General features: G+C 37.5%; 4 protein-coding genes across 6 annotated transcripts; 2 read left to right on the top strand and 2 right to left on the bottom strand.

Annotated features, from left to right (window-relative positions):
- Positions 1 to 4,755: 4,755 nt before the first annotated feature.
- Positions 4,756 to 9,391, bottom strand: LOC310715849 (uncharacterized protein). The gene is made up of 10 exons (XM_083522539.1): positions 9,366 to 9,391; positions 8,194 to 8,337; positions 7,884 to 8,036; positions 7,672 to 7,797; positions 7,403 to 7,585; positions 7,089 to 7,316; positions 6,181 to 6,306; positions 5,991 to 6,086; positions 5,807 to 5,908; positions 4,756 to 4,926 (listed from the first exon to the last, which is right to left on the bottom strand). The coding sequence occupies exons 2-9, from the start codon at positions 8,237 to 8,239 to the stop codon at positions 5,835 to 5,837; spliced, it is 1,032 nt and encodes a 343-aa protein (XP_083378665.1). The 5' UTR covers positions 8,240 to 8,337; positions 9,366 to 9,391; the 3' UTR covers positions 4,756 to 4,926; positions 5,807 to 5,834.
- Positions 9,392 to 14,173: 4,782 nt separating this feature from the next.
- On the top strand, positions 14,174 to 19,615 carry LOC310715868 (uncharacterized protein). Its single transcript, XM_083522558.1, has 6 exons — positions 14,174 to 14,705; positions 14,807 to 14,999; positions 15,581 to 15,896; positions 16,124 to 16,390; positions 17,437 to 17,589; positions 18,414 to 19,615. The coding sequence occupies exons 3-6, from the start codon at positions 15,617 to 15,619 to the stop codon at positions 18,578 to 18,580; spliced, it is 867 nt and encodes a 288-aa protein (XP_083378684.1). The 5' UTR covers positions 14,174 to 14,705; positions 14,807 to 14,999; positions 15,581 to 15,616; the 3' UTR covers positions 18,581 to 19,615.
- Positions 19,616 to 21,484: 1,869 nt separating this feature from the next.
- gart (phosphoribosylglycinamide formyltransferase) lies at positions 21,485 to 55,379 on the top strand. Its single transcript, XM_083522294.1, has 22 exons — positions 21,485 to 21,644; positions 25,489 to 25,643; positions 25,730 to 25,825; positions 25,905 to 26,079; positions 28,155 to 28,266; positions 31,337 to 31,405; positions 31,492 to 31,617; positions 34,016 to 34,103; positions 34,225 to 34,310; positions 38,854 to 39,022; positions 39,259 to 39,493; positions 41,314 to 41,408; positions 41,883 to 41,992; positions 42,082 to 42,280; positions 43,054 to 43,305; positions 47,624 to 47,776; positions 48,026 to 48,229; positions 49,479 to 49,631; positions 50,327 to 50,457; positions 52,706 to 52,847; positions 53,432 to 53,547; positions 54,830 to 55,379. Exons 2-22 carry the CDS (start codon positions 25,499 to 25,501, stop codon positions 55,019 to 55,021), a joined length of 3,048 nt encoding a protein of 1,015 aa, XP_083378420.1. The 5' UTR covers positions 21,485 to 21,644; positions 25,489 to 25,498; the 3' UTR covers positions 55,022 to 55,379.
- Positions 55,380 to 65,257, bottom strand: hemk2 (HemK methyltransferase 2, ETF1 glutamine and histone H4 lysine). Of its 3 annotated transcripts, none has more exons than XM_083522501.1 (8): positions 65,175 to 65,255; positions 64,602 to 64,666; positions 63,330 to 63,494; positions 62,233 to 62,319; positions 61,896 to 61,986; positions 57,260 to 57,343; positions 56,801 to 56,942; positions 55,380 to 56,446 (listed from the first exon to the last, which is right to left on the bottom strand). In XM_083522501.1, exons 3-8 carry the CDS (start codon positions 63,455 to 63,457, stop codon positions 56,325 to 56,327), a joined length of 654 nt encoding a protein of 217 aa, XP_083378627.1. In that variant the 5' UTR covers positions 63,458 to 63,494; positions 64,602 to 64,666; positions 65,175 to 65,255; the 3' UTR covers positions 55,380 to 56,324. The 3 variants fall into 3 exon arrangements, with proteins under 3 accessions (XP_083378627.1, XP_083378629.1, XP_083378628.1); XM_083522503.1 differs by having other exon boundaries at positions 55,380 to 56,443; positions 65,175 to 65,254; XM_083522502.1 differs by lacking the exon at positions 64,602 to 64,666 and having other exon boundaries at positions 65,175 to 65,257.
- Positions 65,258 to 72,089: the final 6,832 nt, after the last annotated feature.

Below are 72,089 nucleotides of genomic sequence, written 5' to 3'. Positions count from 1 at the left end.
CTCATACTCCATTCATTTGGATTATTTTAATTTTTTTTTTAACTTTGTATCTGCAATCATGAATTATCCTCTGTTCTTTTTGTTTGTTCCACATTGAAACACAGGTTATATCCACATTTGGATAACAGGACACTTAAAACATGTATCCTCACACTTTTTTTACAGACATCAACTTATTAACATTAGTATGAAACCAAAAATAAACATTCCCTTTAAATCCTAATTTTAGTCTAACATCAATCATATTTACCCATTCACTTAGACATCTTTCCTCTTTATCCTCTTATCAAGAGTAATTTTGTAATAACTTTACATTTTAAGTGTTCACTTTATACAACACTTTATACAACAGAATAACCCTCATGTGCAGTATTACATTTACACTATAAGAACATAAACCTGAAAAATAAACTTAGCCGTCTCATTAGCCTTCAGTGCTATGAACTGCACCTGTATATTCGTAGTATTAACCTTTTACCCTTTTAACATTGTATTACAAACATAACTGTTTTCCACACACACACTGAAATAATACACAAATGCCTCGGAGCCATAAGAAACACATAAAATAAACAACATGCGGCCGCCATTTTCTCACCCGCGTGCTATTAAACTTAACTGTTTACACATTTAACATACTTTTTACTCATGGAACACACTATCATATTAGTTTGTAAACATTTGTAATCACAAAAAATGTGTGTAACTGACCTGGAAATATGACAAATATTACAAAGAAATCAGTGAAGCAGTACAACTATTGCTCATACTCTATTCACTTGGATTATGAGCTCGTCTTGCTCTGTGCATCGCTAATTGTCCCCGTGTGACGCGCCACTCGTTGTTACTGCCCCCTTGTGTCCGTTTAATGAAATATATGTCTTCATGTGTTTTTTTCCATAGTCTCTCATTAGCATTCAATTATATGCATCAGAATGAAATAAAATAGCATTGCAGTAGAAGAACTCAAAAGTAATCATCTCAACAAAACTTATTTTGTGAGTGTCACACTATCTTAGATCTTTGAGTTCAGCTCATGGAAAATGGGGGCAAAGACAAAAGTGTTGCGTTTATAATTTTGTTCAGTATATGAAGACCACTGATTGCAGTAACTAGTCTACACACGTTAAAGGGTTTTTCTGATGTAATAAATAAATGCATAAATAAATAATTAAAACACAAAAAGCATGTAAAATATTTTACCTGAATAAATGAATAATAAAAAATAAATAGAAATGTCTTTTTTCAGCTTTAAGGTTTATTTCTGTAGTGCTTCTCTAAATGTGTAACTGACCCAAAGCATATATATATATATATATATAGAGGTAGGAAGTAACGGAGTACAAATACTTCGTTACTGTTCTTAAGTAGATTTTCTGGTATCAGCACTTTACTCCATTATTTATTTTTCAGACAACTTTTTACTTTTACTCATTACATTTTTACACAAATATCTGTACTTTTTACTTCCTACATTTTCAAAACAGGCTCGTTACTTTAGTTTTAATCCATTGATTTGGTGAAATATCAATATTTTTTTATTTTCACTTTTATTGGGGTGAACGTGGATGAGACAGAGGGAGTCAGTGATGAGAACATGACTGAGAACAGACACATTCATGATCATCATCATCTTTTCTCTGCTTGTGTTCTATATGTGGATCTTCAGCCTGGATACATTCATTAGATAACAACATTTTTAATTAGTTTTGTATTAATATATATATATATATATTTGGCTGTCAAAATAAAAATTATTGTAAACGGCACTAGATGTTATTAACGCTATTAATTCAGCGCGCATTTCTGTTTGTACCATTTTTATAAAAATGATAAATAAATAAATAAATAACTAAATATAAAAGAGGCGAAATTAAAACCTACAGCAAAACATACACTTATTCACGACGTCCCTTCTTTACTTAGATATACAATAAATAAATAAACTTCACCGAAAAATAACTTTAATCAGTAAACTTTTGTTTTATTTTTGCACAAAGTCTCAAATCAAACACCAAATCCGCCATGTTTTACACAATAAACCCTCTAGGTGGCGCTTTGTGGGTTTTCCCCTCATAATGGCGATATATATATATATATATATATATATATATATATATATATATATATATATATATATATATATATACAGTGTTGGGCAGTAACGCGTTACTAGTAACTACTTTTGACAGTAACTAATACTGTAACGCGTTACTTTAAAAAAAATAAAGTAACTCCGTTACCGTATGGTGCGTTACCCGTTACTTTTTTAAATGACTGAATTTGGTCTGAAGTGTAGACTACAGCCTAACCTGCTTACAGCAGCGTCGCATTGTAGGATTGGTGGATGAACCACTGTAAACACGAAGAAGACTTGTGTCTCCGTTTATTCAGATGTGTGCGGCAGTAATGGCGAGTTTCTCAAAGTGGAAATATGCTCATTATTTCACTTTAGTTGATTATAAAGACAAAAACTTTTAAGTCAAATGTAAGTTGTGTCTTTCTGGTTCGAAGCTCGTATCTACTGCGATAAACAGCAACTCCAATCTGAATACGAAGAATTATAACAGTCTAAGAGTGATATAAGATTATTAAGCAAAGTATAGGTAATCACTATGAACACGGTTTCGAATGCGTATGGTATGTCCTGCATAAAAAAGAATATTATGCTCTCCATGCATTTATCTGTACATTGTAAATTACAACAGAACGGATCATGACACTTTGCACGCACAAACATAACTTCAAAGAAAAACATCACACAAGCAGATTCCACAACAAAAAAATCTATTAGTTGCTCAAAATCACTTAGCCATCAAACTAAACATTTCTTTAGTACATAAACAAAAATAGTAGGGATGCACCGAATATTCGGCCACCGAAAATTTTCGGCCGAAAATGGCCCAAAGGTGCATTTTCGGCCGAAAGACTTTGATCACCGGAAAAACACGGCCGAAACAGTTTGTTGTGATGATGCAAACAGAAACCGCTGCCTGCACGTGCTTGTCTAAAACAACATGTCTGCGGTGTGGACGTATTTCAGTATATCTGAGAAAGACCCACGGATAGCGATGTGCAAAACATGTAATGCCGAAATTTCTAGAGGGGGTGCGTCTGTAAAGACTTTCTCCACGTCGGGTTTAATTTGAAATCCAAACATCCGATCGCTATGCTGAATATGAGAGGAACGCAAACGCACAGAAAAGCAAAACCCCTCCGAGCACGCGCACTCCGTCTGTACATATTTAATTGTACAACCTTTCAGCAGGCCAGAGGGCCTTAAATTATTATTTAATGTACACATGAGTGCATTTAAGTTAAACATTTAAGACAAAATTTTAATTTATTTTATCCTGTGCATTGTTGCAATGTGCTATAAATAAATATTTTCATAATTTGTAATTGATTTATTCTTTAAAACTTTAATATTAATTTATGCAATTGAAATGCCTTGATTTTAGTAAGTTTAGTACACAGTCATAGCCATAAATGTAATGGTAATAATAATTGGGATAATTTCTTTCGGTGTTTTGGTTTTCGGCCTTGCTTTCCTCCTTTTTCGGTTTTCGGTTTCGGCCAAGAATTTTCATTTCGGTGCATCTCTAAAAAATAGAATGAGTATTTTTCCACTACTGCCTCACTTCTGCACCTTTATCTGCCTCTTTGTTTGTCAACAAGGCCGGTATCCAGTATATGGACTTAGGATGTCACTGTTTTAATAGCAGAACCAAAGAAAGCTCATCAAGTCAAGTCAAGTCAAGTTTATTTGTATAGCGCTTTTCACAACAGACATTGTCTCAAAGCAGCTTTACAGAAAACATCCAAAACACCATCAGGACCATTTCTGTAGGATTCTCTGCCTCTGAAGCAAACAATGAAAAGCTTTATTGCCAGTATACATGCCAGTATTTTCTACATTTACAACTATATAAATGGTGTATGTGTTTGTCTAGACATTTTGACCCAAGTGATCTCTTTGTATTGTTCATCAAAATTAGTAAATCCATTATAGTTATGATTGCTGTTTTATCTTGCCCAAGAGTAAACACTTGTATAGCCTTTGATAGAAATATGCCAATGTAGTAATGTTACTTTCATTATGACATCAAAACATAATTCTTTTGTCATTTTATTGCATAAGATGACATTGTGTTGTGTACATCGGTAGCAATACCCAGTATAATTTAGTATGAATAAGTTGTATGATAATGACCTAATTTTTGCAGTGCTACATTTACTTTGCATATCAATAACAGTTGGACTGATCTCTAAGTAGTTATATATGTTTGTTGGAAACAACAACAAAAGATAATATTTTTGTATACCCAACTCAACATTATCAGTTCAAAGGTGAAATGTTGATATTTTACAGTACTGATATGAAGAGATCAATCAGGTAGCCTGCTGTATATTACTGTTTTTATCTTGTGCTGTATGAGTTCAGAAAATAATGGAACAGATTGTTTCTGGGATACACTAGAAAAACAGTTAATACAGAAATGATAGTGTTATATATTACATACATTCTCTTATCTGAAATTAACTGTTTTGGAACAAGCAGCAATTTATAACACTTAAAACTTACACTTTGAAGTCACATTGAAACTTTTACTTCAGCAGTTTCTTTTTCTCAGGACTGTTTTTTTTTTTTTTTTTTTTAATTAAACCAGGTTTTCCAATTTTGTGAGATATTCCCATATATAGAAAACACACAACCCCCCCCCCCCACCCCCAAAAAAACCAACAACCAAAGAATCAAAATGCTCAGTGTTTTTTATTGTTGTTGAAAATCATTAATAAAGTTAAGAAAGGAAATTAATTTAAGAAAAAACACATGCTCTTTGTAGATTTTTTTAGACTGTTACAGGATTCAAAAATATGAATGATCATTCAGGCCTCGATCTTCTGCTGCTCATCTGGATTCATCTAGTATGTAAAATAATAATTATTATTAGTTGCAGTAACAGTGATATGTAGTACTAGTAGTAGTAGCAGTAAAAGTAGAAGAAGTAGTAAGAAGAACCTTTACATTTTATGTATCAGTAAGGAAAAGAATCCTTGTATCTCTCTCCTGACATAGCAGTGACTAGTGATTCTGTCCTTTTTGTCTTTTTGGATCGGCCTACTCTACCACCCTATGTGTAAAGGGCCATGAAGTTACTGAGCAACTGAAGAACTATGATTTGGACTGTTATCATTATAAACAGTGTTACAAGGGCTTACGACTGCAGTTTGCATGAACAGTTCTGCATTTTAGAGTCCATACTCAACAAGGATGGAACTATAATGAATGGACATTTGGTGCCACCCAGATGAGGATCTGTTCCCTTTAGATTCTGGTTCCTCTTAAGGTTTCTTCCTCAAATTATCTAAGAAGTTTTTCCTTGCCATTTTCACCACTTGTGCATTGGAGATTATACTTATAAGGAATAAGTTATAGGCACTAACATAAAAATTTTACTCCTTATCTCTGTAAAGCTGCCTTGGGACAATGTCCATTGTTAAAAGTGCTATACAAATAAAGCTAAATTGAACTGAATTAAATAGTATATAGAATAATAGATTAGTAGTAGCAGTAGTTAGAGTAAGAGTGTAGGAAATGTAGTAGTAGGAGCAGAAGTAGGTAGTAGTAGCAAAATTAATAAAATAGGAGTAGAACTGTGGTGGTGCGCTGTGGTGATGATGAAAAAGTTTTGGACTTCAATATTGTATCTCTAAATGAACAGCTAACATAACATTTTGTGCAAAATAATTTTTTTTGGTCTCATCAGATAAATAATCACATACTATTCTTACATATACATACTTTGCTTCACATTAGAAGGCTCCATGATTCATCTATCCATGATATTGGCATGTATGTATTCCATGCCATTTCTGAACTCCTCTACAGCTGGAGAAATTTCCACTGGACAGAATAGTGTAAGATCAGTTAAATACAATGGCAACATTAAGCTTTAAAGATAAAGGGGCTGCAATTACATGCTTACCTTCATTACTTTCTAGAGCCTGGGAAAGGTGATGATTCCTGAGGTGCTGTCTTTGAGCTTGCGAATACTGAATGCCGCGCTTGAACTCAGGAAACACTGATGATGATGATGATGAAGAAGTAGGACATAAAGTTAGTTTTCAGCACATAATAATAAGTACACATTTAGACAATAATTTGCCTGTATATACCCTCGTTATCTTCTACATCCAGTACAGTGTGTGGGTTTTTATCTTTTCCAACTTTGCCTATCATCTGTGCGTTCCTGGGATTCTTCAAGGCCACCAGATTGTTCTCATTGCCTTGCTTGAACTCATCTACAAAACAAATAATCGTAGCAAATGTGAACTCAAGGGGTGCATAACCAGACCAATTTGAAAATGTAGTTTTTTATTGCTTATGATTGACAAAAAAATAATTACAATGCTATTTCCACAGTTTCAAAAGTTATTTAGTGTGCAACTGTCCTGGCATGTTCCATGTCTGTGTTTGGGTTCATGACAACGTTTTCAGAAACTTGTGCCTTTTTAATGCAGCTTGTGTTTGCAGTTTTCATTTAATTTTAACAGTTTGCTTTAGACAATTGCAAAATTTCCTGTAATGTGGCAGAATGGTCTCAAGCGTGTGTAAAATGGCAAAGTTGACCTCATGCCTTATATGCCAGGGAGATGGGAAACAAGTACCTGTCATCTGCTATGTGTGTTTTTTTTAATCTGAAGTAAATTTATTTACTAGAAATATGGTAAAAATTGATGATTCTGGGAAATCCTAATTGCAGGGTGAATGAGCACAATCTGAAAGTAGTGTATTTTTAAACATTCTGGATAAATATTAGTATATACTGCAGATGTTGAACTACTGAAATCAGTTTCACAGTTTTATAAAACTTATTATTAAAAATGTTTGAACTCTAATTTGGACAATTGTTTAGGGTCAGATAAATATTTTATGGGGGCTCAGATTGAGATGTAGGAATGAAGACTGTGGAGAAAGGAAGGTTTATGAGAGTAAAGCAGTACATATCTATATAAATCTGAATCTATATAAATATAGTATACATTGTGCTATATAGTTATAATAGATATCATGTGATACATACAGCCTGAAACGCTTCTTTCCATCTCATTGACTTGTTCCTTTACTAATCCAGTGTTCGGGTCCACAAGAACATGTCTAGAAGGTTCTGTTCCTTGTCTGCGGAGATCAGGTAGAACCGCTTGGCGGATGGTTTCAACTTTGGCTTCCTCCTTGGTCTTCATTATCTGGGCCTTCCTGAGTTCTATCAAGGCTGCTTCACTGTACTCTGTGCCTTGTCTGAACTCAGACACTGGAGACAGACAAAAAGTAAAAAAAAATCTGTACTATTGTAGAAATAGATGTGTGATGCTCTGATGAATTTATTTTAAAACTTACATGGTTCAGCTCTCCTCTGCATCTCTGAAAGCGGAGGTAACTGTTGGCCTGTTTTGATGTTCACCAGAGTTACATGAGAGTTCTCTGTGCCCTGTCTGAATTCCATTATCTCCATTATCTGGTCGTCTCTGAGTTTCATCAAGGCTGCTTCACTGTACTCTGTGCCTTGTCTGAACTCAGACACTGGAGACAGACAAAAAGTTAAAAAAAAACTTTTCCATTATAGGAATAGATGTGTGAGGCTCTGATTAATTAATAAAAACACTTACATGGTTCGGCTCTCCTCTGCATCTCTGAAAGCTGAGGTAACTGCTGGCCTGTTCTGGTGTTCACCAAAGTTACACGAGAGTTCTGTGTGCCCTGTCTGAACTCAGATTTGTATGTTGGAATGTAGACTGTGGAGAAAAGTATACATTAATATCAAATACTCATCAGTTTTTAAAAGTATGATATTACAATCACATTACAAAACAAATACAACCTTCAGCTCTCCGGTCCATCTCACTGATGTATTCCTTTAGCAAGCCAGTGTTCAGGTCCACCAAAAAGCGCCTAGATGGTTCAGTTCCTTGTCTGCGCTCTTCAGTAGGAGCAGCTTTCTGGTTTATATTAACAACTTCCCACTGAGGTTCAACTAAAATGGTTAAATAAATTCTTCAGAGAAGAAATATACAGACTATATATAGTAGTGTAGAAGAGTCTGGGGTAACACCCAGAGCATAAGTCCCTATGGATTTAAAAGTTAGGAGAAATATTGTTCTTTCATTTACTGTGGAGATTTAAAACATCACCTTTTGTGGACTGTTTGTGGTGTTCAGCACGGTTAGGGTTCCCCATGTATTCTTGACCATTTTGCACCAGTTGTGGGGCTCCAATGACCCATCCGCCATTTTGAATCCGAAGAGCATTATATTGCAATGGTCTAGCTTTAAAGCCTACACATACACACAAAGTCATATTTGACATTAGCATTTTTTACCAAAAGCATGAAATTTCAAGTAGCTTGAAATATTCTACATGGCAGAGTCTGAGATACCTCTATAAATACTTCTCAATCCTGGTGGACTTGTTATTCATCAAATTGTTTGGTGGCACAGAGGCTTACTCATAGTTTTATAATCCCCACCTCAATTCTCATCTTAGGTTACTGTATGTATGATGTTTCTTAGGCTTTCCCTGTGCCCCTGTGTATTTCCTTTGTGTTCTCCAGACTCCCCAAAAATAAGTAAGTGAATTAAGCTTAATTGCCCCTGTGTGTAAATGAGTGCACAAATTGTGTGTCCCCTGATTAGCACCCAATCCAGGTTGTATTCCTGCCTGCATCTAGTGTCCCTGCATTAGGCTCCAGATAATTCATTTATTCAATCATTTGTTTATCTCTCTGAAAATAATTAATACATTGCACAATGGAAATATATAAGCAGAGTAGAGATTATATGGACCAGAAAGAGTTCAAATATCCAAAATCAATTACCAAAATATTAGCATTCAATTCAATTCAATTAATTTCAATTCAATTCAAATTGGTATGGCTCTTTTAAAACTAGATATTGTCCCAAAGCAGCATCACAGATGTAAATAGATTATTATACAAATATACATTTTATTTTACAAATATAAATCAAAGGTTTATGATTGAGTGAGCCAGTGGCGACAGTGGCAAGAAAAAAACGTAAGAAACCTTGAAAGAAGCCAGACTCAAAGGCATCCTTATGTGGGTAACACCAAATGTCCATTCATTCTAGTTTTAACTACAGATCATTCTCTTATTTACATCTATTAAAAACCTGTAGAATAGGATTCTTCTTTTTTTTTTTTTCTTCATATCTTTTTTAATTGTTATGTCAAATAATAAATATATTTGCCAGAGTGTCACATGCAAAATAATAGAAACATATGATCATAAACCTAGTATTTATTTATTCTTACTTTGATAAATTTTAAATATAACCCAATCACTTACCAGCCACAGCACAGAGTAGCAGCACAAATTTGAACATGTCTCCAATAATGAATTGAGCGGGAGAGTACACTGAACCTGTTTGAGATATGCACAGGTTTATATGCTAAGTTGTTATTCTTTGCCCTAGATAGATATCACTATTAATAAAGAAGGTCAATAGTCTCATAGTCTTAGACTTTGAGCCTGAACCTGGTGTTAGCAGTATCAGCATAATTTTTCATCATTTAGAGCTTTTCTTATCATAATAACAATAAATGTTGCCACTGTTGCTATCATGGGTGCAAAATAATGTCAATTATTGACATTCCATTGACAACATTTTTAGGAAAAATATATCTGTATATACAGTGAGGAAAATAAGTATTTGAACACCCTGCTATTTTGCAAGTTCTCCCACTTAGAAATCATGGAGGGGTCTGAAATTGTCATCGTAGGTGCATGTCCACTGTGAGAGACATAATCTAAAAAAAAAAAAAAAATCCAGAAATCACAATATATGATTTTTAAACTATTTATTTGTATGATACAGCTGCAAATAAGTATTTGAACACCTGTCTATCAGCTAGAATTCTGACCCTCAAAGACCTGTTAGTCTGCCTTTAAAATGTCCACCTCCACTACATTTATTATCTTAAATTAGATGCACCTGTTTGAGGTCGTTAGCTGCATAAAGACACCTGTCCACCCCATACAATCAGTAAGAATCCAACTACTAACATGGCCAAGACCAAAGAGCTGTCCAAAGACACTAGAGACAAAATTGTACATCTCCACAAGGCTGGAAAGGGCTACGGGGAAATTGCCAAGCAGCTTGGTGAAAAAAGGTCCACTGTTGGAGCAATCATTAGAAAATGGAGGAAGCTAAACATGACTGTCAATCTCCCTCAGACTGGGGCTCCATGCAAGATCTCACCTCGTGGGGTCTTAATGATCCTAAGGAAGGTGAAAAATCAGCCCAGAACTACACGGGAGGAGCTGGTCAATGACCTGAAAAGAGCTGGGACCACCGTTTCCAAGGTTACTGTTGGTAATACACTAAGACGTCATGGTTTAAAATCATGCATGGCACGAAAGGTTCCCCTGCTTAAACCAGCACATGTCCAGGCACGTCTTAAGTTTGCCAATGACCATTTGGATGATCCAGAGGAGTTATGGGAGAAAGTCATGTGGTCAGATGAGACCAAAATAAAACGTTTGGGTCATAATCCCAGTAAACGTGGTTGGAGGAAGAAGAATAATGAGTACCATCCCAAGAACACCATCCCTACTGTGAAGCATGGGGGTGGTAGCATCATGCTTTGGGGTGTTTTTCTGCACATGGGACAGGGCGACTGCACTGTATTAAGGAGAGGATGACCGGGGCCAAGTATTGCGAGATTTTGGGGAACAACCTCCTTCCCTCAGTTAGAGCATTGAAGATGGGTTGAGGCTGGGTCTTCCAACATGACAATGACCCGAAGCACACAGCCAGGATAACCAGGGAGTGGCTCTGTAAGAAGCATATCAAGGTTCTGGCGTGGCCTAGCCAGTCTCCAGACTTAAACCCAATAGAGAATCTTCGGAGGGAGCTCAAACTCCGTGTTTCTCAGCGACAGGCCAGAACCTGACTGATCTAGAGAAGATCTGTGTGGAGGAGTGGGCCAAAATCCCTCCTGCAGTGTGTGCAAACCTGGTGAAAAACTACAGGAAACGTTTGACCTCTGTAATTGCAAACAAAGACTACTGTACCAAATATTAACATTGACTTTCTCAGGTGTTCAAATACTTATTTGCAGCTGATACAAATATACAAATACATCATACAAATAAATAGTTTAAAAATCATACATTGTGATTTCTGGATTTTTTTTTTTTAGAATTTGTCTCTCACAGTGGACATGCACCTACGATGACAATTTCAGACCCCTCCATGATTTCTAAGTGGGAGATTTTGCAAAATAGCAGGGTGTTCAAATACTTATTTTCCTCACTGTATAATCACATCATATCATTATATAATTTTCACCTATAGATGAATATATATAAATATAATTTAATAAATAATAACACAAATTAAATGTGAGCCAAAATCATCAAAATTAAAAGAAATAAACACTTGAAATATATCAGTCTGTGTGTGATGAATCTAAATAATATACAAGTTTCACTTTTTATATTGAATTACTAAAATAAATTAAGTTTTAAATGATAACCTAATTTATTGAGATGCACCTGTGTGTATGTATGTATGTATGTATGTATGTATGTATGTATGTATGTATGTACAAACCCGATTCCAAAAAAGTGGGGACACTGAACAAAATGTGAATAAAAAAGGAATGCAATAATTTACAAATCTCATAAACTTATATTTTATTCACAATAGAATATAGATAAAATATCAAATGTTGAAAGTAAAACATTTTGAAATGTCATGCCAAATATTGGCTCATTTTGGATTTCTTGAGAGCTACACATTCCGAAAAAGTTGGGACAAGTAGCAATAAGAGGCTGGAAAAGTTAAATGTACATACAGTACAGACCAAAAGTTTGGACACACCTTCTCATTCAAAGAGTTTTCTTTATTTTCATGACTATGTAAATTGTAGAGTCACACTGAAGGCATCAAGGGCTATTTGACCAAGAAGGAGAGTGATGGGGTGCTGCGCCAGATGACCTGGCCTCCACAGTCACCGGACCTGAACCCAATCGAGATGGTTTAGGGGTGAGCTGGACCGCAGAGTGAAGGCAAAAGGGCCAACAAGTGCCAAGCATCTCTCGGGGAACTCCTTCAAGACTGTTGGAAGAACATTTCAGGTGACTACCTCTTGAAGCTCATCAAGAGAATGCCAAGAGTGTGCAAAGCAGTAATCAAAGCAAAAGGTGGCTACTTTGAAGAATCTAGAATATGACATTTTTCAGTTGTTTCACACTTTTTTGTTATGTATATGATTCCACATGTGTTAATTCATAGTTTTGATGCCTTCAGTGTGAATCTGCAATTTTCATAGTCATGAAAATAAAGAAAGCTCTTTGAATGAGAAGGTGTGTCCAAACTTTTGGTCTGTACTGTATAAGGAACCGCTGGAGGACCAATTTGCAATTTATTAGGTCAATTGGCAACATGATTGGGTATAAAAAGAGCCTCTCAAAGTGGCAGTGTCTCTCAGAAGTCAAGATGGGCAGAGGATCACCAATTACCCCAATGCTGCAGTGATAAAATAGTGGAGCAATATCAGAAAGGAGTTTCTCAGAGAAAAATTGCTAAGAGTTTAAAGTTATCATCATCTACAGTGCATAATATCAAATCAAGATTTGACGTTTTTTTTTCGGAAAACTGGGACGCCATGTTATCCAGACTAAAGAGGATAAGGACAACCCAAGTTGTTATCAGCGCTCAGTTCAGAAGCCTGCATCTCCTATGGTATGGGGTTGCATGAGTGCGTGTGGCATGGGCACCATCAATGCTGAAATGTATATCCAAGTTCTAGAACAACATATGCTCAGTGGTAAAAATGGCCTTGTCCCAACTTTTTTTTATATGTGTTGATGCCATGAAATTTAAAATCAACTTATTTTTTCCCTTAAAATTATACATATTCAGTTTAAACATTTGATATGTCATCTATGTTGTATTCTGAATAAAATATTGAAATTTGAAACTTCGACATCATTACATTCTGTTTTTATTCACAATTTGTACAGTGTCCCAACTTTTTTTAAATCGGGTTTGTGTGTATAAATATACACTGATATATATCAGTGGCTGGCCATGCATTTGGTATCTGGGCCTTTAGTGGGGACTTACCTGACTTAATCCACCTCTTAATACCACCACTATCATGTTGCAATTATAGAAACCATCAATACATCAATACTTCAGTTAAGACTCCAAACCTCTACACTACAACCACAACTGTGCACCAACATCATCTGGAGCAGTTCAGAATCGATATTTGTCTAATAACATGACATAAAAAAAAGTAAATAAAATACAAACTGCTCAACAGAGATTCATACTCATAATTTGCACCGCTCCTCAGAGGCTGTAAGCCAGTGGTACCGCTCGTATTTACTGCTCTTGAAGTGGAGAACAAACCCTTTCCTGGGCTGAGACAAGCTAGCTAGCTTCAGGGTTAGCCGACCTCTCCTCACTATGTCTAGCTTTTCTGGAAAATGTATTTTTAGGTATGTCAGAGACCAAATCAATTTCTCTTCTCCCGTAAGCATAAAAAAGTCTAACTCATGTGTGACGTTTTTTGCTAGTTGAACTTGGCTGTAACAGTTTCCCTCTGACCAACCAATCAGAGGACGCAAGCTAGCTACCCTGTGAGGTGAATTTGAAATCTGATTGGTTAAAGAAACAGACCCATTGATAATATTCTTTATGGTAAAAAGTCCAGCAGTACTGCAATGAAGGCCCTGGGCAGATTAGATTGACATGGCAGCACATAGAGGCTGAAATCTGATTAGACAAAAAAAAATCTAACATCCACATACACGTGCTGGAAGCAGTGCAGCCAAGAGAAACGTTATGAAATGAAGAGAATAAACTGTTGGGAATAAATTAATAAAATTTCATGGAACAAATATTGCTGGCCCTGATGGCCCACCGCTGAAAAGTGGAACACTGCCACCGTGTGGTTAAAGCGCTCAGTATTTGACAAAATGTTTGAATATGCTTTGATTGACAGGATGTTGGACTAATCAGGACGCGGAATCTCAGATCTCAGCGTCCTGAGCCAATCACGCACGAGAACTGTATTTACTGTGGGAGGAAACACGGAAGAAACCGAGGGACGCGTCCGGTGTGTATGGTTTGGATTTTCGTGGGCAACATTATAAAACCAGTCAAAAGTTTTTCTATTAACTATTAAACACTCATATCAGTTTCAGCATGGCTTCGAAATGTTAACATCCTCATGGGGCATTTTTTTTTATTATTTATAATATGTTTAAAGTTGTATTGTATTTACATTACAGCTAGAAAATGTCAATTTTTGGGTTCCACTGCAGCCACAGAGAACCATACAGTGTTGTACTATAGATGTATTTTGCATTGTGAGTGAGTTATGGGTTTATGGACCAGTGTAGTGCACAAACCTAAAAAAATAAAAATAAATAAAGCACATCAACGCCATCATGGCTGACAGTACTATTTTAAGCATACTATTTATGTACTAGTGATTAATCTGACTAAGCTGTTTTCTTTTACTGCTCCATGGTCCAGTCCTGATCCTCACGTTCCCATTGTAAGTGCTTGTAGGTGGTGGACAGAGATCAGCATGGGCTTTCTTCAGCTATGCAGCTCCATCAATAGCAACCTATAATGAACTCTATGTGCTAATACCTTATAACAAAGTGAGAACCTTTTTCTGCAGTTTGTGACACATTAGCTCTTTTGTGAGATCAGGCTTGATGGGCTCATCAATAAGCCTTGGGACTCTTTTGTCCATCTTTAGACCACTTTTGGCAACAGCCCACAAGACCTGCTGTTTTGAAGATGCTCTGACCCAGCAGTCTAGCCATCAAAATTCGGACCTTGTCAAAATCTTACACTTGCCTATTTTTCCTGCTTCCAAAACATCAGCGTCAAAGATCTGACTGTTCACTTGCTGTCATCTCCCACTACCTGACTGGTACCACTGTGACGAGGTAATCACTGTTCTCAATTCCATGGTTTCAATGTTATGGCTGAGCAGTGTGGCCAAATGCTTTTAAACATACCTACTATGTCAATACTAAGTATGCGTAAAGATGATTTCATAGCCTATTTTGAATATTTATTGAATGTTTATCTTTATTATTAGGATTTTAAATTAGTATAGGGAAAGAGGAAGAGGCAAAGAATAGAATAGAGTTTGTATGAATGTTTGTATTTTTCTTCTAGAAAGAAATTTGCACACACAGCAGAAACTACTTATTAATTTTAGTCAATGCAAACCCTCATTATAGTCACTTAGTTAACACCAAGTAGTGAGGCAAAATAGTCAGCACCTGTCAGTTCAGTAAAGTCCATGTTAATTACTTACTTCATGGTAAATTCACTTTTAATTCATAATTTCCACTTAAATAAATAATTAAATAAAAAGCACAAGATATTTTGTGATTGTTGAAAATATCTAAGTAAAGTCACCCCTGTCTGGGAAACAAAATTTCATTACACAAAGCACACACTGACTTTTGTTGTTTTCTGTGTTTCCATTGTGTTTTCCCATTTTATTTATTTTTTTTAGAGTACATCGTCTTGTATTCAATACCGTGGTAAAAAGATGGAGGTTGTTTTATCCAGTACAGGAAGCAGTGTTACAGATACTGAGGAGGAAGGAAATGAGGAGCAGCACAGAGCGTTTCTGTGGTCAATTCAAGAAGCTGCAGTGAAGCATACAGTTCAGATTGGTGTTTCAGCTTGTGGTGCTACAGCAGTGGTGGATGTGCTCCAGGCTCTGGGGATAATGGTAGCAGCAGAAACAGCTGACCACAGTGTACAGACTAAGTTGAGGAGGAATAATTCCCTGTTGCCTGATTACCTTCACTCACGCAGTGAAGCTGGTACATTGCCTTGCACTACATGTTACACAGAGAGATACAATTGTTACAGTGGTGTTTGAATATCATAGCTGGTAAAAAAAAATAAAAATACAGTCCCAGTTTCACCAGTTGGTTAATTTTACTGAATTTATTTGTTTATGTTAAGTATTAATCTAAAGTTTGTTGAATATTTTGAGCAAGGATGTGTACAAATGATATGTATTGTGTTTATACTATTTATTGTTTAGGCGCCACACACAATCAGCTGATAGATGGAGCAAAGGAAGCTAGTGGTGGACGAGTGCTTGGCAGATTCTTTGCTTTCCACCCCCCGAGGCTGGTCAATTTGGTGTCTTGGTTGGCACACTGGATTCGGCATAGAGCTGTACCTGTAGCCACCATGAACATGCAGCGAGGAGTGGCAGAAGGTGAAGAAATCCCTGACGCCTGGCATCACCAACTGATATTCGGAGTGGCCCCCAAAGCTGTTTTCATGACCAATCCCTTGGATGTGGGTATGTGGAGTGATACCAGAGTCAGTCAATTATAAGGCTGAGAAAACAGTCATGTTATATTTAGTTATATTTAGGTTTATATTTCTCTCGATTGGCCAATTATTTGGGCAATTATTTGTCATCCATATTTTATATAGGCCATACACTATATGAATGATTTTTTTTATTGACAATTGATCGTAAGATTCATATGTGCTTTTTGAACATCCCATTTCATAATTATCCCCCATTTGCTGTTATAATAACCTCCACTTTCTGGGAAGATGTTCCACTAGATTTTGGAGTGTGCTTGTGGAGATTTGTGTTCATTAAGCCACAACCCATATAAAGCAGATCTATATAGTGCTGGCCTTGTGGGGGGCATAGGGGCACTGTCATTCAATTTGTTTATTCGATATTTGTATAGCGCTTTTAACAATGAACATTGTCTCAAAGCAGCTTTATGCAGATCATGTGGTGATAAAGAATAAATAAGATGTTCTTTATAAGTGTAAGTTTGTCCCTGATGAGTGAATCATGGCGACTGTGGCAAGGAAAAACACAGTGATGGTGATCAGAAGCTGCAGTCCTGAGTCAGTGTAGCAGACGGTTGACATTAACTACAGTCCAAATCCATCCTCAAAGCTCCTGTTCTTACTAATGCTGGAACAGGTTTGGGTTTCTAGTTTAAGTGAAGTGAAAATTTAATGCCACGACACCCAGAGACATTCGATAGAATTGTGTACCTCCAACTTAGTGGTAACAGTTTGGGGAGGAACCACATATGACTGGAAAAGTCAGGTGTCTCAGTACTGTTTATATAGTGTATATAAAATGGAAAAAAAAAAAATTTCTCCAAGACCAGGTTGCAAATTATTTACAATAAAATTACTACACAATACAATATTAATGTAAGTATATTACTGCACAACATAATCTACACATAATTACAAATAGAAACTCATGACAAATTAAGGAATGTACAGGAAGTGCATAGTAGACTATGAAAATTACATCTATGTTGCAAACCATTATTTATATATGATAATGTGACATTGATTCCACAGTCACCGAAGAGGAGTTACATGTGCGTCTGTGCAGTGATTCTGTGCTGCTGATACGTCGTGAAGATGTCTTGAAGAGGTTCACAACAGACACTCCTCTTTCACTGATCTCAGACCATCAGAATGATCCCAGATGGAAAACTCTTAATGTGGAAGGTACTAATAAACCTTTCCTTTCAGGCCTTCTTTTAGATAAAACTATTTGCATAAACATTTGTAAATATTTATGTAAACAGTAAGAGAAACTACCTGCCTTAAATGAATGTTATTTTACTAAGCTAAATCATTTTAAATGCCATATTTTGGTCACTTTGGAAGTGAAAACAAATTAAAACAGCTGCCACCACCAAATTTGTAAAACGTAATATTTTTCCCCTGTAAATGTACAAAAATAAATGTCGATAATGTTGAAGAAATAAAATATTTTAGTAAACAATTTTGGATCTCACCGGCCTACTGATGAGCTAAAAATGAAGCTAATTATTAAAAAGAAAGGCTATCAAAAAGAAAAGATTTCAAAGCTCTTCCAGCTAACAATAATGCTTTTCAACATGCCAACTAAAAATAGAGGTTAGAGGGATTAAGTTACAGTTAAAGAAGACATGATCTGGAAGATGAAGCCAACATATGAAATGGCAGAATGCTGGAGAGAAAAGCAAAGCAATTCCACATTATGTCAAAAACCAGCAAAAAGATTGCACCGTAGATTGGTGCACCACAAATGGTGTTTCAGCTAAATGTTTTTCTGCATTGAAGAGTCAAAGGAGGGAAAACCTTTCTGTGAACAATACAGTAAGAATTTAGAAGAAACACCTTGCCAAGCATTTAGCAGTAGGGGAAATTTTGTATCCCAATTTAAATAGGTCCTAATAAATCAGTGAGTACATAAATAGTATCTTCTGGTCCCATCATATCATTATATGAATTGTTCTGTCATGCTTAATTGCTGCTATAATCATTAATACTGTTTATGTTTTTAGGTCAAGTTAGAAAGATAATTGATGAAGAAAACTGTGAGGAAAACCATTTAAAAATGACACACATAACAATCCCAGCAGCATATAGCTCAGGAATTACGCTTTTTGCTCTCAAGGATTCATCTGTTGGTCAGGAGCTCCTCAGTGCCCCTGAACTGCTTTTACTGTGATCTCTGGATATCTTGTGTTTTGTTTGGACTAATTGTTTTAGTACTGCGATTGTTTCATGCATCAGGAAAGACTGTAAATAATTCTTCGTACTTCACTTTTAACAGTAATGACAATATATTTTACACTTTTTAATGATGAGCAGATATAAAAGTTTACAAATGTATTCATGATTCTGTGTCTGAATGAAGGGCCACAAGGACAGGCTTTCTCCTGAATAAAAAAATAAAACATCTTATTTTCTGGAACAGGGACAACAAAAATTCCTGCAGCTAACAGAAATGTGCAAGCAGCGTTGAGCAGCTTCAGCTTGCACATGGGCTTCTCCTTTAATATTAAAGTAATATATCATGTCTGTCAAATCTATATATTTATGACATTATGTGGTTTAAAATTGATTGATTTTAAGTTGTTTACGCTGTGACCAGTTGAATTAGTCTTAAATAATGTCCAACTAAATAACTAAAATATTAATCGCCATTTCCCGTCCATTAGCTTTTCTTTGGCCATTTGTGAACTACACAAAGAAGGATGAGGGCCACACATGCTCCATTTGAGATATGTAAATCTTGACACTGCATTTCAGAAGTATTTTTACATTGTTACAAATAAAATATTGTATTTTCATTTTAAGAAACTTTTACTTCATTACATTTAAATGCATAATATCTTACTTTTTACTCTACTACATAAAAAACATGCTGTTCTTCAATACTTAAAGTAAATACATGAATTGCATTGAATGATGAGCTGTAACAAGGCTGTCATGTGTAGTACATGTAGTAAGTGTACTCATTGTCTGTAACTGTAGAAAACTGTCCTTAAAAAATTATACACAGGACAATGGAACATTTAATTGCGTAAACAATTAAAATATAATTGTACTTTTCATTATACACATTTAAATGTAGTGAAGTAATAGTTTCTGATGCAATGCAATGCATCTATCAGGGCTAGAAAGGCCACTATGTAAATCACTGACTTACATTTTAATATATTTTTTTTATATATATGTATTAAATTATTCCAATAATAAATTATCTTCCTTTCATAGAGTTTCTCTCTGGTGTACTGCTGCTAAGAGCAGCACTATTTAGGGTCATTTTTATCCAATAATCTTGTTTGGCACATGATGTGTTGCCTGAACAGTGCAGGCTCTTTTTAGATTCAAATCCATGTTGCTTGTAGCTGTTGCTTTAACCAATCAGATTGCGATCTGGCCATACCGAGGCCCTCTATCTGGCGTCCAATTATTCTTTGATTGGATGGTCAGAGAGCGCACTAGTCAGAGATCTAAAACCACATCTGTAGCAAACTGCACAAGCTTAAATATATATTTCTGTGCATTTAATAGCTGTTTTATATTACACTATGGGTAACCATGGAGAAGAAAAATTTGCAGAAAACTTTTGTCATATTCTGAGGTTAATATTGATGCCTTTGCTAGTGATGATATATGCCAGTGTGTTTGAAGTGAAAGGAGACTTGTTGAATTGTGTTCATTGGGTTTCTTGCTTTAGTAATATAATTCATTCCTGCTGTATGAGATTTTTGTCTGTGATGCAGCGCTCTGTTATACTCTGTTTCTCTATGATATTGATGGCTTCATTATAATGATTGTTTTGAGATGTGGACGGATTCAGGCAGGACACCACTGATGTTCTAGGTGTGAAATGCATGGCCCACCACTGCAAAAAATAAAATACCCAAGTACGGTAATAAAGTAAAAAATACCTTATTACTGTTTATCATAGATTGAAAATAAATGCAGTCTAGCTTTACACATCTCCCCTAAATCATGTTAACCCATGTTTATATATATATATATATATAAAATCTTAAAGTTTTTTTTTTTGGTTAGATTTTAGATTATACTTTTCTGCTTTTCACTCAAGTCGAAGTGTAAAGAAGAACTTTTACTGGAGTAATATTTAAGCAATAAGTTGTACTTTTCACACTACATGAAAGGTGTGATTAGTATTACTGCCTGTGGCCATCAAGTTATATAACTCCTCTCTCTGAGTGTTAAACAGCTCAGATGCCTTGAAACCTAGCAGTAGAATTCGCTATTGTATTCTAACATGAAGTCTATGATGAAATTGCAGATGTGGTCAGAATAGCACCAGTTGCCGATGTACACAGGATGATATCTTTAGGTACACTGACATGAAGGTTTGTTGGCATGTCTCGAAACGTTTTGATACCACTATAACTGTATATGTTTATTTTATTTTAAATTTCTCATATTTTACTTTAATCTTTACTTTCATTGTACTGTGAGCCACTGTAACCTAACAATTTCCCTATGTGATCAATAAAGGATTGTTTATGGTTATGTAATATCATTGTGCAGCTAAACCTGTTTGGGGGAAGTTACTGTAGTTACTGTATTATGTTACTGTAGTACCTTAATAACAAATTTCTGAAGGGAGATTTTATTTTATTTTCTATTTTATGTTCTATTATTAAAAAGCATGAGACATCCGGGGTCAGTATGATACTTACTGCTTAACTAATGAACTGAACTGACTCTTTCATACAATGGATTATTTTTTGGTTCATGGTTCAAAATAAACAATAAACAAAAATTATTCAATATAATAAGGACCAAAAATCAACCAGGGTAAAGAAAGCAACCTGTTTAGTTAAAAAAAAAAACCTACATTACCCAGAAGGAGTATAATTTATACAGGATTTCGGTGAAAAGAAAAACGCAATATCAGAAAAAATTGTCAAAAAATGATTGCACCTGTTTACACTTATAGGGAGTTATGCGTCGGTTTGCTAGTTCTTAACATTTTGTATTTTTTGTAATCAACCAACAAATCCCGCCCCTGTTCTTTGATTGGTCCATAACTCACGCTTTTTTACCTACGGTTACCCGGATGTTTGAAATATCAGCCAATCCAGAGGCAGGAGGCGGATCCCGGCAGTAAATCGTGTCCTCCAGAAGGCGGGGTTTATCCGGGTGTGAAGAAACAACGTGGTTCGAGCCTGCGGTTCTGTCCCGCGTCTCCTGATCGCCTTCACACCTCTGTGTACTTTATCTTCCCTTCTAACCAGAAGGTGAGTCCTGCATTTAAATCTCACTCCATGAAATCTTTTCTAGTACATTTAAACGATTACCAGATAACTTTCAGATGCACTTTAGAAACGCATTATTGCAAAAAAGTAGATGATTATTTAGATAGAAGAACTTCATATACTGCAGGCTTGTTGTAAAGTGAGTTATTCACTGAGTTGCACACAGTTTCAGGTAGGTACAGCTGTTATTATTCTGTGTATACTATAAGAATGTATCTATAACCTCAATCCCATGATTGCAAAACTAATGAAAAGCACGTGGGTGTTTGGAGCCTTTTTTTTTTTGTTGTTGCATTGATCCGAGGCACCCTGTGTGCACAATTTCACAACCCTGAAACCCCTGCAGGTTATCAGATCGCGTGCATGTCATGGGGCAAATAAGCGACTGTGTTTCTCGTTTGCAAGGTCTACATACCCGGAAGTCTTATTTAAGTGTCTTATTTAAAGAAAAACCCTCTCTGGCTGTGTAATCCAGTAGATCTACAGCTACTATCCACAACTTCTGCTCCATCACAGGAAAAGCAGCAGCACAGAGCATATGTGATCTGGGTGGATTTGATTTATTTTTTATCTTATGTCTATAGTCCTGGTTGAATACACAGTATTCTGATTTACTGAGTAGACTGCAGGTTGACAAATTGCACCATTAGGTGTATATGCAAACAGTGGTTTCTTGCCATATATCTCCCCAGTTCAAGTTGATAAAAAAAAAAATAATAATAAAATGGTTTCCCACAGCGAATAATCAACATTTCTGTAGCCCAGGACGATTCCTGTGTGCAGATTTACTCTTTTTCTAGGTCACTGATGAAGTTCAAAAGGTAATATCACCACTTTTGCCAGTACTACTAATACTGAAGCTTTTTTGACTGTAGTAGTTTCAGGAGCTGTGGCAAGTTTTCCTGAATGTGTAGCAAAATAAAATGTGAAGAAGAAGAATAAAACCATATGTTCCTTTATTTTATCGTTAATGCGAAGTTTAATAACAATAAAGAACTGAAGAGGCTACTCCAAGATACAGTGGCTGCCTCGAGCATCACTGAGGAGCTTTCTGTAATTTTACAGATCACACATCTGGATAAACAGAAGCGCAAACATCTAATTGACAACATGATTACATTAGTTCAATCACTGGCCCTTGTCCAGCTATTCATTAATAGAGAAGCAATTTGTTTACTAGTGTGTGGTACAGTTAGTAACTTTGGGATTATTAAAGTTCTGGACTAAAAAAAAAACTAATTAATTGAGATGCAGGTCTGGTCGATGTTCTGGATCTAATCTAATTTTTTTTTACATTATAGTTGTGCTTTATACTTTTGTCATACTTTTTCTACTTTTTCTTTTTATTGATTTTATCTTTTATATATTATTTCTGTCAAACAGGTAAATAGTCATAACAAGCATTTCACCACGTTTTACTCTGTATAAATGTTTATGTGGCAAATAAATTTGATTTGATTTTTGATTAGGATAAATATTCAATTCAGTTTTATTTGTATTGCACTTTTAACAATGGACATTCTCAAAGAAGCTTTAAGATAAGATATACCTTTATTTGTCACACAGTGGGGAAATTTCTCTGTTACAGCAGCAAAGAAAAAGAAATGTGCAAACATGAAACATAATACAGTATATAGTATATACACAACAAAATGTATAAACACAACAAAATGTATGAGATGTACAGAGATTAAACGATTATAAAGTTGGGTGAAAGAATGTATTTACAAATATGAACGTAGGTTTAGTGCCTATAGATTGGTTGTTTATAATTGTAAGTTTATCCCTAATAAGCGACTCAGTGGCGACTGTGGCATGGAAAATCCCCCTGAGAATATTGACCTATCCAGAGAATATTCAGGATATATGGACCAACGCACAAAAATAAACACATCACAAAATGTTTTATACTACAGTATTTATTTATTTATTTATCTATTTATTTATTATTATTATTATTGCATGTGGTAATAATATTGTTGTCTTGAATATTGTGATGCAAAATACTGGTGAGAGTTTGTGCTTGTTAGACTTGTATTGTGTCAACCTACAAGCTTACTTAATAAATATGCAATTAATAAACATTGGCCACCAGGCCACAGGTATATAGGCATGAAACCATTTATACTATAATTATGTTTTATATTGTGATTTGAGTGTATCATCTTAAGCCTTGCTATTTCTCTAGTTATCTAATCCTTTTTATGTGAAACCAAATGACACCAAACAGCAACAAAAAAACCTTAAACCTGTTAATTTATTATTGATTCATACTTAACAAACAGGCTAAATGTGCTGTTTTATAATGTTGTGAGTCACTGAACCATTGTTTCAGACTAATTAATGGTGTTTTATGTTTGCATCCATTTATTGCTATGGCCTTTATGTAGATTTAGAGTCTTGAAAGTTCACTGGCTCCATTTTGTGGTTGCGTCTCCTATGTCAATTTTCTGTTTAATTGATTTCACTGCATATATGAGGCTAAAGGGCAAATCTAATTGGGTAGTCTGAATATTGTCACAGTATTCAGGCTTTCGAATGCTTGCTTGCTATAACTTATTTTTCAGATTCTCGTTCACATGCAATTTATGTGTGTATTCAGAACCTACCAATGAGACATATGTTTAAAGATAATATCCAATATGCTTTTATTCTTGCCAAGTTAGCAAAAATATACAATTCTCCAGGTTCTGAAAGGAGGGTTTTTTTTTGTGTATGACTCGGGATGTTTTTCTTTTGTTCCTGTGACCTTTGCTTTGCTTAGTGTGGATCTTAATCTACAAATGGATTTCTGTTGTTTTGTGACAATACCTGTTAAACACCTTAACAATGATGGAAATATACTGAATGGACATTCGGTGCCACCGAGATGAGGATGGAATCTCTTGAGAGTCTGGTTGCTCTTAAGGTTTCTTCCTCATGTCATTTCAGGGAGTTTTTTCTTTCCAGACGTGTCACTGGCTCATTCATTAAGGACAACTTTATAGATTATTTTATGACTGCTTTATTATCTGTAAAGTTGCTTTAATGTCCATTGTTAAAAACACTATACAAATAAAATGGAATTGAATTGAAACTCTATAGTCCCATGATTTAAATCCAAATTTGGAAATTGTCTGTATTTGTGCCCAATCAGATACAAGATCATCACTCGGGAAAGCATTTGATATTAGGCTACATTGAGTGGTATCCAGTCCGAGTTCAGTTTGTTCCCCAAAGAGGCAGTTCTTCCACCATAAACCTGGCAAAACATGTCTTTATGGGATTTTGTGCACAGGAACAATGTCGTCCTGGATCGCGACTGTGTTAGACCTTTTAGTTCATGTAAAAGAGAAAAATTTAATGCTGCATAATACAAAGGCAGTTGTATATTTCCAACTTTTTGGCAATGATTTAGCGAAGGATATGGGTGTGATGGTCAGATATCCACATAGTTTTGGCCATGTAGTATAGATAATGTCATGTCAAAAACCAACCAAGTCTCAGCTATTTAGCATGTGCCACTCTACAGAAGAGCTGTCGAAAAATTACTCCCTGTAACTGTAAAGTTTTGGTGGAAATATTCCTTTAAAATATCAAGTTGCAGGTTGAAATATCGATTGCTTGAATATCTGGGATGGATCATAATGTCTGGAATTGACCTTGTACAAGATAAAATGCAGATTACAGAAATAAATCATTAGTTCAATGTCTCATTTGAATTTAGTGACCTTTTGCAGTGTTATATTATAGAGGCTGATTGTATGCCTTACTCTGAACACTCAGTAGTAAAAGTGTTTGTGGGGAATCTGGGCATCTGTTGATCATTTCAAATTACTCTCTGCAGACGGTTTTCCATGGCTGAGCGTGTGCTTGTTATTGGGAGTGGTGGACGTGAGCATGCACTGGCATGGAAGCTGGCTCAGTCATCTCATATCCAGCAGGTCCTAGTTGCCCCTGGCAATGCGGGCACAAGCAACTGTGGAAAGATCTCCAACTCTGGTGAGTGTGTGCAAATATAACTGTACTTTAGGTGCTTTAATGTCCTCTTTTTCATAATTCATGTTTTGCTTTACTTTACTCTCCAGCTGTGAGTGTGAGTAATCATGCCATCCTGGCACAATATTGCAAAGACCATAATGTGGGACTGGTGGTGGTTGGTCCAGAAGTTCCCTTAGCTGCAGGTAAGAGTCTTTCCTAGTGCCTGTGTTATGTTTAATGACTGGGATAGATTTAATGGCATTAAAACTTTATATGCCACAGGTATGGTCGATGATCTAACTGCATCAGGTGTAATGTGTTTCGGGCCGACTGCAAAGGCAGCACAGCTGGAAGCTAGCAAAAGTTTCTCGAAAAGTTTCATGGATCGTCACAGCATCCCCACAGCCCGCTGGAGCTCCTTCACTGATCCCCAGAAGGCCTGCAGTTACATTCGAGAGTGGGTTTATATAGAGTCTGTCTGTCTGTCTGTCTGTCTGTCTGTCTGTCTGTGTGTCTGTGTGTCTGTGTGTCTGTGTGTGTGTCTCTCTCTCTCTCTCTCTCTCTCTCTCTCTCTCTCTCTCTCTCTCTCACTCTTACTCTTTGTCTGTTTTTGACTTTCTGTAAGTGTTTGTGTGTGAGGGAAATAAGTAATAATTAGAAAGTGGTGACTTCCTTGTGGTGTTGAAACTTAGTTTATTTAAGACTTTTGAGCACACTGGATTTCCTGTCCTGGAGAAGTGAATGGATGTGGTGAGGGAAGACATGCAGGTGGTTGGTTTTAAAGAGACACAGCGGATCATCCATCTCCATACCCCCCTGTCCTCCACATCTGTCTCTTCAAAACCAACCACCTGCATGTCTTCCCTCACCACATCCATAAACCTCCTCTATGGTCTTCCTCTTTTCCTCCTTTCTGGTGGCTCCATCCTCAGCATTCTTCTACCGATGTACCCCATGCTCCCCCATGTTCCTCCTCTGCACATGTCCAAACCATCTCACCATGTCTTCAAAATGTCCTACATGCACGGTCCCTCTAATAATAATAAACTCGTATGTAATTCTGTCCATCGTCGTCACTCCCAATTAAATTCTCAACATTTTCAGCTCTCCACCTCCTGTCTTTTACTCAATGCCACTGTCTCTTAACCATACAACATCGCAGGTCTCACCACAGTCCTATAAACTTTCCCTTTCACTCTTGCAGATACCCTTCTATCACAAATCACTCCTGCTATCACTCTTCTCCACCCTGCCTGCACTCTTTTCTTCACTTTTCTAACGCCCTTTCCATTACTTTGCACTGTTGACCCCAGGTACCTGAACTCCTCCACCTTCTCCACCTCTTCCCCCTGCAACCGCACCACTCCACTGCCCTCCCTCTCATTCACACAAATGTACTCTATCTTACTCCTACTGACTTTCAATTCCCTTCTCTCCAGCGCGTACCTCCACCTCTCAAACCTCTTCTCCACCTGCCGTAACCCTAACCCCAATATCATCTGCAAACCTCATAGTCCAGGGAGACTCCTGTCTGACCTCGTCCGTCAACCTGTCCATCACCACTGCAAACAGGAAAGGGCTCAGAGCCAATCCTTGATGCAGCCCAACCTCCACCTTAAACCAGTCTGTTGTTCCTACTGCACACTTCAATGCTGTCACACTGTCCTCATACATGTCCTGCACCACCCTCACATACTTCTGACACACCTGACTTTCTCATACAATACCACAACTCCCCTCTCCACCCTGTTTCTCTAAATCCACAAACACACAATGCAGCTCCCTCTGACCTTCTCTATACTTCTCCATCAACATTTTAAAATCAAATAATGTGTCTGTGGTGCTCTTCCTCGGCATGAAACCTTACTGTTGCTCACAGATGGTCACCTCTTCTCTCAGCCTGGCTTCCACTACTATTTCTCATAGCTTCATGGTGTGACTGATCAACTTTATTCATCTGTAGTTACTGCAGGTCTGCACATCTCTCTTATTCTTAAAGATCGGTACCAGCACACTCCTTCTCCATTCCTCAGCCATCCTCTTATCTTCCAGAATCTTGTTAAACAATTTGTTTAAAAACTCCACTGCCATCTCTCCTAAACATCTTCATGCTTCTACTGGTATGTCATCTGGTCCTGCTGACATTCCACTCTTCATCCTCTTAATCGCTGCTCTCACTTCCTCCTTACTAATCCTATCTCCTTTATCTACTTCACCACCTACACATAATCCAACTTTCTCGCTCTCTCAATTTCACCATTCATCAGCTGCTCAAAATACTCCCTCCATGTTCTCAACACATTCTCTTCACTAGTCAACACATTACCATCTTCATCCTTTATTGATCTAACTTGCAGCACATCCTTCCTAGCTTGGTTCCTATGCCTCAACAATCGTTAAAAATCCTTTTTTTCTTTTCTAGTGTCCAACTTCTCATACCGCCCCCATATGCCTTTTCCTTCGCTTGAACATTTAAAAATCTATGTGAGGAAAATCTAAATCTGAATTAAGATTTTTTTCCCCCTTTTAAAGAGCGGATTTCCCAGCACTAGTGGTTAAAGCCAGTGGACTGGCTGCTGGGAAAGGAGTGATAGTAGCAAAGGATAAGGACGAGGCCTGTCAGGCAGTACTGGACATCATGAAGGTCAGTCAGTCCCAGCATTCTCTTGATTTTTGCTTTAATGATGTCACTTATTTAAAGTGTTATTTAAAGCTGTTGTTGCTGGCCCTTGAGCAAGGCTCTTAACTCACAACTGCTCAGGTGTATGAATGAGATAATTGAAAGTCACTCTGGACATCCTAAAAAATCCCCAAAATATTTTGTGTTAGCACAGTTGTTATCCAACACTGCCTTAATCCTCCTTGGTATGGAATTAACCAGAGCTGCACAATGTGTTGCTGAGATTCTGTTCCACTGCTCTTTAATGACATCAAGGAGCTGCTGGATGTTGGACACATGGCGCTTCTCCACCTTCCGCTTGAGGATGCCCCACTCAATAGGGTTCAGGTCTGGTAACATACTTAACCACTCCATCACCCTTACCTTCAGCTTCCTCTGCAAGGCAGTTGTCAACTTGGCGTTGTGTTCGGGGTCGTTATTATGTTGGAAAACTGCTGTTCGAAGGGCATCATGTTGTGTTTTCCTCAGTGAACTGCAGCTCCCCAGTACCAGCAGCACTCGTACAGCCCCAGACCCTGATGCTACCACCACCATGCTTGACTGTAGGCAAGACACAATTTTCTTGGTTCTCCTGACCAGGGCGTCATGCTGGACATCATCTGAGCCGAACCAGTTAATCTTAGTCTCATCAGACCACAGGACATGGTTTCAGTAATTCATGCTCTTGGACAAGTTTTCTTTAACAAACTTGTGGATTTTCTTTTAAGCCAGTTTCAAAAGAGGCGTCCTTCAGGGAAGATGGCCATGCAAACCAACTTGTTGCAGTTTGTGTGCTGTTTATGATATTAACAGCACAAGTTGATAATGTGCATGTGATCAGATGTTCTGGAGAACAAGGTTATGATGTGAGACGTGTTATGTGTAGGCTTTGCTAAAAAGATATGTTTTTAATCTGCACTTAAAAGTGTCTGAGCCCCGAACACTGTCAGGAAGACTATTCCAGGTTTTAGGAGCTAAATGTAAAAATGATCTACCGCCTTTAGTGGACTTTGCTATTCTAGAACCTACTACTAGAAGTCCAGAGTTTTGAGATCTCAGGGAGCGTGACGGATTGTAGCGTGTTAAAAGACTGGATAGATACATGGGAGCTAAACCATTTAGTGCTTTATAAGTAAGAAGTAGTACCGTATTTTTCGGACTATAAGCCGCTACTTTTTTTAACCCTGCGGCTTAAACAACGAAGTGGCTAATTTATGGATTTTTTCCTGGGTTTTTCCCAGTTTTACAGACTTCAAGCCAAAAAACTGAGCGACATAACATTAGACCAATGAAATTTCCGAACGGAAACGAAAAAACGCACCTCACCTGTGTTCTGAGCTTGTACGGCATCGGGAGAAACAACTTCCTCCGGTGGAGATTTTTGAACGCACGACGCTGCCAAAAGAAAAAAATTTTGTGAAAGGAAGGAGGAAGACCGTGAACAATGACTTTCTTGGTGGGCTACTGTTTAGATACAAGCCGTTGTAACACGTTGTATCAGGGTCAAGGTAATAGCTCGCTAACTCCAAGTGCAAAAGAAATCATATAAGCACAGACAGGTTTCCAAAACTCGTGCTTTTTTATTTTTCTTGGCAACAGCATTACGGGTTAGTCAAAGAAACTTAGAAATGAGCATCAGAAAATAATGACATATTCCTCGGTCTTGCACACATGCAGTAATATTGGAAAAATGTGGCGGCAGGCTGTTCCCAAAATGCCGCTCTGCTCTTAAAGGAGCCACAACATATTTGACCCGTTACACCGTCTAACAGACACTGTCTTTCGTTGAAGCCTGTGTAAAGTTCATTAGTTTCAATGTAGACACCTGCGGCGAATAAGACAGGTGCAGCTTATTTATGTTCAAAATAAAAATCTTTGTCAAATTCAGTGCTTATATATGGGTGCGCTTTATAGTCCGGAAATTACGGTAGTTTGTAGTCTATTCGAAACTTAACAGGAAGCCAGTGCAGGAATGATAAGATTGGGGTTATGTGATCATATTTTCTTGACATTGTAAGAACTCTTGCTGCCACATACTAAACTAACTGAAGCTTGTTTATTAATCTCTGCATCAGATATAGATAAAATGTTTCTTAGCTTAGAAATATTTCTAAGGTGAAAGAAGGCTGTTTTTGTAACTTGGTTGATATGATTATTAAAAGACAAGTTTCTATCTAAAATAACTCCCAGGTCTTTTACCGTTGAACTAGTGGTTACAGAACATCCTTCTAAATGCAGGTTGAGACGCTGGAGCTTCTGTATACTGTTTTTTGGGTGAGCAAAATCTCCGTCTTATTAGAATGTAATAGTAGAAAGTTATGGGTCATCCAATCTCTTATTTCTGTAACACACTTAGTTATCCGAGCTAATTGAGCTTTATCGCCTGGTTTTGATGAGATATATAGCTGGGTCATCATTAGCATAACAATGGAAGCTAATTCCATGCCTTCTAATAATATTTCCTAAGGGAAGCATGTATACTGTGAAAAGCAGGGGTCCTAGAACTGAACCTTGTGGCACGCCATAATTTACTAGCATTAGCCTGGATAGTTCTCCATTTAAGTCTACGAAATGGTAACGATCGGACAGGTAGGATTTAAGCCAGCTTAATGCCTGTCCCTGAATGCCAGTGTAATTCTGTAAGCGATCTAGGAGGAGATCATGGTCTATAGTGTTGAATGCAGCACTAAGATCTGGTAAAACCAACAGCGAGATGAAGCCTTGGTCTGAAGCTAAAAACAGGTCATTAGTGATTTTTTTTACTAGGGCAGTTTCTGTGCTATGATGGGGCCTAAAAAACCATCTTGGGAAAACCTCTGTATGATAAAAAGATAAAAAGCACCCTATCTAAATGTAAAAACAATAATTAAAGTGTAATCTAATGCAATATGAGCTATGTAGGATTTTCTAAAAGGCAGCTTTAGTTTTGTATTATTAATTTGGTGAAAAGGTTTGACAATTATTAAGAAAAAAAATACACATTATATTTGTGAAGCAGCAGAGAATTGTGTGTTTGTTTTGTTTAATCCAGTAATTATTTTTATAAATATTCTAGGATAAGACATTTGGCACTGCTGGTGATACTGTGGTGGTTGAAGAACTGCTTGAAGGAGAGGAAGTTTCAGTAAGTGCAGGTTTTTTAAATTTTTTTATCAAAAACACTATTTCTGTACCTGCGTTTATCTATTATTCATCCTCTCTTTTTCTCAGTGTTTGTGTTTCAGTGATGGCTCCACAGTGGCTGCTATGCCTCCAGCGCAGGACCATAAGCGGCTGCTAGATGGAGATCGGGGTCCAAACACAGGGGGAATGGGTGCCTACTGTCCAACCCCACAGGTGAACAGAGGCTGTTATGCTTCAATATTTATATAGTAAGAGGCTTGGGAGATAAAACTTGGACTATATGCCAAAAGAACAGTTCTTTGCTCCTAAATTAAACAAGACATGAGATATATATATATATATAGAGAGTTTTTAATTTAGTTCTCTGCTATCGACTGAGTTTTTCACTTTCTGTTAAAGTAAATGTTTAGATTCCTATGTGAAATTAAACCTGTGTTAAATGGCTGCGTGTATGTTCAACTTGGCTAACATTTACACAAATACATTACAATATATTTCTATTTTTTTATCAGCTTTAAATAGTCAAAATGTCTTTTAATTTTCAGACAATATAAGAAAAAAAATATAAAAATATTATCATTATTATTAATTAGAAAGTGATTAAATAATCTGTTGGTTCTATGTTGGTCTAAGCATGTGGGCCATAGATAACCTGGTTGTAAAATATATTGAAATGTACTACTTTTACTGTAAATTACTGTTTACTGCAGATGATATTATTGCAGAACCATTTAAATTATTTAAAGCCTCTTTTAATAATTGCTGTAGTCTCTGTCTGCACAGCTGCTAATATTTCATACTTGTCTATGCCCTTTAAAACGGAAGGTAGAAATACTTATTCTTGTCAAATTTTCATTTCTTGCAATATAAAAAAAAAAAGCTTGTTAGCTTTAATAATCAACATTAAAGGTCGACTGGTTCATCAGTTTTAGTTATTATTCAGACCGACAATTGATTGCTGGAACTATTGGCTATCCGCAAAAATTCATACTGATAATTTTTCCGGGGTGTATTACACAGCATGAGCGCCCTCTAGAGGCAAATTACAGATGCCACATGCTGTTTATTTGAAGTGGCTTTTTTCCCCTTTTCTTCTTCTTTATTTTGGATGTAACTGTTTTTATTTAATAAGAGTATACTTTTTTTTTCAGTTTAAATGCATGTCTTATTTACATTAATATTTAAAGTGAACACAACATGTGAACACAACATGCAGTTTTTAAATTAGGGTTTTTATTATTGAGGGGAAAATAAAAAATCTAAAATTATATAGCCCTGTGTGATAGTGTTTGCCCCCCTGTTAAAACTGTGGTTTATCACACCTGAGTTCAATGTTCATGACTCATGAAAAATGGTCTGCATGGCAGAGATCCAAGACTAAAACCGCTGCTGAGCTAAAAGAACATAAAGGCTTGTCTCAGTTTTGCCAGAAAACATCTTGATGATCCCCAAGACTTTTAAGAAAATACTCTGTGGACTGAAGAGACAAAAGTTAAACTTTTTGGAAGGTGTGTGTCTCATTACGTCTGACATAAAGTAACACCGCATTTCAGAAAAAAAACATCATACTAACAGTAAAATATGGTGGTGGTAGTGTGATGGTCTGGGGCTGTTTTGCTGCTTCAGGACCTGGAAGACTTGCTGTGATAAATGGAACCATGAATTCTGCTGTTTACCAAAAAATCCTGAAGGAGAATGTCCGGCCATCTGTTCGTGACCTCAAGCTGAAGCAAACTTGGGTTCTGCAGCAGAACAATGATCCAAAACACACCAGCAAGTCCACCTCTGAATGGCTGAAGAAAAACAAAATGGAGACTTTGGAGTGGCCTAGTCAAAGTCCTGACCCGAGTCCTTTTCAGATGCTGTGGCATGACCTTAAAAAGGCGGTTCATGTTCGAAGACCCTCCAGTGTGGCTGAATTACAACAATTCTGCATTGATGAGTGACCAAAATTCCAACACAGCACTGTAACAGACTCATCGAAAGTTATTGCATATAGGGGGCAAACACTTTTTCACACAGGGCCATGTAGTTTTGGATTTTGTTTTCTCTCAATAATAAAAACCTTTATTTAAGAACTGCATGTTGTGTTCACTTATATTTTACTAATATTTAAATTAGTTTGATGACATTAAAGTGTGACAAACATAAGAAATAAGCAAAAGAAATCAGAATCACACCATCGTATTCATATTAATTTCATTTAGCATATTTTCATGATTTTGTCCTTTTTTTATTTTATTCTTTATTTTTGTAATAAAGTTCAGTACTATATTACAATGTGTTTTTGTTTTGTTTTTAAATCCAGTATCTATTTTAAAAACTATCGGTTAATTAATCAGTTATTGGCACATACGATCCAACCCACTTATAGGTATCTTTAAAATCCTCTGTTGGTCGACCTCTTATCAACATCACGCATGCCTCCAAATACACTTTATTTTCTTTGGCCAAGATGAACCTAAAGGACTTGCTTAATGCATTTAAATCAATGATGGTGTACCTCACAGAAAAAAATGTAGTACCTAACCAGATAAAAGTTTATCAGAAAATCTGATTTCTAAGGATCTGATCACCACCGCCTTTGAAACTTCTGTGTGTCTTTGTGTAGGTGCCTGAGGAGATGCTTCAACAAATTAAAACCGCTGTACTACAGAAGACTGTAGATGGCATGAAGCAAGAGGGGATCCCGTATGTTGGTATGTCATTTAAAGACCTGTTTTAAGAAACAAGAAAATGATTACTATGCTATTATGCTATTTGAAAAGGCTTTATTTGAACAGTGAGTTGGATACCTTTGACCCCTTTTCCCCTCTCTAGGTGTGTTGTATGCAGGACTCATGTTGACTAAGCAGGGACCAAAGGTGCTGGAGTATAACTGCCGATTTGGAGACCCTGAATGTCAGGTAATTGTTTTATTTATTATTTTTAGAATGAGTACTCTGATTTATTGGAACACCCACAGCACACTAAGAAAGAAGTCAGAACTACAAACAAATAAAAACATTTGGTTATTACTAGGGTTGTAACTGTATACTAAATCTGTGGTTTTATGTCATGGTTCAGTTCAATTCGGTTAAATAATATATTAAATAATATTTTATAAAAATAGAATTAATCAAATTAATGCAATATACTTTTTATTATATTGATTCAATTGAGTAATCAATTAAATTAGCACAAATTAAATTGATTAAAATAATTGAAAAAATGTGACCCAGCCATTAGGGTTGAGTCCGTGCACTCTTGCAACCAGTACCGGTCCCAAGCCCGGATAAATAGGGAGGGTTGCGTTATGAGGAGCATCCAGCATAAAATGTGCCAAATCTAAAATGCGGATCACAAACCAGAATTTCATACGACCGCCACAGGTATTGTTAGCTAACAGGGTATTGGTGGAAATTGGGCTACTGTTGGCTGAAGGAGGAGAAGGAGAGAAGGAAGACGTCTACAGAGTCAGCAGGGAAAGAAGTGGAGGAGAGTGGAGGTTTGGGTGGGCACTTTAAATGTTGGTACTATGACTGGTAAAGGGAGAGAGATGGCTGATATGATTGAGTGGAAAACGGTGAACATGTTGTGTGTTCAGGAGACCAAGTGTAAAGGGAGTAAGACCCGGAACATTGGAGGTGGGTTTAAACTGTTCTTTCATGGTGTGCATTCAAAGAGAAATGGTGTCGGGGCGATTCTTAAGGAAGACTACAGTAAGAGTGTAGTGGAGGTCAAAAGAGTGAACATTAAGCTGGAGGTTGATGATAAATGTCATTTGTGCCTATGCTCCACAAGTGGGCTGTGAGATGGAGGAGAAGGAAAAAATCTGGAGTAAGTTAGTGGTGTAAAGTGTACCTAGAAAAGAACGATGAGGGATTGGGGCAGATTTCAATGAGCATTTTTATGAAGGGAACAGAGGTAATGAGGAGGTGATGGGTAGGTATGGTTTTAAGGAGAGGAATGGAAAAAAGGATGGAAATAGCAGTGGTGAAATATATTTTAAGAAAAAGGAGGAGCACAAGGTGATGTATAAGAGTGGAGGAAGGTGCACACAGGTGGACCATTTACTATGCAGGAGATGCAGCCTGAAGGAGATTGGAGACTGTAAGGTGTTGGCAGGGGACAGTGTAGCTAGACAGCATTGGAAGGTGGTCTGTAGGATGTTTTGGAGGTAAAGAAGTAGAGGAGGAGGTGGAGAGTGAGGACTGAAAGAAGAATAAGATGGTGGAAACTGAAGGAAGAAGACTTTAGTGTGAGATTCAGGGAAGAGGTCATACAGGGGCTCAGTGGTGGTGAAGAGATGCTGGATGATTGGGCAACTACTGCAGAAGTGATAATGGAGACAACTAGAAAGGTATTTGTTGTGACATCTGGCAATAGAAAGGAAAACGAAGAGACGTGGTAGTGGAATGAGGAAGTGCAGAAGAGCATAAGGAGAAAGAGGTTGGTGAAACAGAATTGGGCTCGGCAGAGTGATGAGAAAAGTAGGCAGGAGTTCAAGGAGATGCAGAAGCAGGTAAAGAGTGGAAAGTCAATAGGACCAGATGACACATCAGTAGAAGCTTGGAGATGTTAAGGAGAGATGGCAGTCGGGTTTTTAACAAGATTGTTCGACAAGATTTTGGAAGGTGAGAGGATGCCTGAGGAATGGAGAAGGAGTTTGCTGGTGCCCATTTTAAAGAATAAGGGAGATTTGCACACCTGCAGTTACTACAGGGGAATAAAGTTGATCGGTCACACCATGAAGTTATGTAAAAGAGTAGTGGAAGCCAGGCTGAGAGAAGAGGCGACCATCTGTGAGCAACAGTATGGTTTCATGCCGAGGAAGAGCACCACAGACGCACTATTTGCTGGTTCAAACCATCTCACTCGTGCCTCCCTCACCTTGTCTCCAAAACGTCCTACATGCGCTGTCCCTCTAATAAACTCATTTCTAATCCTGTCTATCCTCCCAACGAAAACCTCAACATCTTCAGCTCTGCTACCTCCAGCTCCACCTCCTGTCTTTTACTCAATGTCACTGTCTCTAAACAGTATGGAGAAGGATGATCCGCTGTGGCGACCCCAAATCTTTTTACATTTAAATATTAAACATTTTCTGAAGATATGTTCTACTTAAGTGTTCTGCTTATTTTAGCATCCTTTAACAAACACTTCATTCCTTCCATCCTTTATTTATTCACTCCCTCGATATGCAGATTTGTCAGTATTTTCTCCTTTTAAGATTCATTTTTGAAGGACATAAAACGCTAAAGAATCAATAGTCAAGTCAAGTCAAGTCAAGTTTATTTGTATAGCGCTTTTCACAACAGACATTGTCTCAAAGCAGCTTTACAGAAAACAACAGTGAAGGTGAATGGTGTGCGTTTGTCCCTGATGAGCAGCCGTGGCGACAGTGGCAAGGAAAAACTCCCTTAGATGATATGAGGAAGAAACCTTGAGAGGAACCAGACTCAAAGGGGAACCCATCCTCATATGGGTGACATCAAAAGTTTGGTCATAAATCTTTCAACAATACAGAACAATTTGTGATCATCATAGATCCAGCATCAGCTTCTCCATGCCAGGGCCTTTAAACACTCGGCATCTACTTCTCCATGATCATCCATAGGTCCATAATCTTCACGAGGTGGGACGTGACTGGAGCTGGCCAAACCTCAGGAAGCCTCGGGATGGGGAGAGAAAGAGAAGCAGTGGAGAGGAATTAGCGTAGCTGCTGTTCATGATATTAACAGCACAAGTTGATAATGTGCATGTGATCAGATGTTCTGGAGCACAAGGTTGTGATGTGATGTGTGTTATGTGTAGGCTTTGCTAAAAAGATATGTTTTTAATCTACACTTAAACTGGGAGAGTGTATCTGAACCCCGAACACTGTCAGGAAGACTATTCCAGAGTTTAGGAGCTAAATGTGAAAATGCTCTACCACCTTTAGTGGACTTTGCTATTCTAGGAACTACTAGAAGCCCAGAGTTTTGAGATCTCAGGGAGCGTGACGGATTGTAGCGTGTTAAAAGACTGGAAAGATACATGGGAGCCAAACCATTTAGTGCTTTATAAGTGAGTAGCAGTAGTTTGTAGTCTATTCGAAACTTAATAGGAAGCCAATGTAGGGACGATAAGATTGGGGTTATATGATCGTATTTTCTTGACCTAGTAAGAACTCTTGCTGCGGCATTCTGAACTAACTGAAGCTTGTTTATTAATGATGCAGGACATCCACCTAGTAATGCATTACAGTAGTCTATTCTAGAGGTCATAAACGCATGGACGAGCTTCTCTGCATCAGATATAGATAACATATTTCTTAGCTTAGAAATATTTCTAAGGTGAAAGAAGGCTGTTTTTGTAACTTGATTGATGTGATTTTTAAAAGATAAGTTGCTGTCTAAAATAACTCCCAGGTCTTTTACCGTTGAACTAGTAGTTACAGAACAACCGTCTAAATGCAGGCTGAGATGCTGGAGCTTCTGTGTACTATTTTTTGGGCCGATGAGCAAAATCTCCGTTTTATCAGGATTTAATAGCAGAAAGTTATGGGTCATCCAATCTCTTATTTCTTCAACACACAATAGCACTAACATTGCTGAGTAAGTAGCCACAGTTACACTGCGCTAACTCTAGTGACTTTTCCAATACCCCTGGCATTGTTGTATATGTTTTCATGTTTAAAAATAAAATGCTTGTGTAAGGAGGAAACTCAGATTTTAGCTATGTTCCGCAGGTAAAAAGGTTTGAATTCAGTACACATGTACCAAAATGAAGCCCTGTTCCCGAAAGATCTCAGCACGAATACGTGTACCGTTACACCCCTGGTTGCACATTTTCTGCAGTTTTGGTTCTGTGCCCATATTATTGTGTTACACTGAAACATTATTTGAGTACATCTTCATATCTTCACATGCACTGCATATCTTTACAACACCAGAAGACAGATGTTGGCATACAGTGTTTTATTTTGAGGGAAAATAACAGAAAAAAAAATCTGTGAATTGATTTTGGAAGTGATTTTGTAAAATATGACCTGAGCTACCTGAGGACATGATGTAATAAAAATAAAAATGTTTTCATTGCAGATTCAATAAGTTCTAATCAAATATTTATTTTTTTATATTTTATAATGTTTTTGGTGATAATTCAAACAATCTTTGCTTTTGATGTTTATTCTCTGACTGACCCAGGATGCAATGCTGTACTCTGAGACTTTGCTGGACTGTTTGATCTGGATGTTGCTGGATTTTTTTGTTATCCCAGAGCATAATGCATATATCATACACCCATTTCTAGGCCATACCTCGAAGCTCTAAGATTTCCTGACCCCCTGAAACTTTAAAGCATGTAGACTTGTACAGCACCAGAGTTTTCTTTCCGATGAGGTTTCAAAATAGGAAGCATAAAACCCAAATTTATCTGAAATGCTTTCTATGATATATTCATGCTAATGGAGCACTGTATTTCCAGGTGCTTCTGCCCCTCCTGAAGAGTGATCTGTACGAGGTCCTGAAGAATACACTCCAAGCCAAACTTGCTTCCAGTCCTCCTGTGTGGCTGGAAAACTGTGCTGCAGTTACTGTGGTCATGGCGAGTGAAGGGTATCCGGGAGCCTACAAGAAAGGAGTCGAGATCACAGGTGATAGCTATGACGAGGTTCAGTTTTGAAATACTAATCATATTATTAGTGAACAAAAGTTGGAAGATCTCTCGCTGTTCATCTGCGTCTACAAAAAATCTACTCCCTATATCATAAATTTAGAAGTGTATAAATGTGTTTCTAAGTAAGTAATGCTGATTATTTTGTAAAATATCCTTTTTTAATATGCAAGTGTTTTAAATAACCCATATGAAATTTGGGTTTCTGTATTTCAGGGCTGTCCCAGCTCACAGAAAAGGGGTTGCAGGTCTACCATGCTGGCACTGCCCTGAAAGATGGGGGCGGAGTTGTGTCTAGTGGTGGGCGTGTTCTGACGGTCACAGCTGTGTGTCCAAATTTGGAGACTGCCCTGCATAGCGCGAATGAGGGCGTGGCTGCTGTTGGCTTCCCAAATGCAGTGTACCGTCGCGACATTGGCCACCGCGCTATCACCTACCTTACTCGCTCCAGGTGTGTGTGAGGAGCTGACAGTTCCACACATGTAAAATGCTGATTTAGTATGTTTTCTTTTTTACACGTGTTTAACATTTGCTCGTTGAATTGCCGATTGTTGTTTGAGGATTGTTGGAAAGGTATGAAGCGGCTGCTATATTCTGATTACTGTAGCGTCGACCTACAAGGCCAAAACCTGTCTATAAGGCATTGTAATGCGTAATTCAGTGAGACATTGATATACATAAGACGTTTCCAGTTAGAATGTCATGTAATTTGCTTGGTAATTGGTAAGCGAATAACACATCATGTTCCTTTCGTAACACTACACACATCTCATACTGTGATGTAAAATCCAACACATATGCAGGATTTGATATACACTATCTGAGTACACATTTCAGCAACCATTTTATTATATTTTTTCAAGGGACAATACTATAGAAATTAAACTTGGATATATTTAGTGAATGTGCAGTTTGTATAACAGTACAGATTTACTGTCCTCCTGAAAAAAAAAACCATACAGCTATTATTGTCTAAATAGATGCCAACAAAAGTGAGTACACCCTGAGTGATAACAGCTGTACGGCATGTAACCATGCAAAGCCACACATCCTATTCATCATGTTTATTGTCTGCTTGACAGGACCATACAAATTTGTGTATCTTGTATTAGAGCAGTTAAAATGTGGTGCTTTGAGTACAATTCTTTCATACTGAGCACTGGATCTTCAACATGGCACCTCATTGCAAGACTCTGAGAATTAAAATTGTTGCTCTCCACAAAAAAGACCAGGCTATAAGATCAGTAACACCCTGAAACTGTTTTTATAATGTTCACTTTTTTTTGCAAGTTATTTAGACAATAATGACTGTATGTTGTTATTTTCAGAGGACAGTAAATCTGTACTGCTATACAACCTGCACACGGACTACTCTATTTATCCATGTTTAATTTCTACAGAACTGACCCTTGAGAAGATATAATTAAATAGTTGCTGAAATGTGAGGGTTGTACTGACTTTTGTGAGATACTCTAAGACACTAATCATAATCAAGAAATGGGAACATTGCTGATTTGTTCCAAAGATTTGAAAGAGACTTAATTACTTGTTCACACAGAAGTGCTGTTGTTTACTACTAATTCTTCGAGTAAATCTTGTTGTCTTGAGTATATATTTGATGCTCTTATTGGAGATGTTTTTGGATAATAGGGCCAAAGTTGTACTGTTATGTTCTCCAAACCTGTGAATTTGACTTTTTTAATAAAGATCATCAGTCCCTATTGAGAAGATACTCTTATTTTTTTTTTAAACCATGGTAATTAGAATGCATAACTCAGGATGTTTCTCATCAATGTCCTTGGGATCCTTGAAATTACAAAGTAATACAGGAGCTTTGACGATTGATTTGGACTGTACTTAATGTCACAGTCTAAACTGACTCAGGACTACAGTTTTCATTTGATCACCATCACTGCACACCTCAACATCATTTAGCTGTAATAAATGGACATTTGGTGCCACCCAGATGAGAATTAGTTCTCTTCAGTCTGGTCAAGGTTTCTTCCATATGACATCTCGGGGAGTTTTTCCTTGCCACAGTCTCCACCGGCTCGCTCATTAGGGACAAATTTAGACTTAGAACCAATAAGATTGTTCTTTATTTCTTATCACATTATCTTTGTAAAGCTGCTTTAAGAAAATGTCCATTGTTAAAAGTGCTATACAAATAATGAATTAAATAACCAAATCATTGAAATACAACAACAACAAAAAAATAAATTACCATCAAAAGCCAAACAGCTACAGTGACTTCATGTCTTTATCCCACAGAGTACTGACTTATAAGGACAGTGGAGTGGATATAGCAGCAGGAAACAAGCTGGTGGAATTGATTAAACCTCTAGCCAAGGCCACATCTCGCCCAGGTACTTAACATTTAGCAATAAAGAAAAATATGAATAAATAAAATGGATTATAAAACTGAAGTGTTTGCTCAGGAGTCTATTCTTGGAAGCCTATTACATGTCAGTGGACGGTAATAGTTATGATAAAGCTATAGAATACATGTTTTTAAAGGATTTTCCCCCAAAAATAAAATGTATTGCCCCATTTGTGACTGAAAGTGATTATTAGGACCATAAAATACGGTAAGTGTTTTCACTGCGTACTGATTTGAGATATGGGTAATGTTATTGGTTAATGTTTTTTTTTTTGCCTTACTGCCTGCATGTACACCAGAAGACCAATACGGTCAAAAACATTCGATTTTGAGGAAAAAATAAATAAAAATGCATATTTAATACATTTTTATAAAAACACAATTGCTTTGGTGACACTTAAAATATTTTTTTGCATACATTCTGTTTTTGCATTTAATGTTTGTTTTCTGACTGACCCAGGATGCAATGCTGAACTTGGAGGCTTTGCTGGACTGTTCGATCTAAAAGCTGCTGGATTTGTTGACCCCATACTCGTATCGGGAACTGATGGAGTTGGCACCAAACTTAAGGTACTGACATTCACCATTTTTTCTTTATTTTCTAAAGTGTTTCTAAAAAGTAATGGCACCGAATATCTTACTTGTCCACATCTGTCAAGATTGCACAGGCATGCAACGTCCACAGCACGCTTGGACAAGACCTGGTAGCCATGTGTGTGAATGATGTTTTGGCTCAGGGGGCAGAGCCACTCTTCTTCTTGGATTACTTCTCTTGTGGGCAGCTGGATGTCAGCGTGACTTCCTCTGTTATTCGTGGGATTGCAGAGGCTTGCCAAATAGCAGGCTGTGCCTTACTGGGTGAGCAGTGCTGTTGTGTATTTGTAAATAAAAGGATATAAACACAGCTTTCATTACATGCAGAGTATAAATATTAAGTGTATTCTGTAGAGGACTGTTTGTCCTGTTTTAGAACAAAGCTCAAAAACATGGTTTAAACCTGGTTAAAATTTATTCCCTAGTTTTAAAATGCGGAGTTTTACAGATTAAGAAAAAAGGCAGCAATCAACAAAATCAAAAGAGAGAGAATAAAAAACAAGAATACAAATACTATATTCTTTCAAAAAAGGTCTCCAAAAAAGTCATATTTTATGCAAAAGGTCCTCCAAGACACGCTAGAGAACTGGCATTTATCACCTGTTCATACGCACAACCATGATTTTGATAAATTCCACATCCTTTGCTGCATAAAAGTAAGCAAATTAAACAACATGAGTTATTCAAGGTGCTGCTCTGGTTTGAAAAAGGCAGTTTATAGCATCTGGCTATTGTAACAAGTCTGTCAAGAGGAATAGGCAGCTAGCATTTAGTTAACTGATATTTACCATTACACTTTTCCCTACACTGGTGTTCTGCCTGCACCAGCTTGCCTATAAAGTCAGAAATGTCCCCTGGCTGGTTAAACATCTTCATAAGAAGACCTTTCACCAAGCACCTGAATAAACACTTATTGCTGCAAACATTTATTAATAAAAACTAGAAAGGTGTGTGCAGTTGAGCAGCATCCCAACTGGTGTGTTAAAGGCACCTTTCAAGTAATGTAGTGTTTTTTTTGTTTGTTTTTTTGTATTCAGGTGGTGAGACTGCTGAGATGCCGGGAGTATACGGTGCAGGAGAGTATGATTTGGCTGGGTTTTGCGTTGGTGCGGTGGAACGCGAATCCCTTCTCCCCAGATTAGGAGACATTCAGGAAGGTGATGTCCTAATTGGAGTAGCCTCCTCAGGAGTGCACAGCAATGGCTTTAGTCTAGTGAGGAAGATTCTGGAGCGAGCTGGACTTCAGTATAGCTCTCCAGCTTCATTTGGACAAGCTGGACAAACTGTGGGTGAGTCTTAGTTGTAATTATGCTTCATGCTAAACTTTTTTTTTTTTGTCTACTTTTCCATTTCAAATTTAATGGGGATGTATAATTTATTTTTAAATATAATAAAATTCACTGATAATATGAGGCAGATAAAGAGACTATTTTTGTCACACATTTAAAGGAGTCCAATTAACAGTAAATGGAATTGTTGGAGAATCTTAGAAATGTTATCTACCACCCAATAAAACTTAATATCTTTGTGATAAAAAAACCCAAAACAACAACTTATAACCAATAACCATTTTGTGTATGCAGATATTATTCATGATACAGTTTGAAGTGCTTTACTTGATATTTAAAGCAACTGCACAGTCAAAGTCCCAGCAACATATTATTTATAGTGTCTAATCTGGATTTTATATATATATATATATATATATATATATATATATATATATATATATATACACACACACACACACACACACACACACACACACACACACACACACACACACACACACACACACACACACGGACTATTAAGCGCACCCAAATATAAGACGCGCCCACTGAATTTTACAAAGATTTTTATTTTGAACATAAATAAACCGCACCTGTCTATAAACCGCAGGTGTCTACACTAAAAACGAATAAACTTTACACAGGCTTTAACGAAAGACCGTGCCTGTTACACGGCTTGTATCTAAACAGTAACCTACCAAGAAAGTCATTGTTCACTGTCTTCCCCCTTCCTTTCAAAACTATTTCTTTCGGGAGTTTTTCTTTTGGCATCTTCGTGCGTTTAAAAATCACCATCGGTGAATCTTTTCTCTCGATGCCGTGCAGCTCAGAACACAGGTGAAGTGTGTTTTCATGCCCGGTTGTTTTCAGCGTGTCGAATGATTCACATTTCCTGTAGACAGTCCGAGTGAGCGGCAGGTCAAACGCCAGAGGAACCTCATCCATATTTATGATGCGGTGCGGCCCAATTCAGTGGGAGCGCATCTGATTTAATATAAAGAGTTTCATTGGTTCACCTGAACCTGTTCGTCAATTTCATTGGTCTAATGTTATGGGGCTCAGTTTTTTGGCATGAAGTTTGTGAAACCGGGAAAAACCCAGAAAAAAATCCATAAATTAGCCGCTTCATTGTTTAAGCCGCATGGTTCAAGGAGTGGGGAAAAAAAAGTAGCGGCTTATAGTCCGGAAAATACGGTATGTGTGTGTGTGTGTGTGTGTGTGTGTGTGTGTGTATATGTATATGTATGTATATGTACATAAATCACATTGAATGAACAGACTTTGAGGTTTGCTGGGATCAAGCTGATATCAACTAATAGGCTGCCATCCATAATGAGATATTTGAGGTATTATATTATAATTATTATATTATATTATATTATATTATATTATATTATATTATAATTATATACAGTACCAGTCAAAAGTTTGGCCACACCTTCTCTTTCAGTGTTTTTTCCTTATTTTTTTCCAGTGTTGTACATTGTATAATATGAAATCAGTGTTGTGCTCGTTACTAAAAAATAGTAACTAGTTAGTTACTCGTTACTTCATTCAAAAAGTAACTCCGTTACTTTGTTGATTACTTACACCAAAAAGTAATGCGTTAGGGTTAGGGTTAGGGTTAACTTTTAAGTTACTTTTTTAAAGAACCTTCTTTAATGTTCCCATTAATGTCCTTTTATGCGTTATGATGTATACAAACACAAAACTGACTTAAACACAAAGTAATTTTTAAACACTATTTTATTGAAGTCAGACCAACACAAACTGAATATATCACAAGGGTTTCTGAAATAAACAACAAAACCAGCTGAATAATATATTCACAATCAAAAACTAAAGTGGCTTCTGCTGTTGTGTTGAGCTCTTAAAAATGTTCCTTTCACAGCTGAAGTATGAAAACAGAACACCAGGTTAGCTTCTAGTTACCAGCTCCTCAGGCATGGAGTTCCTGGAGCAGCTTCAACAGATTGGAGTTGCTGTTTATCGCAGTAGATACGAGCTTCGAACCAGAAAGACACAACTTACATTTGACTTAAAAGTTTTTGTCTTTATAATCAACTAAAGTGAAATAATGAGCATATTTCCACTTTGAGAAACTCGCCATTACTGCCGCACAAACCTGAATAAACGGAGACACGCCCACAGCGCGTCTTTTTCGTGTTTACAGTGGGTCATCCACCAATCCTACAATGCGACGCTGCTGTAAGCAGGTTAGGCTGTAGTCTACACTTCAGCCCAAATTCATTCATTTAAAAAAGTAACGGGTAACGCACCATACGGTAACGGAGTTACTTTATTTTTTTTAAAGTAACGCGTTACAGTATTAGTTACTGTAAAAAGTAACGCATTACCGGTTACTAGTAACGCGTTACTGCCCAACACTGTATGAAATTATGTTGCATTTTATAACCCAGAATATATTTTATTTTTTAGATTGTCTAAAGTAGCTACATTTAGCTTTTATGACAGCTTGGCATACTTATGCCTTTCTCTGATCAAATTCATGCGGTAGTTACCTGGAATAGTTATTAGTTCACAGGTATGTCCATAGTTAATTTATACTATTTCAGGCACTTGTAATGTGCTTTCGTCTATCAGTTGTCTGGTGCAGAGGAAAGGGTGAGTACAGTGTCAATAGCCCTATTTAGTGCTACTAAAACTACTGTACAAATCCATATTATGGCAAGAAACACTCAGTTTAGTAAAGAGAAAAGACATTCTATCATTACTTTAAGAAATTAAGGTCAGTAAGTCTGAAAAATCTTAAGAACTTTAAAGTTGCCAAAAAAATTCAATGCTCTCATGGGCAACTTAAAGGAAAGGAAGACTAAGACCTACCTGTTTCTCCATCATTGAACATTTAAAGGCTCTGGCCTGGAGGAATAGGTGTTTGATCTACAGTCGGGCAAAAAAGTATTTAGTCAGCCACCGAGTGTGCAAGTTCTCCCACTTAAAAAGATGAGAGATGCCTGTAATTTTCATCATAGGTACACTTCAACTATGAGAGACAAAATTAGAAAAAAATATCCCGAAAATCCCGAGAATTATGGTGGAATATAAGTATTTGGTCACCTACAAAAAAAGCAAGATTTCTGGCTCTCACATACCTGTAAATTCTTTTTTAAGAGGCTCCTCTGTCCTCCACTTGTTACCTGTATTAATGGCACCTGTTTGAACTTGTTAGTATAAAAGACACCTGTCCACACCCTCAAACAGTCAGACTCCAAACTCCACTATGGCCAAGACCAAAGAGCTGTCAAAGGGCACCAGAAACAAAAGACCTGCACCAGGCTGGGAACACTGAATCTGCAATAGGTAAGTAGCTTGGTGTGAAGAAATCAACTGTGGGAGCAATAATTAGAAAATGGAAGACATACAAGACCACTGATAATCTCCCTCGATCTGGGGCTCCATGCAAGATCTCACCCCGTGGGGTCTAAATTATCACAAGAACGGTGAGCAAAAATCCCAGAACCACACGGGGGGACCTAGTGAATGACCTGCAGAGAGCTGGAACCAAAGTAACAAAGGCTACCATCAGTAACACACTACGCCGCCTCAAATCCTGCAGTGCCAGAAGTGTCCCCCTGCTTGAACCAGTACATGTCCTGGCCCGTCTGAAGTACTTTTGAGTCTGGTTCCTCTCAAGGTTTCTTCCTCATAACATCTAAGGGAATTTTTCCTTCCCCCAGTTGCCCCCAGCTGCTCATTGGGGATAAATACACATAATTTACTTATATTAAATTTTTTTTCCCTATAATTCTTCATTCTGTGAAGCTGCTTTGAGATAATGCCCATTGTGAAAAGCGTTATAGAAATAAACTTGAAATTGAGCTACCTCTGCTGCAGAGGATGTTAATTAGAAATACCAGCCTTGGTGGCAAATATATTTCAACCATTCACAGTTCAGTGGAGATTGCATGAGTCAGGCCTTCATGTACGAATTGCTGGAAAGAAACAACTATTTGGGGAAAAACAACAAGAAGAACTGACTTGCTTGGGTCAAGAAACATTAGGAATGGACATTAGATCAGTGGAAAAAATTTCCCTTTTTCTGATTAGTCTTTGTTAGACACTGAGAGGGTAATCAGACTTTAAGATTGTTGGAAAACTATTCCAGGTGACTACCTAATGAGACTGACTGAGAGAATGGCAAGAGTGTGCAAAGCTGTCATCAAAGGTGGCTACTTTAAATAATTGAAAATATGAAATGTTCTGGGTTAATGAACGCGTTTGTTTACTACATAATAACATATTTGTTTGTTAATTTTATTGTTCAAATAAACGTTTTTATAAATTTTTTTTGTAGGTGAGGTGCTGCTTACACCAACTAAAATCTATAGCCGCCTTCTCCAACCAATCCTGCGCAGTGGAGCAGTAAAAGCTTATGCCCACATCACTGGAGGCGGGCTTCTGGAGAACATTCCTAGAGTCCTGCCGAAGGAGCTGGCTGTAGACATGGGTAGGAGGCACACCTTTTACCTTTTTTTCCCCATAGGGTGTGGTTAATTATACTGTATGCACAAACTCTAATTTAGAATGGAGATTTTTTTTAATACAGTAACTTTACAGTGGCTTTACCGCAGTTTGCGGATGCCACTGCATCTTATGTCAGTTTGATGTGGGTTTTTTTAGGGTAAAGGAAAATACATATGTTTTTTTTACCCTTAAACACTAAATTAATGTAATGCTTATGTGTTCTGTTGTTAAGATGCCACACATTGGCGGATTCCTCCTGTATTCTCCTGGCTCCACAATGAAGGTGCTCTTTCTGAGGAGGAAATGAGTCGCACTTTTAATTGTGGCCTCGGAGCGGTGCTGGTAGTGGGAAAGCAGGATGCCCAGAGGGTCCTGAGACAAGTGCAGGCCCAGGAGGAGGCTTGGATTGTTGGCTCAATCACACACAAACTGTCTGGTAAGCCTAGCATGGATGAGAAATGCCACTTTGTTTGCAGTACATCAACAATGTTGTGCTACCAATACCAATTTGGGTTTTAGTCTGTAGGACAGATGTGGGTTAGAGATACAGTGTGAGATACAGACAGCTCCTTTTATCAAATATGCAGAATTAGTAATGTAATAGGTAATGTGTAGTGTTGTTTAAAGCAATATCTTTTCCCTAAACCTAAAAAAACCTTTTTCATTTCTTTTACTGTTGCAAAACTATTGGAATAAGTATTATTTTGCTGAAAACAGTAATGCAATGAAAATGTATGCAACCATCAGATGTGCAAATTTATATTTAGCAGTGTATTTGTTTTTTTTCTACTCTGTGTGACATTACATCTCATTTCCATACTTCCGAATGTATCTGATTAATATCAAATCTCAAATTTCATTCGTTCAATTTATTGTTTTACACTTATGCAACAAAGGCTATAAATATGCATTACTTTGTTTTGTGGATAAAGAAAAACATGATTATGCTGCAGGAGCAGTGTGTCCCAACGTTTTACTGAATAACATTATACAATTTGCTTATTTTCCTCAAAACAACTGCCACATGTACAAGCATGTCAGTAAAAAAGTACAATTACAACACAGTTTAACATGATAGGAGACTGTTGTTCAACAAGGTTAAATAAATAAATAAATACAGATGATTCCAGTGTTAAAAGTATTTAAAGTGATTTCAGTGGCTTTTGAAGGATTTTTTGCAAACTCCAGTGAATATGTTGAACAGGAAGTAAAAGGTCATAGTTCTTTGTGTGTCCTCATTAACAAAAACATAGTTTTAGGTCTTTTGAAACAGCTTTGAAAACCTTCTGAATTATTTTATGAGGTCTAAAAAGAGCCTACAGGAACATCTTGAGAACTTTGTAACAGGATTAACCGCTCTCAACGCTGCGGCCCCGGTTCGATTCTAGGGTTGCACAAGCCTTAGTGCCGGTCCCAAGCCCGGGTAAATGGGGAGGGTTGCGGTAGGAAGGGCATCCAGCGTAAAAACGTGCCAAATCAAACATGCGGATGGTCCGCTGTGGCGACCCCTAATGGGAGAAGCCGAAAGAAAGTTTATTTATTTTGTATGTATTTATAGATAAAACTTAAGCCACTTACAAATTTTCCTGCATGAAGACAAATTTCTAGGGAAAAATCTTTTAAATGGCCAATTTTGACAGAACTGTACGTAAGATCCATTTTATTTGTCGTGTACATTTCAATAGGTGCAGAAGCTGTGGTGATTAGAAACCTGAAGCACAGTCTGAAAGCAGGTCCCCGTCCATCTGCTGACCCCAGTGTTCCACAGAACGATGCATGTCAAATCCATTCCAGCTCTCGCAGGAGAACCAAAGTGGCTGTTCTCATCTCGGGGACAGGTACATGTGATCAGTTGTTATTACTATTTGTAGTTCTTTACCAAACTGGCTGAATGTGAGTTAAGAGCTGATGGAGAGTCTAGCCTCGTAGTAGGAGTCTATCCTGCTTCATTTGAAAACATTATTTTTATGAGGAGTTTGTATATACAGGTAATCGTCGACTTACGACCTATGCAACTTACGACCATTCAACTTTACGACCACAATCGCTAGCCGCAGCGTAAGACAGCTTCCGGCATAATTTCACAGTACTTTACATATAGCCTACTCTACTTACGACCAAATCGTGTTACGACCGGTCTGTCGGGACCAATTGTGGTCGTAAGTCGACGACTACCTGTATGTATGTTTAAGGTTTAATATACACCGATCGGGCATAGCATTATGACCACCTGCCTAATATTGTGTTTGTTCCCCTTTTGCTGCCTAAACAGTTCTGACTCATCAAGCATTAACAGCATTAACTACTTCAGCAATTTGAACTACAGTAGCTCTTCTGTTGGATTGGACCACACAGGCCAGCCTTCACTCACCACGTGAATCAATTAGCCTATAATCAGTGTTAGTCATGTCAGCGGTCATAATGTTATGCCTGGTCAGGTTTAGATTTGTATTTATTGTAATTAAATGTATCTAGAAGTCTGGTTCCTGTAAATAACTCATGCCTTATAAGCACAATGTGGATGTGTTGGTAGGCACCAATCTTCAGGCACTGATGGAACAAACCAAGAAGCCATCAAGTTCTGCTGAGATTGTGGTGGTCATTTCAAACCGGCCAGGTGTCCTGGGCTTGAAGAGAGCCTCTATGGCAGGCATTCAGACACGGGTAACTCCCAACAATTTGCATTTAATATACTTTTTTATGTATTACATTTCTGTTTAGTTTTACTACTGTCAAGCGATTGTCTTCATGGGCTGTTCACTGTGGAATTAATATATAGAAGTTCAAATATTTTGATTCAAATTTGAGTAACTTACAGTTAATATCCTGTTCTCCATTTTATAGAAGTTCTTCAGTTACAGCCAAAAAGTCAAATTTATACTCCTCTGTCCACAGATCTTTCTTTCAGTCATTCACTGTCCAATTCTTGTGTGTTTATGCATTTAAAATACTAGGAGATTCCCATACAAATAAAGTTTATATAAAGCATATTTAGAGAAAATATATTAGGCTGCAAACACATAGCCAAACCATTGGAATCTGAATCTAGAAGTACAAACCCAAAAACGGGTAATAACTCTGTAATTCAAAAGCCATTTGCAAATATTTGCCAAAAGCCAAAGAGATAAACTATGAAAATTACTGCATATGGCTGTTCAGAAAACAAATCTTTGGTGGCATCATTTTTAAATGTTTAACAGAATTAACTAGTTAATTAACTCCAGATTTTTAAGTCTCCCATAAGGCAAACAAATATACAGAAATTAAATACACTAAGTGCCTGATTTAAGTGTTTTGTTGATAGTGTTGTTACACCTGAGAGAAAGTGTCTAGAATTTATGTCCTCAGCATGGTTTTCCTAATACAGAAAGCGAACTAATATAGGAAGATGCTATATGCGTGTGGATGAGTGAGTTATCTAGCAAGCTATTTTGCTTTTTTGTTTGGTAAAATAATGTTATTCAGCTGAGTATTCACCTGTTTATCACATGCAGCTCATACTGATCTGTTCTTAGTGAACAATTTGTTCATGACTTGTCATGCAACACTTTTTAAATACATTATATTTTATATAAGTTAAAGTTTGTGTGTTCAGCATTGTCTCTGCACTTCAGTTACCGTAATTTCCGGACTATAAAGTTATATAAGCCGCACCCACTGAATTTTACAAATATTTTTATTTTGACCATAAATAAGCTGCACCTGTCTATAAGCCGCAGGTGTCTACACTAATGTACTTTACACAGGCTTTAACGAAAGACACGTTACACACGTTGTAACAGGTGAAATATGTTGCGCTTCCTTTAGGAGCATAGCGGTATTTTGGGAATAGCATGCCACTGCATTTGCCGGTATTACTGCATGTGTGCAAGACGAGGAATATGTGTTTATTATTTTCTGATGCTTATTTCTAAGTTTCTTTGACTAACCCGTAACGCTGTTGCCAAGAAAAATAAAAAAGCACGAGTTTTGGAAACCTTCATTCATTCATTTATTTTCTCCCGCTTATCCGTTTGGGTCGCGGGGGCAGCAGTCTAAGCAGGCCCCCGCCTTCGACTGCTGCCCAATCCTCACAGCACCGTCCCTTACGGTCCCTCCTGCAGGTGGTGAGCCCACGGGAAGGCGGCCCCACGTCACTCCGACATCACGGACCTTGATATTTCCCTCGTAAGGGACCCCCGGAGCATAGAAGGTTAAGGGCCTTGCTCAAGGGCCCAAGAGTGGCAGCTTGGCGATACCGGGGCTTGAACCCCAGACCTTCCGATCGGGAACCCAGCGCCTTAACCGCTGGAGCCACCGCTCCCCCTTGTGCTTATATGATTTCTGTTGCAACTGGAGTTAGCGAGCTCTTCCTTCACCCAGACTCAACGAGTTACAACGGCTTGTAACAGTAGCCTACCAAGAAAGTCATTGTTCACTGTCTTCCTCCTTCCTTTCACAACAATTTCTCTCGGGAGTTTTTCTTTTGGCATCGTCGTGCGTTTAAAAATCACCCAATGGAAGTTTTTTTCTCCCTAAGCCGTGCAGCTCAGAACACGGGTGAGGTGCGTTTTCATTTCCGTTTCCGTTCGGAATTTTCATTGGTCTAATGTTATGTATGGGGTTCAGTTTTTTGGCTTGAAGTTTGTGAAACCGGGAAAAACCCAGGAAAAATTCATAAATTAGCCGCTTCGTTGTTTAAGCCGCGGGGTTCAAAACGTGGGGAAAATGTAGTGGCTTATAGTCCGAAAAATACGGTATTCAAGAATTTCACAGCTCTTTGTCTTTTTAGTAATTGATACACTTCTTTTCTAAAAGCAAGTTCCTTTTCAGCACAGAAGTACATCCAAGAACTGTCCAATATGGTCCAAATATTAATTTGTGAAAAAGAACCAAGTTTCAGACATTTTCTAATGTTTTTGTGCTTATTCAGGTGGTAGATCATAAGCTGTATGGCAGCCGGATGGAGTTTGACAGCACTATTGACCGTGTTCTGGAGGAGTTTGGAGTGGAGCTGGTGTGTCTCGCCGGCTTTATGAGAATCCTCACCGGACCCTTTGTTAGAAAGTGGAATGGTATGGAGCCAAGCTTGTCCGACACTTACTTCCTGCTATTAGGTCCAGTGATTGATTTAAATGGGGAATTCTTATACAAGAACGGAGTCAAAAAACAAATCTCCCAAGTTCCTCCTATTTAAAAGTCCATTGTGAAATATTACCACATCTGTGATCACAGGTTGATAAAATTAATTTATTATTTGTTCATCAGAGCAACATGGTGTCTAAAGCTTTGTTAGGAGTGTAAAACATAATGTAAATGCAGGTAAATAGTATAAATCTGAACAAGGGTAATATATATTTATATTAAACCACCAGACACAGCAAACATGCAAAGGGGTTTTTCTTATATATATTTTTTTATTTGTCACAAGTACTTTTACAGCACAATGAAACTATTTTTTTGTATATCCCTTTGTATATCAGTCTCCATCGTAACTTGGGGAATAACTGTATTGACCGTATTGGACTATAGGAAGTAATGACCCATTGAGGAGTCAAGTGCCTTCTCAAGCTCTGTGAATGAATTGACCAACTAATATAAAAGTGTATGTAGGGGGGAAAAGTGTTGCCAATATAAGCAAATCTTTTCTGTGTAACAGGAAAGCTGCTGAACATCCATCCATCACTGCTGCCTTCCTTCAAAGGGGTGAACGCACAAAAGCAAGCACTGCTGGCTGGGGTTCGGATAACCGGCTGCAGTGTGCACTTTGTGGCTGTAAGTTTGGCATGTTTGAACATAAAGACCATGATCACTTTAGAATAAAAAATATTCTTGAGAAGATTTAAGGTTTGTATCTTTCACATACAAACCCAATTCCAAAGAGGTTGGGACACTGTACAAATTGTGAATAAAAACAGAATGCAATGATGTGGAAGTTTCAAATTTTATTATTTTATTCAGAATACAACATAGATGACATATCAAAAAACTAAGAAAATGTATCATTTACCACATTTACCACTGTGTGGCATCCCCTCTTCTTTTTATAACAATCTGCAAACATCTGGGGACTGAGGAGACAAGTTGCTCAAGTTTAGGAATAGGAATGTTGTCCCATTCTTGTCTAAAACAGGCTTCTAGTTGCTCAACTGTCTTAGGTCTTCTTTGTCGCATCTTCCTCTTTATGATGCGCCAAATGTTTTCTATGGCTGAAAGATCTGGACTGCATGCTCGCCATTTCAGTGCCCGGATGTGGTCTGGCATGGTCATGTTGAAAAAAGTCCTCTTCAGTCCGGATGACATGGCTTCCCAGTTTTCCAAAAATAACTTACAATTTAAATTTTTGTCTGATCACAGAACAGTTTTCCACTTTCCACAGTCCATTTTAAATGAGCCTTGGGCCTGAGAAAACGCCTGCGCTTCTGGATCATGTTTAGATATGGCTTCTTTTTTGACCTATAGAGTTTTAGCCAGCGACGGCAAATGGCACGGTGGATTGTGTTCACCGACAATGTTTTCAAACACTTTGCGATTTTTCTCTGAGAAACTCCTTTCTGATATTGCTCCACTATTTTTCACTGCAGCATTGGGGGAATTGGTGATCCTCTGCCCATCTTGACTTCTGAGAGACACTGAGTATAAAAAGAGCCTCTCAGAGTGGCAATCATGTTGCCAATTGCTCTAATAAGTTGCAAATTGGTCCTCCAACTGTTCCTTATATGTACATTTAATTTTCCAGCCTCTTATTGCTACCTGTCCCAACTTTTTTGGAATGTGTAGCTCTCATGAAATCCAAAATGAGCCAATATTTGGCATGATATTTTAAAATGTCTCACTTTCAACATTTGATATTTTATCTATATTCGATTGTAAATAAAATGTAGGTTTGAGATTAAATTTAATTATTGCATTCCTTTTTTATTCACAATTTGTACAGTGTCCCAACTTTTTTGGAATCGGGTTTGTACAAGGTCTTCCTGTTTTGGATAAACTTTTTATCTGCAACGATGGCCTCGAAGCCGAGCTTAACCTTGTTAAAACCATGTTGTGTTACCAGGAGGAGGTGGATGCAGGAGCTATCATCGTTCAGGACGCTGTTCCTATTCTAATAAACGATACGGAGGACAGTCTATCCGAGCGTATCCGGGAGGCAGAGCATCGGGCCTTCCCCGCTGCTTTAGAGCTTGTAGCGAGTGGAGCAGTGAGACTTGGGGAGGACGGACACATCATCTGGAACCAATCAGCATAGGTGTTTAGGCTTGAGCTAAATATACAGATAAGAGCTACAGCTGGATAGTGCATGGACTCTGGTCCACTGTTAAGAGTATCCATGATTTCTGAATTTTATTGAGTAACTTTCATTCCATGTCACTTCATGTGTTGATGTTAATGTGTTGTAAATTCGCCTTTGTAAAGTTTTACATCGTGTAAAACTGTTACAACTACACATTCCTTATACATTCCTGTTAAAAAGTATGAACAGATTGAAGCACTCAGTTTCCCCAAAAAAGTTACAAGTCACTAATTACTTTGTAAAACTGTTCTTTGCATGAAATAGCTGACATTGTGACACTGCCTGACTGTATTAAATCAAGACAACACTGAGATCTTGATTAGAGTTTTTTAATTAAGATTCTACAAATGTCAATGTTCAACCAAGGCTTGAATTCAAATAAAATGAACCAATGGTGACAAAAGTCCCACATTTTCCCTTGTGTTTGTGTTGTTGCAGTTATTTACTTTATATACATACAAAAATACCTGATTGTCATTTATTTTGGAACAAAATTAATGTAAATTACCAAAGTATTTGGCAGCAGGTGAGACATGAACCCTCAAGCTTTTTTTGGTCTTTTTTTTATTGCAGTTTCAGTAATTAGCCTCACCATGTTAACACAACCATGCGCTCAAAGTTGTAACATTTGCTCATGTCCCTGTTGACTTCTTATGTACTATGTCATTTAAATTGGTTTGCTTTATACTAAAAAAGGTACACATTATACATCGTTAAAAGATTCCCCAAGGTAACTGTGTTAAAGAAAATGCAACCTACTGGGAAAAATATTGACATAAACCAATAAATGTGATGCAGAATCATCATCTCATTATGGCCACTCCACAACTCAACATCTCTTCATTAAACACTTGCCATCAAACACAAAAGAAATCAGGTCACTGTCGTCTTCACTTCCGCATCTCGTGCTCTACTCAGGTTTAACTTTAACCAGTGGCAGACGTACCCCGTAACCACCACTGTCCTCTGAAGGCTGGAACATACAGGCAGAGCTCTAAAAAGCGAACAATCATTTACATGGTACACAAAGTCACTACTGCAACACTTTAACCATTACATTCTATGAGGTAGCTGTCGGAACCTCTTCAAAAAGGTCTTTCAAAAACATATCCCTTTATACTTCCTCTAAGGATGCACACTTTCCAATCTCCTGACTGCCACTTAAAACTCACACTTTGAATCCAGTTATTTTTCCCCTTCACTCTGCTTTTGGGAAAACAGAGAAGATTGTAGTTAGTATGCAGTGTAGCTTTAGTGTTCAGAGTCCTGTGATGTCTCTCTTGCTGAAGCGCAGGATAGACAGCTTTTCTCTTCCCGCCTGACGAGACAGACACACCTCTCCTCTTAACCCGAATTCGCCAAGCAGAGACAAAATCTCTTCTAGACCAGAGGAGAGAAAAGATCATTATTACTTCATTGCAGCTGGATCAGTTAAATCAGTGCTGAAAGCCTCCAAAAATGTCTCTAAGCCTTCAGTATAATACCCAAAGTAAAGGCAAGTTCATGTCTCACTGATTATATAAGAATAATATAATATATATGGTAAGCCTTAGTGTACATATGCATCATTTAATCATTTTCCTTTACAGTCACCTGAGCAACTCTTAATGCCCTGTTATACTGGCATAGGAACATGTGGTGACACAGACAAAACTCATTCATTCAACATGCAGAAAGTTAATACTAATACATACAATATTTGACTAAACAGATCTTTCTCACAGATCCTCCTACCTGGATTGTTATCAGACACTGTGACGAGGTAGAACAGGCCCTGATTCGATAATAGCTGTGAAACCATGGGGAAGAATCTATCCATCACCTCCCTGCCTCTCTTTCCTCCTGCCCAGGATGCCTCAATGCCATGACTGCCCACCTGTGCACAAAAGTTCAACAAAATGACAGAAAAAAAAAATCATTTCAGTTGTACTTTTCCAAGGAATTTATAATACTTGCATTAAGAAAAGAAAAAAAAAACACCACAAGAATTGAAATCATGTTTTGAAAATATTTTGGCTAATAAACTCAATAGCACACAGACACAGGAAGATCTCCTCAAACCTGAGTTTAACAAGTAATATCAAATAAACATGGCTGCACACATCACCACTAAACAAAGCATTTTTTACCATACCAGAATCTCAACACCATTATCTTACAAACAACAACTAACTGATCATTATTTAAACATACCTCCTCAGATGGTGTAACTACATATGGAGGGTTAAAGAGAAGAACATCCACCATTCCATTCAATCTGGGCAACAGACACTGAGTCTGAGAAAGAAAAATAGAATCAATCTTACATGCACATCAGTGCTAAGTTATACTGAAATAGGTATACTTGCATAAAAGAAAAAAGGCAAAGCCTAAAAAAGAACATGCTCTAATGGGCAAGGTTATAATTACGATATGGACAATACCTTTTTCATCATTTCCAGTGCTCTAGGAAGCTACTGTAAATCAGATGCACTTAATATACTAATATTAAGTGCATCTGATTTACAGTAGCTTCCTACATAACCTGACGAGTACCAAATTCAACGAGTACTGAGGTATTACTGTACACCTGAGCTGTTCCGCAGCACAAAAAAAAGCACCCCTAAGCTGCCACTGCTGGGCCCTTGAGCAAGGCCTATAACTGCTCATATAACTAAATAATCAAATAATACTCATACAGCCAAATAACCAAATAATTAAAATTGTACAGTTATTTATACAATCTATTTTAAGTCTCTTTGAATAAAATTGGGTGCAAAAGGACATCAATGTGAAATGTAAAAACTACTTTTCTTTCGGCTTCTCCCGTTATGGGTCACCACAGCGGAAATGTAAAAAAATACATAAATTTTATTTAATTTTTTTATTATATACAGTGAGGAAAATAAGTATTTGGACACCCTGCTATTTTGCAAGTTCTCCCACTTAGAAATCATGGAGGGGTCTGAAATTGTCATCGTAGGTGCATGTCCACTGTGAGAGACATAATCTAAAAAAAAAAAATCCAGAAATCACAATGTATGATTTTTTTAACTATTTATTTGTATGATACAGCTGCAAATAAGTATTTGAACACCTGAGAAAGTCAATGTTAATATTTGGTACAGTAGCCTTTGTTTGCAATTACAGAGGTCAAATGTTTCCTGTAGTTTTTCACCAGGTTTGCACACACTGCAGGAGGGATTTTGGCCCATTCCTCCACACAGATCTTCTCTAGATCAGTCAGGTTTCTGGCCTGTCGCTGAGAAACACGGAGTTTGAGCTCCCTCCAAAGATTCTCTATTGGGTTTAGGTCTGGAGACTGGCTAGGCCATGCCAGAACCTTGATATGCTTCTTACAGAGCCACTCCTTGGTTATCCTGGCTGTGTGCTTCGGGTCATTGTCATGTTGGAAGACCCAGCCTCGACCCATCTTTAATGCTCTAACTGAGGGAAGGAGGTTGTTCCCCAAAATCTCGCAATACATGGCCCCGGTCATCCTCTCCTTAATACAGTGCAGTCGCCCTGTCCCATGTGCAGAAAAACACCCCCAAAGCATGATGATACCACCCCCATGCTTCACAGTAGGGATGGTGTTCCTGGGATTGTACTCATCATTCTTCTTCCTCCAAACACGTTTAGTGGAATTATGACCCAAAAGTTCTATTTTGGTCTCATCTGACCGCATGACTTTCTCCTATGACTCCTCTGGATCATCCAAATGGTCATTGGCAAACTTAAGACGTGCCTGGACATGTGGTGGTTTAAGCAGGGGAACCTTCCGTGCCATGCATGATTTCAAACCATGACGTCTTAGTGTATAACCAACAGTAACCTTGGAAACGGTGGTCCCAGCTCTTTTCAGGTCATTGACCAGCTCCTCCCGTGTAGTTCTGGGCTGATTTCTCACCTTCCTTAGGGTCATTGAGACACCACGAAGGTGAGATCTTGCATGGAGCCCCAGTCCGAGGGAGATTGGCAGTCATGTTTAGCTTCTTCCATTTTCTAATGATTGCTCCAACAGCTTTTTTCACCAAGCTGCTTGGCAATTTCCCCGTAGCCCTTTCCAGCCTTGTGGAGGTGTACAATTTTGTCTCTAGTGTCTTTGGACAGCTCTTTGGTCTTGGCCATGTTAGTAGTTGGATTCTTACTGATTGTATGGGGTGGACAGGTGTCTTTATGCAGCTAAAGACCTCAAACAGGTGCATATAATTTAGGATAATAAATGTAGTGGAGGTGGACATTTTAAAGGCAGACTAACAGGTCTTTGAGGGTCAGAATTCTAGCTGATAGACAGGTGTTCAAATACTTATTTGCAGCTGTATCATACAAATAAATAGTTCAAAAATCATATATTGTGATTTCTGGAATTTTTTTTTTAGATTATGTCTCTCACAGTGGACATGCACCTACGATGACAATTTCAAACCCGTCCATGATTTCTAAGTGGGAGAACTTGCAAAATAGCAGGGTGTTCAAATACTTCTTTTCCTCACTGTATATATACAGTCGAACCCACTTATCTCGACCTCGGTTAACTCGCCAACCCTATTAAGTCGACGTTTTTGAAGTTGTACCGCCAAAATCTCGCTTTGTCTTAGCATTTTTTAATCGTTTAAATCGAATCTTTTATATCGACGAACCCTAATTTCTCGAGCACAAGGGGGGCAAATTTGCCACTTAACGTCGGTTATCTCGATCCGCATGACCAATCGCCGGCTTTTGCCAAGTTACCATCTCACTACCGTATTTTCGCGTAAATAAGACGTGTCTTATAGAAAGTTTTACATACCCCTCACCCAGGGTGCATTTTATCGTGTTTGCAATGTTGGAGAATAAAATAAAGGTTTGTTTTGAGAATCGACGGTGGTTTGTATTGTATACTGGTAAATCTCTGCTGTTAGTTGGTGTACATATGCCTTTTGGTGTAAACAATCATGTATGTACATTTTTCTAGCATGCCTTCATCAAACAAATCGTGGCAACACTGTTGTGTAAAAAAAAAAAACCTCCAAAAACACGTGCATGCACATTCTCATTTAATAATGCACATCATGCAAATAAAGAAATTTCAAGCACGTTAATATATTGCCGCTATATTGGTTTTCGTTTATCTCAACGCTTTTTGGCACACCCCTACGCCGGCGACATAACCGGGTTCAACTGTGTATATACAGTATATATATATATATATATATATATATATATATATATATATATATATATATATATACACACATACACATTTTATATATATATATATATATATATACACACACACACACACACACACACACACACATTCACCGGCCACTTTATTAGGTACACCTTACTAGTACCGGCCGGGTTGGAACCCCTTTTGCCTTCAGAACTGCCTTAATCCTTCGTGGCATAGATTTAACAAGGTACTGGAGAAATTCCTCAGAGATTTTGGTCCATATTGACATGATAGCATCACACAGTTGCTGCAGATTTGTCGGCTGCACATCCATGATGCGAATCTCCTGTTCCACCACATCCCAAAGGTGCTCTATTGGATTGAGATCTGGTGACTGTGGAGGCCATTTGAATACAGTGAACTCATTGTCATGTTCAAGAAACCAGTCTGAGATGATTCACGCTTTATGACATGGGGCGTTATCCTGCTGGAAGTAGCCATCAGAAGATGGGTACACTGTGGTCATAAAGGGATGGACATGGTCAGCAACAATACTCAGGTAGGCTGTGGAATTGACACGATGCTCAATTGGTACTAATGGGCCCAAAGTGTTCCAAGAAAATATCCTCCACACCATTACACCACCACCAGCCTGAACCGTTTATACAAGGCCGGATGGATCCATGCTTTCATGTTGTTGACGGCAAATTCTGACCCTACCATCCGAATGTCGCAGCAGAAATCAAGACTCATCAGACCAGTCAACGTTTTTCCAATCATCTGTTGTCCAATTTTTATTGAGCCTGTGCGAATTGTAGCCCCAGTTTCCTGTTCTTAGCTGTCAGTAGTGGCACCCGGTGTGGTCTTCTGCTGCTGTAGCCCATCCGCCTCAAGGTTCGACGTGTTGTGCGTTCAGAGATGCTCTTCTGCATACCTCGGTTGTAATAAGTGGTTATTTGAGTTACTGTTGCCTTTCTATCAGCTCAAACCAGTCTGGCCATTCTCCTCTGACCTCTGGCATCAACAAGGCATTTGCGCCCTCAGAACTGCCGCTCACTCAATATTTCTTTTTCGGACCATTCTCTGTAAACCCTAGAGATGGTTGTGCGTGAAAATCCCAGTAGATCAGCAGTTTCTGAAATACTCAGACCAGCCCATCTGGCACCAACAACCATGCCACATTCAAAGTCACTTAAATCACGTTTCTTTCCCATTCTGACGGTTGGTTTGAACTGCAGCAGATCGTCTTGGCCATGTCTACATGCCTAAATGCATTGAGTTGCTGCCATGTGATTGGCTGATTAGAAATGTGCGTTAACGAGCATTTGGACAGGTGTACCTAATAAAGTGGCCGGTGAGTGTGTATGTGTATATATATATATATATATATATATATATATATATATATATATATATATATATATATATATATATATATATATATATACATACATACATACATACATACATACATACACACACAATATTAATTTTAAGCATGTTTCTTAATATTAATGCTTTAAATTCCTAAAAACTCAATGTGAAGTAGTTATAGTATACTAGATATCAGTAGGTATTGAAGGTATACAGTCTATCTTTAATATCACAATGCACTGCAGCACCGTTTAGCATCACACCATTAAAACAAAATTCCAAGAGCAGAGAAAGCAGAGCGAGTAAAGCGTATCTCACCAAGTCCGTTATAAGCGGATGCAGGTGAAGCTTGTTGCGGCGAGACGTCTCTGCTGTGCACTGTGCTGCCGCTGGGTTGAGGTCAGTGCAGCTTCAACATGCACAAAATATCAAAACAAGGCATAGTACAATGAACAATTTACTTACTATGATTTACAGTTAAAGTGAGTTTCATATTATACTATCGGTTGCAAAGAACACTAATTAACTAACTAAACCAGTGACTCACAAAACAATTTCCACACAGGTCACATGTAGCAGAACGTTTTTGTCTTTTGGAGAAAGTAAAATGCTGATATCAAATTCAATCCTGATCACAATTAATACTTATACTCACAGATATAATGCCTCAGCTCTAGTTACAGAAGCCAAAAAAGCAGAAACCACCCCTGAGCCACTGCCAACCTCAAGGCACACAGCGGGGCTGAAACGCATAGAGAAACCAAAACAAGAATCTCAGGGATCAGTTGCACACATATTGACAAAATAAGTCCACACTGAAGTTAATGTTTTGCTATAAGTATATCGGGAAAAGCAGCAGAATAAGTGCTCAAAAGTGATAGAATGTTTAATCCTGGCAACACAGATATGCAAACTAAATGTTCCACTTTAATCAAATGCATTAAACATTAACTAACAGCATGAAACAGAAATATGAATGTAGTAAGAAATTAAGTATTTGTGGAGGAAAAAAAACAGCTTGTTTGTTTATTTTATTTATTTGGACTTTTTTTTTTTTGTTTTTTTTTTAGTTTGAATGCATATCTTTTCCTCATTATTTATCAATATAATTAATATATTCATATTTATTCAATTTAGCAAATTTTCATGATTCAGTACTGTTTATTTTTGTAATAAAGTTTAATAAATCTTCTGTACTTATGACAGTGTAGCTCAATGGCCACATAATCAAATTTTAGACGTAATAATAGCTTGAAAAGCTGTGGGGTGGCCTGAAGTGGAAAGACCATGTAACTGTTATAAACCTACTAAAAACTTTTAGTTTGGTTTGACCAAAAACATTTCTATATAACTTCAGTAAATGACTAATAAGTGACCAAGTTTTAAAATCAGCGGAGTGCAAATGTGCAACAAGAAAATAATTCACATAGAACCATAACTTACGCAACACCTCACATTTAAACAAATGCGGGCTAAAATTTAAAAGCACTGTGTAACGGAAAAATCTCGAACACCAAAGGCTTTTAAAATGTTTCCTTTTTGCAACTTATTTCTTTACTCAACATAACTCATTATCCTTGTCTTTAGATTGTATGCATATTTGCACCCAATTCCACAAACAACATAAATAATCAACATATTCTGCCCTATATAACTGTTTACCAGGACTTGCAAAAACAATACATACTGACATAAAACTGTAAGAACAAAAGTTAAATTTATTACAAGAGCAAATAGAAATGTAATACTCACTTGATTTGCCGCAGCAAAGCAGCATCCTTTTCCAAGGTGTCAATCAAAAGGAAAGAGTCTTCTGCTGGCTCGTACACCTCAGAGAACGGCCCATGACCAGCATGGGAGTACAACGGAGTCGGGTACATTAGCAGGACATGGCTAATGGACACCTTTTCATAAAAACTGTCAAACGCAGAAGCTATTTAAAACAATATTATCAAATGCACAAACTGAACCAACACAAATCAACAGAAGCAAAATAAGACAAAATTGGGTTGACCTTCAGACAATGCCCATAAAAAAAAAAAAACTGTTAAAGCTATTATCAAGAAGTGTAAATCAACCTCAGCTGTAATGAAGCTGTCTAAAAGAAGACGTCTGTTTTTACCTTTGTCTCCAATCCCCAAATCTACCCAAAGTATACACCACCTTAATATTAAACATATTTAGAGTTAACTTTCTTCTCTTCAGATCTGCCAGATTGATCTCAATGCCCTACCTCTCTACAATTGGAGACCACACTGTGCATTTAGTTGCACAACAGCATCCTAAAGATCCATAAAGTTCTGAGCAACTCAAAAACTACAATATGTGGATGGATTTGGACTGTAATTAATATTGGCAGTCTGCAACAATGGCTTGGGAATGCAGTTTTAATGAACAGTTCTGCATTTAAGCATCTATCAATGAACAATATGCGTCAACAATGATGGAACTAAAATGAATAGACAATCAGTGTCACCCAAATGAGGGTGGGTTCTCTTTTGAATCTGGTTCCTATTAAGGTTTCTTCCTCATTCAACTTTAGGGAGTTGCCACAGTTTCCACTGGTTCGCTCATTAGGGATAAACTTATGAGGAAGAAACTTATAGGCACTACACTTATATATTCTAAATTAATAAACTCTATCTCTGTAAAGTGGCTTTGGGACAATGTCCATTGTTGAAAATCACTATTCAAATAAAACTGAATTTTATATAGAGTAGCCTTTATTTCACATATACATAACAGCATTGTACAATTCTGTCTTCACATATCCCAGCTTGTTCAGAAGCTGGGGTCAGAGTGGAGGGTCAGCCAGGATACGGCACCCCTGGACCACAGAGGGTTAAGGGCCATGTTCTAGGGCAGAAGAGAGGCAGCTTGGTAATACTGGGGATTGAACCCTACAACCTTCCAATCAGTAACCAAGCACCTTAACCACTGAGCTATAGAAGAAACTCTTCAAGAAACTCTTAAAGTAGGTCTGTAAAAACAAGGATAGTTATATACAAGAAAACTGATCCCTACTGTTTGTATGGTGGGGGTTCTGTAATGATGTAGGCCTTTTTTTCTTTTATTGTTCTTTAAATGTCCTGTAGAACAATTATAAAGTAAAAATAAAATGTAAAAATACTCCCCAAATCACACCTGGTTCAATGACCACAATCAAATTTTAGACTTAAATTTGGTTGGTATGAAGTGGCGCGACGACAAGAAAGATCTGGAGAGTGATTTTAGATATCTATCATCATCATCATCATCATCATCATCATCATCATCATCAATTTCTGAGAAAGGAGCCTCAGTGGGTATTATATTCTAAGTGAGCGGTGCCAATAATTGTGCCATGTGGTTTTACTCCTCTTGATCTTATTAAGAACAAACGAATTTAATATATTTTCCTTTCTATGTTCTAAACCAATGTGTCAAACTTTCTAAAGCTGATCCTCCAATGAACTGGGTTCTCATCCAAGGTGCAGACCTGAGCACTGTAATAACGCGCGGGAGACACACACACACACACACACACCAGTAACACACTCCCAGCAATACCTCAATCTTACTGTACAATAAACAGGAATGTCAGCAAGGTAAACTTACTAAACCAGCAGCGAATCCGCGTCTCAAATTTGTACTCTTTCTCCAACGTACATCCACGTGCACATCTTCCGCTTCCGGTTGATATCAGTGATGCATTATGGTAGTTGGAGTTTTCTCTTACTGCCCTGACAGCCAGTCATAAACCTCTTATTTACTGATGCCTTTCAATCAGAGAGAAACAAATATATATAGATTTTCTATTTCTCCATTCCCTTTCTTTTCCCTGTGTTTTCAATTTGTTAGTTAATCAGAGACAAAGGGTTAAAGAAAGCGTTAAGGCCAAACCTTTTTTGATGAACAGACAGATTTAAAATAGAATACAATAAGAAATATTATCATATAGTGTAGATGTTAGATATTCAGGATTATTAAAGAAAAATCCTCTCTTGTTTAATTTAATTTATTTATCAGTTTTTTAATGGTAATAAAATAATGTATAAGTTTGTTCTTTAAAAGTGTATATTTGTCCCTAATATGCCAGCCAGTGGTGTGGCAAGGAAAAGCTCCCAGAGGTGGCATCAGGAAGAAATTGTGAGAGGAATCAGACTCAAAAGGGAACCTATCCTCATCTGGGTGGCACCGAATATACATTTATTACAGTGCATCATTGTTGAGGTGTGCAGTGTTTAAATGCAACTTGTGGTCTTGAGCCATTGTAGCAGACTTTTCACATCTCATGGATCCTTAGGAAACCAAGTAAATAGCTTTCAATCAATCAGCATCTGTGACCAAAGTTGTACGTACCCATGATTAACATTTTAATAATACTAACACCTGTCAGTTTGGGTGATAACACCTGTAACAATACTAAGCAAAGGTATATGTGACCATGATTACCAATTATAGATGTCTGGCTAGACAACAGTGCCACTTGGCCATTTGGGCCATTACTCAGTTCTTATACATAATTTGCATTTAAATTTTTGTCATTTTTTTTTATTTATTTATTTAAATCCCATTAGAATGCCAAGCAGGAAGAAATGTATAAATTTTTATTACATGTAAAATGAGCAGGTATTTTCCTGTGTTTTTTTTTTTTACTTTAATGACCCCGAGTATTTCATATATTTTGCCACTGCTCTGCTGAAATAAATTTCTTCTTAGTTAAGATCTTCGATAGCCACATAATTTTTCTTGAACAATACACACCAGTAACAGACTTTTATATTAATTACAGTTCAAATCCATCATTTAAATCATGCATCTTGAGTTTTACCCTCCATGACTCTTTAGACTGTTCCTGGGGAACCATCTTCAGCAGCAGCGAGAGGTCTCCAATTAAAAAGAAATCCATCTACAGGTCATGATGAAGAAAAAGGGACAAGATCATGATATTTCAGGAGCATGTTTAACTCAATAGAGAAGTGGGTGTTGTATAGATTGATCAGGTGGGGGGTGTAGATTGTTCAGGGTGCAAATAAGGTGACATGGCTAGCTAAATAGAACTAAAAGGGATTGTCGTACATCTCTTGATTTTTTCGGGATCCTCGCAGAGTTGGCATCTTCTTTTTGAAAGTCTAAAATCATGAGGAGGGGCACAACTGGATCTGGAGCAACCTCTAGATGCCACGGGATCCCTGCATGGTCAGCTTCTTCTAACCTCCTAAGGTGGCGCACAACTGGAGATAGCTCAGTCTCTGTATGCCTTTGGATGAGTAGAGAAAAAGAAGCAGTAGAGATGAATTTGCATAATGATGAATAATTTAAATGAATAAATAATTTTATGTTATAGATATCCCGATAACCCGATAACAATTATACATGAAAAGAGGAGATAGCTCAGTCTCTGTATGCCTTTGGATGAGTAGAGAAAAAGAAGCAGTAGAGATGAATTTGCATAATGATGAATAATTTAAATGAATAAATAATTTTATGTTATAGATATCCCGATAACCCGATAACAATTATACATGAAAAGAGTAAGGCAAAAAACGTATTCTGATCAGTCAAGTAATAAGGAAGCTAGAAAATTACACCACCTGGTCTTAGGTTTTTTTCAGTAAGCATATTTAACCTACATGTGAAGTTCGCATTCACATGGGCGATTACAGACTCACACTGTGAAACAATCAGCCTATGTTTTCTTTGACAGACACAATGGATTAAACAGACTTTTAAACTCTCCATTCACGTTCTTTTGTTTAGGATATGTGGGGCCGCTCCAGATTGTCCCAATTATAGTCTCCAATGTACCGTTTTACTCATTAACAGTCCCAGCATAAAGACATGTGATGCATATAAAGGAGACACAGTAAAACAATTAGATTTTTTTTTCCCCAAACAGAAAGCGATAGAGCAAACATTTTATTTTTATGTTTCTAAAACAACAGCATTTTGTAAGTGTCTTATACACATAGGCCTTGTTGGGTATGGCTTTAACAGACGACTTGCTTCGCTTTGTAGGAGTGACCCAAAATGGAGTTATTTCTACAATCGATTAAAAGAAGAGAGGTTGTAAAACGGTGTAGAGGAAAGTACAGACATATGTACTGTACACCAATATGTACCCTACATGAATTACTTGTCTGGACAAGAAGTTTTAAGCAAGTATAAAATACTGTTTGACAGTTTTAATGAGTACCATGTAAAGTCCCAACTGCTTTGAAAAAGGCTTAGGAGTCAATAGAGGGCAGCATTCGTCCATGTTAAAATATTACAAGGTTAATATTTTTTGCTTTAAGGGTGATTTTTATTGTTTTAAAGCTGGCACCGAAACTCTAGATAAAGAGAAGAAAATTACATTTAAATTTCTCCCATTAAGGTATAATTAACACAAAAATACCTGGCTTGGCTTATAGCCTTGTCCTTGATCTCCAACAGTGGGGGAGTTTGCAAAGAAAATAAATCTACAGAGCTACAACTAAAAGTGATACAGGTGCAAGTGAACATCACTTATTCACATGAGCACCCAGTTTCTGTTGGTTATTCTGCATTAGTCTCTGAATTTTGGGATGTGGTAGCTCCGTAGTTAAAGTGTTGGTCTTCTGATTGGAAGGTCATGAGGTCAAATCCCAGCTCCATAAGATGCCACTGGGATTCTGGGCAAGGTATTTAACCCTCAACTGCTTAAGTTGAATAAATTTGATAATTGCAAGTTGCTCTGGATAAGGTTGTCTACCAGATGCGGTAAATAATGTTAAAACCCAATACAGTGAGGTCTGAATACATTTGGTAGACGGTCCGCCAATATTTACATTTGCGGCATTTGGCAGACGCCCTTATCCAGAGCGACTTACAACTGAGCAGGGGAGGGTTTTAGGGCTTTGCTCAAGGGCCCAGCAGTGGCAGCTTGGTGGTGGTGGGATTTGAACCTGTGATCTTCTGATCCAAAGCCCAATGCCTTAACCACTGAGCTACATACACTGAGCCATATTTGATTGCAGATGTTTTCAATTTTGTGCATCAAAATACTGTGAATAATACTGAAGGAAGTTACTTTCACTGGTATGATAACAATGATACCCTAGTGTTAGAGGTGTTAAATGGCTTTACACACTTTCTCTCTGAGGTAGCTGATTTCCACAGCAATGTCTAACATATTCCAGGCTGCCCAGTTGTGACCGTGACCTAGCCATGATCCACAAAAGCATGTATTTAACACTTCCCAGGCTTGCGGGCCCCAAAAGGCCATCAGGAGAGTGAATAATTAGGTGTGTGAGCGTGGGGAGGAACACTAAAGGAGCATACAGCTGACTAGACAGGTTTAATTCTGATTCTCAGAATTGAAAGAATACTTGGTAATGTGCCCTTTTTATTTAGAGGCCTGCAGGACTTTAAGAACTTTCAGTTGTCAGAAAGCAAATGTGTGTCATGAAACCTAATGAAGAACCTAATGAGACAAGCTGAACTCAAGCTGTGGTCATTTGTGTGACACTTTTAGGAGAGTGATACAAAAATATAAATCAGCGAAATATTTAAGGACTAAGTTATCCTGTTGCGACGGTCAGATCCACAGTCCCGGGCAGGATGTTCAGTCCTGGCCACTTACTGAAAAGATATAGCCAAGCTGAGGATGATTTATTTGTGGGATAGATTTACAAGAAGCTGAAGCATGCTGGGATTAGCAGACTGCATCTGAGGATGTAGCTTGACCCCAGGGAGTTCAAATTGATTGTGTTATGGGGACAGTTCTTGGGAAGGGTTGGTAAAGTCAAGTACATACAGAATGTTTCATGCTGTCATTCGAATACAAGACACTAAATCACTGAGATGGAACAATAAAACACTTTAAAAAACAAGAAGATTTTTATATTTTGATGTGGCCTTTAAATGCCCTTCTTTTTTGCTTAATTAATTAACATTCAAAACTGTGTTGAATGCTATTAAAGGCATCATTGCACAAGGGTGAAGGTTTTTTATATGACACATTTTATAATTATGTATGGAATGGACAGCCCTGGAATGCTCTGCATGCAATCATTTGATGTGTGGGCTTATAGTCCATTCCCAACAGCACCATTTCCATTGCATCAGTTTCATAAAAGTCCAAGCAGTGAAAATATAACCAGCAAGGGAGCCTTTTAGTTAAGCTTGAAATGTGACACTATTACGTACCTGTTTATAAGAACCGCTAATGTCAGGTGTGTTGAAGGTCTCTAGGAAACCCTATATATGTTGTATAGTATGATAAAAGGCTTTTTTTGGCCACACCAATGAGAAACCATTCAATAGATAAACTATGCAGGTATTTATTGCCTTTTTTTTTTTTTTTACAAGTAATATCATTCCTCAACTGGGCCTATGGACTGGAGATTTACTTGCACAAAAGTATTAAGGGGTTTGAGCCAGATGCTGGGGTCATAGACTATATTTATCAAGCTAAAGCCCTCCAAATGACTAGATTTAATGCACCCTATTGTCCTTCATCCCAGCGCTCCAATCATATATTATACCAAAAGAAAAAGGTGAAGAGAGCAGATAAGAAGAGAAAACGAGAATAAATAAGGAATATAATGATTGAAAATTAATTTATTTTAAATGTTTAAATGTTGGGTGAAAATACAAATTAATAAGCTTCATAGGAAAGTAATAAAGAGGAGCATTTGTGAAAATAAAATAATACTTCCTGTTAAGTCAACATATTTATTATTCCACAGAAAGAATTGCGGTACATCAGACAGTTGGTGGTAAACTCACTCACTTATTCTGACACATGCACACATAAATCAGGACAGGACCCGCTAAGCCTAATAAAGAGAGAATTTGGCCTACGCTCACCGATAAATGGCAGACTGGGGATGTTTTCGAAGTTAATGATGCTGTGTCCAGGCAAAGGGAAAATACAGTTCTTTCAGCTGATGTTCAAGTCTACAGGGAGTGGCATGGGTCAGAGGCAGTATGAACAACTTTTCCTGGACTGTTTCCATGTACTCTAGCTGCAGAAGTATTGGTGGTCAATTAATGCTTGACCAGTATAATAAGAAAACGCTCATTTATCTTTAGTAACCTTTTTTTATGTGGTTTGTGATAGATCCTGAGCTTGACACCAGTACACACCATTCACTCACACATTCACACCTGAGGGTAATCTATCATAGCAAACTAACTTGCCTGCATGGTTTAAGACAGTAAGATGAAACTGGAAAACCATGTCAACATGGAGAGAGCATATCTGTGTAAAAATCCACAATAACCTGAGCTCAGGATCAAATCTAGGACCCTGAAAACATAAAGAAGATTTAAAAAGAAAATAAGACAACGCTAAAAAAATATAAAAAATGTCACTATACATTTTGTTTAATGTCCACTAAATACAAAATCTACAGTCAGAACAAACTAATTATTGTAATTAGAGTGTTTATGTACACAGTGAATTACATTCAAGAATTTATAGACACACAATAAATCAATCATTGTCCAAATTATATAGAAATGGATGATGGAGAGAGGAAATGCAAAACATGTTCAAACCCTGACCCATATATTGCCTGATTGTTGTGTGTTATTTGTGGGCGTGTTCAGACAGGTGCTGGTGTGTAGGTCTGTGTCTGTGTATACGTGCAGATTTGCACTAACTACAACATTTCACATGACAATTATGTCAGCAGTCTGTAAAAAGTTACACATTATAGATCATCATGAGGGCATTCCTCAAAAGAAAAAGGTCAAGTTGTCAAAAAGGAAAGAAGTTTGAACGAACCACGTAGAGGGTCTTATAAGAAAACACCTGGGGGAACATCATTCCTCATCCTTAAAGAGCAGACAACCAAAGTAGAGGTCTTATCAGGCTAAAAGCAGAGTGTGTGTGTATATGTGTTTATATCTTAGTTGGAATATCTGATGTTTTTGGGGAAAACATTATTATTGCAAAAACTGCAGTATTTTTTAGAAAAAAGTAAATGTATGTGTGTGTGTGTGTGTGTGTCTGTGTCTGTGTGTCTGTGTGTGTGTGTGTGTGTGTGTGTGTGTGTGTGTGTGTGTGTGTGTGTTTGTTAGTAAAGCTGTTAAGTGATCCAGTGGACAGTTTCCAAGAAACTGTATGTTTGTGCGTACCGTATGAGAACACATGCCACTAATTAGATGACATATTGAAGCCCATGCTAAACTAGACTTAGTGTTGCTAACCTTTGACCTACAAGTCCATTAATTGAAGAAGGAGAAAGGCTTTATCATATGAGACCACACAAGACCGAGCTGAGGCTGTCAGCTAAAGGAAAAGGATGAGCTGTCCCATGATACTTTTTAGGCATGTTCTGACGCGGGACAACAGATTGTTCTTTCCGATAATCCATTCCCTAACTTCCAAAACCTGTCAAATAGAATTTAATTCAAAACATACCAAATCTCAGTGTACTGTACAAGCAATACATGCTGCAATGAACTTAAATGTGGTTAACCTTTTATTGAAAAAATGCCAAATGTCATAAATGTAAATCCACAGCTTCTCAGTTGTCAGTATGATTACAAGAAAAAATG

Source organism: Silurus aristotelis (assembly GCF_946808225.1).
Source record: "Silurus aristotelis genome assembly, chromosome: 20".
NCBI classification, from domain to species: Eukaryota; Metazoa; Chordata; class Actinopteri; order Siluriformes; family Siluridae; genus Silurus; species Silurus aristotelis.
The sequence above is the reverse complement of the archived record's forward strand: the minus strand, read 5'-3'. Positions and strand labels throughout refer to the sequence as shown.

Bases quoted from the DNA above. Each gene is read 5' to 3' on its own strand.
- LOC310715868 (XM_083522558.1), top strand. From the start codon at position 15,617: ATGGAGGTTGTTTTATCCAGTACAGGAAGCAGTGTTACAGATACTGAG. The intron at 15,897-16,123 runs GTACATTGCCTT...TTTATTGTTTAG, and splicing joins TCACTCACGCAGTGAAGCTG to GCGCCACACACAATCAGCTG. The intron at 16,391-17,436 runs GTATGTGGAGTG...TTGATTCCACAG, and splicing joins GACCAATCCCTTGGATGTGG to TCACCGAAGAGGAGTTACAT.
- LOC310715849 (XM_083522539.1), bottom strand. From the start codon at position 8,239: ATGGGGAACCCTAACCGTGCTGAACACCACAAACAGTCCACAAAAG. The intron at 7,586-7,671 runs GTAAGTGTTTTT...GTCTGTCTCCAG, and splicing joins GCAGAGGAGAGCCGAACCAT to TGTCTGAGTTCAGACAAGGC. The intron at 7,317-7,402 runs GTAAGTTTTAAA...GTCTGTCTCCAG, and splicing joins GCAGAGGAGAGCTGAACCAT to TGTCTGAGTTCAGACAAGGC.
- hemk2 (XM_083522502.1), bottom strand. From the start codon at position 63,457: ATGTACCCGACTCCGTTGTACTCCCATGCTGGTCATGGGCCGTTCTCT. The intron at 61,987-62,232 runs GTGAGTATAAGT...TGCATGTTGAAG, and splicing joins AGAGCTGAGGCATTATATCT to CTGCACTGACCTCAACCCAG. The intron at 57,344-61,895 runs GTGAGATACGCT...TTTCTTTCTCAG, and splicing joins ATCCGCTTATAACGGACTTG to ACTCAGTGTCTGTTGCCCAG.
- gart (XM_083522294.1), top strand. From the start codon at position 25,499: ATGGCTGAGCGTGTGCTTGTTATTGGGAGTGGTGGACGTGAGCATGCA. The intron at 25,644-25,729 runs GTGAGTGTGTGC...TTTACTCTCCAG, and splicing joins TGGAAAGATCTCCAACTCTG to CTGTGAGTGTGAGTAATCAT. The intron at 48,230-49,478 runs GTAAGCCTAGCA...ACATTTCAATAG, and splicing joins AATCACACACAAACTGTCTG to GTGCAGAAGCTGTGGTGATT.